This window comes from Balaenoptera musculus, chromosome 2, assembly GCF_009873245.2.
Source record: "Balaenoptera musculus isolate JJ_BM4_2016_0621 chromosome 2, mBalMus1.pri.v3, whole genome shotgun sequence".
NCBI classification, from domain to species: domain Eukaryota; kingdom Metazoa; phylum Chordata; class Mammalia; order Artiodactyla; family Balaenopteridae; genus Balaenoptera; species Balaenoptera musculus.
In genome coordinates this window covers 122,536,785-122,608,873 of record NC_045786.1, presented here as the reverse complement: position 1 = coordinate 122,608,873, position 72,089 = coordinate 122,536,785, and the positions used below count along the sequence as shown (strand labels likewise).

Here is a 72,089-nt window from a genome sequence, read left to right as displayed (position 1 = left end):
TTAAATATACTATAAGAACAAGAAATATTTTTATATTTAGACATTAAATTTACTATATTTCCAAGCATACATGGCAGAAATATAAACAAAAGATGATGTCATTCTAATTATCTTAGGCGAGCCAATCATACAAAATAAAGTACTTTCTAGTTTTAACCCTCAAAACAAATATCTCTAGAAAGGTTTACTTCTGAATGACAGCAGTATAGATTTGCAAACCTGCTTCCCAGTGAAGAAACCATTAACTGGTGAAAATTACTTAAAAATAAAAACAACAGAAACAACCATTCAAAAATCTCTGAAAATTGTCACAAAGGAATAGAGCAAATGAAAAACATTTCATCACAAAAATCTACTAAATCTCTGTAAAAACAGCCAGTCCAGCAGACTTGAGCCATGACCTTCTCCCTCTGCTCCCCAGCTCAGCATGATAGAATCTCCACTCAGGAGAGGTGACAAGAAGACAAGTCTCCTTCTTTCCTCAGCTCCCTGTCAAACACTAGTATCTCACCAGGAAAAGCTGGTTGCCAGAATTTCTCATCTTCTTATGCTCTGTTTCTCAGAGGCTCAGTTGCAGGTGGGTTTGGCCAAGATGTCTCAGGTTCCATTCTCCCACCTGGTGCTCATTCATAGGGCAGAGACTCTACCGCGGGCACCGCAGGCCCAGAAAAATGTGGTCCCAATATCCCTCACCCCAACTTCTCATAATGTGAAGGTTCCACACAGGAGAGGCAAGCTGGGAAGACCAGGCAGGGGATACCGCTCCCACTCAGCACCCTGCTTATGATGTAGGGATGTCACCTCATGAGACAGGCCACTGTCCTGCCCCTAAGTTTGGGGCAGTGAATCAGAAATTTTGCTCAAGGGGAATGATGCCATAGGGACAGAATGCACTGAATCTCACCCCAGAGGATTTGACTTTATTTAGAGGAGAGCATAGGGAAATTCAAACAGAAGGGCACTCTCCAACACAATGGAGATTTAGGTGATAAGCTATTAAGAGGAGGCTGGTAGCTACTTGAGCTCAAAAAGCTCAGTTGTAACCAGCTAGTTTACAAGAGAGAACCATTACCAGGGAATGATATAGCAAAGAACTGCCATCTGGGGTCAGATTGTAAAACAATTTATGCTCCAGAGCAATGTTAGAAAAAAAGAGAGAGAGAGAGACAAATCAGCTGGAAATTTTGGAAATTCACAAATATATAGAATTTAAACAGCCCACTTTGAAATAATCAATGGATCAAAGGAGAAATATGTTAGAAATTAATTTAAAAAATAGAAAATTAGAAAATATTTTGGGATGAATGAACATTGAGTAATAAATGTAGTAAATTTGCCATCATATTACATTTAAATATTTTGTATTTCTTAATGCTGATTCAAACATACTAAATAAATCCTATGCTGTCCTTAAACATGCTAAGTAAAGAAACCCTCTGGTTATTTCTTTATATAGATATCTGGACTGGGGATATCCGATCTGATTATTGAAGCCTCTAGCAGCATCCAGCTGAATTTCCATACTTCCCAAATCAGATAGTTTTTTCCTCCCATTCTCAACAATGGCTTTTTCAAACATTCTTCATTTTCCTGAACTCAAAGCCCACAATAGATCTACACACTCTCATCACCTGCTGTGGCCTCACAATTCTCAGAGAAAAGATCCATTAGTTAGGAGCTTCAGAATTCCAGATTTACAAATACATCGTACATCTACATCCATGCTTTTCTTCTTCTCCCATATTACAACGGCAGATGGATATCATCATGACATTAGACAAACAATAATATCAAATCTCATTCACTTGGAATCTCACTGTATTGAATTTCCCTTATTTCCTCTAATAATAATGATCTTGCTATTGGTGTTCTCGATAATGTTCAAGTATCTCTCATTTGCTAAGTAGAATAACTTCAAAACACTTAAATAAACAAAAAGTAACATTTATACTATGTCCTCTCTTCACAGCAAAATTCTTAAAAAATAAAAACCACAAGCTAGGGGCTTCCCTGGTGGCGCAGTGGTTAAGAATCCACCTGCCAACACAGGGGACATGGGTTTGAGCCCTGGTCCGGGAAGATCCCACATGCCACGGAGCAACTAACTCCATGTGCCACAACTGCTGAGCCTGTGCTCTAGAGCCTACGAGGCCCAACTACTGAGCCCATGTGCCACAACTACTGAAGCCCGTGCACCTAGAGCTCGTGCTCCACAACAAGAGAAACCACTGCAATGAGAAGTCTGCGCACTGCAACGAAGAGTAGCCCCCCGCTCGCTGCAACTAGAGAAAGCTCGCGCGCAGCAACGAAAACCCAATGCAGCCAAAAATAAATAAATAAATAAAATAAAATTTAAAAATAATAAATATTAAAAAAAACCCACGAACTAGTCATACTATCTGCACTCTTCCTTCATTTAACCCTCAAACATGAAGATTGGCTTTCTCCTCTCATCATGACAAGATGATATTGCTCTCACTTCAACTATTAACAGTTTACTTCATTGTTAAATAAAATAGACACTTCAACATTTTTGCAGCATCTGACATTTTTTACATTGCCTCTTTGGAAAGGTTTTTCTTTAAAATTTTTTTTTTGCTTTCATTATCTTTCAAGTTTTGGATTCCTCCATCCATTTAGGCCCCCCCTTTCTACTTATTTAAGATTTTTATTGATCACCTCACCATCTTAGAAAGATTACAACTATTTACTGTCAAGTGATGACATGGAAGGGGAAATGAGCATTCTCATACATTTTTCACTGCATTATTAAATTATTTCAACTGTTTGGGCAGACTGTTCGGCAGTATTTATCAATATATAAGATAAGTAGTGATCTTCAATGCACTATATAGTCATTTATGGCTGGGCTATATACATCATACAGTATTATTTTTCTCTATCTACTGCTTCCAACCACACTGTACTGAATTTTCTTTCCCAACTGAGTAGCAGTTCCCTTCATTACAACCAAGACATGTTCAGAGCCTCCAACTCAATGTCAGTTTAAAGTTGGTCTCAAATTTGAATTTTTGTGTTACTTTGTTGAGCTATATTTTATGTACAATAAACTATATGCTTAAAGTCACACTTTGATAAATCGTGGAATATGCAATACACTTGTGAAATTACCACAATCAATATACTTAACATTTCCTTCACGCCCAAATCTTTCCTTGTTCTCCTTTTAAATCCAGTCTTCCCACCACTCCTGTCCTCAGCCAACTACTGATCTATTTTCTGTCACATGCATCAATGTGCATTTTCTAGAATTTTATGTAAATTAAATCATATAATATTTTTTTCCACCTGGCTTATTTCATTTAAGATAACTATTTTGTGATTCATCCACATTGTCCCATGTGTTGGTAATTTGTCTCTTTTAATTGCTGAGTAATATTTCAGTCTATGGAAAACATTTTAATTCATTTATTTTTGGTTTTATGTTTGGGCTATTTTCTTTTTGAGCTTTTACAAATGATGTGGCTGTGAACAATTGCTTACAAATATTTGTAGAGATACATATTTTCATTTCTCCTGGATAGTAGAAATGGGAGTAGAATGGCTGGATTGTATAAGCATATGTTTAAATTTTTATGAAATTTTTAAACTGTTTTCCTAGGTGTCTGTACCATTTTACATTCTTATCAGTAGTATGAGATTTCTAGTTGCTCTACATCCTTACCAACACTTGGCATAGTTAGTATATTTAAGTATTTCATTCTATGGTATACATTCATTTGTTGATAATTGTTTGGGCTATTTCCAGTTTTTTACTATTACAAAAAAAAAGTGGCTATGAATGCTTGTTTTCAAATTTCTGTCATGAGGTATGTTTTCATTTCTTTCCTGTCTAGAATCGGTCACAATTTACTTTTTTTAAATGTTGATAATTTTGGATTATGGCATTGTGACTATTACATTGTGTTCACTCTGGGATCTTTTATATTCCTCTATGTTGATGCTTTTATTTTAGCTAGTACTTTCTCTCTTTAGAGTCAGACTGTTAGCTCGGTCTCAACCTCTTTGGGTGGTGGCTCAAATCATCACTGTATTATTTAAGCCTTTGCTGCAGTCCTTTGAGGCTAGTCCACACATGCACAGGTCATGGATAAAACTGAGATGGTGTTCATACACAGAATCATCTCATTCTCTTTCTCTCCTGTGAGAATCCCCCTCACTTCCTGGCAGCTGGCCATGATTGTCCAGCATCCTTTTCCTTCTGCTATAGCCAGAGAGTAATTGGTGTTTCCAGCAGAGTTTTACCTGACTCTTATGTGCTGTTCCATGTTCTGCTTGCAGGGGATGACTACAAGAAAAATAGGAACTTGCTCCATTCTTGTAACTTCTCCAAATTTTGACTCCACTAAACAACCTCATTTGAACACTCAGGTAGTTGTTTTTGTATTTTGTCCAGAGTTTATAGTTGTTATCAGTGGGAGGCTTGGTCTAAATGAAGGGTTATACCATCACACTGAATGCCAGTGTCTCAAATCCGATTTTAAGAGCATCGCCTCCCCTCTGTCAGATCACTTAAGTATGGCTTGAGGAACTCAGATGGTGGAGGGGGCATGACCTGTTCTTTAAGTGCCCTGATATTCTTCTCTTCTGGTAATGGAGCAGGGCAGAGTATTGAGAAAGATGAAAAATGGACAAAATATTTTTATTTTATTAGGCATTTAATCACCATTCTTTGTCCGTTACTTTCTTTCTTATCTTGGATGGTCACTGACATCCTCTAAATCCAGGCACTGTTGACAGGTCTAAGCTAATCAGGGCAAACTGCTCTCACTGCCATGGTTAATAAGGGGTTGGGGGGTTGCTGCTGGCCGAGGGTCTGAACATTTACAGCTGGAAGCTAGATGCTGAGTTCCTCTTCACCAGGTATCTTTAGATATCTGATACCTCTTCATCAGGTATCTATCTTCTCTTAGACTTTTTCTCATTTAGCTTGGGAGTATGTACAGAAGGGAAAGTTATAGTGTTTTTTTTTAAAACACATTGCTATCTCCATTTTTATTGTACTGGGTGACTTTCTGAAGACGTTTTAGGTTCAGGATTTTTAACAAATTTTCTGGATACTCTGTTAAATATGTTTATATATACATGACCACCCTGGCCAAAGAGCTACCTGCCTAAGGTGGTCTCCTTTACCATTGCTGGAGAAATACATTTGAAAGAGACATATGGGTTATTGAAAATTCCTAATGGTATCTTTACCAGTAGACAGATATATGTGGGTGGGAAAGAAAAAGCTTATGAGGCAGACTGTTAATGCCTGTTATTAAGCTTTCACTTGTATTTTTTACTACAATTTACATTCATCCGCTTTGTTTTGTTGCTGTTGTTGTTGATCACTGAGCATATTTTATTATTATCTTACATTATCTCTACTGGGTTTTCTTCTCCCTGTAAACAGGCTTTAGTCTTCACTAGCTCTTTAAAAGCGGCATTATCAAGCCTACTTATAATGACTGTCCTTTGCCACACCTGGCCTTATCACTCCACCATGCTTTCTCTAGACTCTACTGCAGTGAGCCTGCATCAGAATCACCTGGAGGGCTTGTTGGAACACAGGCTGCAGGGCGCCACCCCCAGAGTTTCTTATCAGTAGGTTTGGAGCAGGGCTGAAGATTTACATTTCCTAACAGGTTCCCAGGTGATGCTGGTACTGCTGATCTGGGACCTCACTTTGAGACTTAGCTTTACCAGCATGCCTTGCGCCTCATACTGTTTGCCAATTTTTACAGCTAGAGCCACTTAACTCACACGTGTTGATTCTGCCCCACGCAGGTAGGAAGGAATGCGGGCCTTTCATTGGTTCCGTAGGACGTAACTTTACGGCGGATTTGACGTGGGTAGCAGAGCTGAGCCTTTGCTGAGTTTTCCAGCTCCCGTACTTCATCCCTTCCTGGATTCCTTGTTGGACATGCTATTTCATCTGGGACCAGGACACTTTGATTTCCCTTCTTCAGTTCCTTCTTGAAGCTGGAGATGAGCAGGTAAGTTCACTTCCCACGTCTGGGAATCTACCTGGTTGCCTTCTGGACATTTGTGACCCTATGCTTACCTTGGTGGTGTTGATTTGCCTGCGCTGATTTCTTTCCATTGCTTGCTGTTTAGACTTTGAAATTTGCCTTTTCTGTGCCGGTGAGTCTAGTGTCCTGGGTCTGCTGTTCCCAGGTCTGACTTCAAATAAGCCAGGATACCGTCTTCTCGGCTTTTCAAACATGGATTATTTATTCAGTTGAACAAGTTATTGCTATTTCTATGACTGCTGCCCATTCTTTCCCTCTCTTGATTTCTATATGTGTTTCCAGACCCCTCAAACCAAGGCTGCCTCTCCCTCATGCTCGGAGACTCAGTGCTGGCTTGGTCTTTTTCCTTTATGAATGATTACTTTTCTGGTAAGATCATGCACCTTGGCTGGAAGGTTCTAATGCCACCTACATGCGTGACTTATATCCAAGTCAGTCAATTATATTCTTTCCTTTTTAAACCTGTGTCAAGGAGGTCTATGGGCTTGCTATGCAAAGTATACTCTGAGGATCAGTGGATTTCAGCATGTTAGGGGTGGTGTTTAGAAATGCAGAGCCTCAGGCCCCACCTCAGATGTACTGAGTTAGAATCCACAGCATAACAAGAGCCCCAGATGATTTTCATGCACATTGTAAAGAACTGATGTATGGTATAGCGCCTATAGAATGAATTGTTCCCACCTGAGATTAATTGTGACTCTCAACCTAACCCATCACTACCTTCTTCAACTTCCTTATTGCCACTGATGTAATTTTACAAACATGTGTTGGTTGGGTTTCCCACTGAGGATTTGAACTATGACCAACAACCCACAATTCTGCAGGAACCCAGAGTCTCTCTGTGTATGTACATCTCACATTTGTCATTTCTTGGTATATCTTTTGCACAAGGTCTTTTTTTTTTTTTAAGTATTTGTTTATTTATTTATTTTATGGCTGTGTTGGGTCTTCGTTTCTGTGCGAGGGCTTTCTCTAGTTGCGGCAAGCGGGGGCCACTCTTCATCGCGGTGCGTGGGCCTCTCACCATCGCGGCCTCTCTTGTGGAGCACAGGCTCCAGACGCGCAGGCTCAGCAGTTGTGGCTCACGGGCCCAGCTGCTCCGCGGCACGCAGGATCTTCCCAGACCAGGGCTCGAACCCGCGTCCCCTGCATTGGTAGGCAGATTCTCAACCACTGCGCCACCAGGGAAGCCCAAGGTCTTTATAACTATGTCAACATACCAAAGGAATATTTCTTCATGCTTTTGGCCGTGATCTGATGTGGCCTTGGATGACAGGCAGCCTGAGGGTCTAGGGTGGATGAGTATACTCAAGTTCAACAATAGATTTTAGGTGCCTAATGTAATGCTGGTCCACAGTAGGTGATATCCAAACATCTTTCATCAACATTTATTATGGAGAAGATGCTGAAAGTAGAACTGGCTGGGTGAACTAACTCTACCCCAGAGCTTCTGTGGTGGGTGGGGCCAGCAGTACTGGTCTGGAGAGTGACCAGTGAATGGCCTTGTTGGCATAAACCCATCCCTGAAGGGGCAGGACTCCAGCCAGTGACTGAATCCACAAGTCAGGTCCAACCACTGCAGGGAGGGGGATAGTAAGACATATACAGAGTGTCAAAGCCTCAGTCAAGACTGCCTACATTCAGGATAGGGCTACATCCCCACAAGGAGGAAATTGCCACATTCAACTTGCCACATTATTCATAAGCAGCGCCATAGAATGAACATGGGTTCTAGAATCCAAGCTGGATTTGTGACCTTGAGTAACTTTATCCTTAGATGGTCTTCCTTGGCAAATGAAAATGCATGTCCAGGGTCTAATGAAGGACTCAAATAGTAGATGCTTAATTAAATGGTAGCTACTATTATGTTTATTATAGAGGGAATCATATTCTTACGTGAGCCTATGGGCCTCAGGGATGCTCCAGGTTCTTTGAATTCTGACCGGATCGGTTGGAGGGTTGGGTAGCTAGCGTAATACCTTGTTCAGGATCTGAGTAGAAGGAAGCATGCATGCTTAAAGTGCAAGTGCTTAGCTAGGTATATTGGAGGACTTTTTTTTTTCCTTTTGTGTTCTCTTCTCTTGTGATTTGATGACTGACGTTAGTTTTGTGTTTGGATTCCTTTTTCTTTTTGTGTGTATATCTATTACAGATTTTTGGTTTGTGGTTACCATGAGGTTTTGGTATAGCAGTCTGTACATATATGTGATTGTTTAAAGTTGCTGATCTCTTAATTTAAAATTTAAATATCCTGCATTTGTACTCTCCTCTCACGATTACTGGTTTTGATATCATATTTGTGTGTGGATGATTTCCTACCTTTACTGTTTGCCTTTACCAGTGAGCTTTCCCATTTTGTAATTTTTTTGTTTCTAGTTGTGGCCTTTTCTTTTCTGCCTAGAGAAGTTCCTTTAGCATTTGTTGTAAAGTTTGGTGTTGCTGAATTCTTTTAGCTTTTTTATTTAATTAAAAAAATTTTTTTAACTTTTTAATTGTTTTCTATTTTATCATTTTTTTATTGAAGTATAGTTGATTTACAATGTTATGTTTATTTCTGCTGTACAGCAAAGTGATTCAGTTATACATATATATACATTCTTTTTTTAAAATATTCTTTTCCATTATGATTTATTGTAGGATATTGAATATAGTTCTCTGTGCTGTACAGTAGGACCTTGTTGTTTATCCATTCTGTATATAAAAGGTTACCTCTGCTAACCCCAAACTCCCAGTCAATCCCTCCCCTACCCTTCCTCCCCCTTGGCAACCATAAGTCTGTACTCTATGTCCTTGAGTCGGTTTCTGTTTAGTAGATAGGTTCATTTGTGTCACATTTTAGATTCCACATATAAGTGATATCATGTGGTGTTTGTCTTTCTCTTTCTGTCTGACTTCACTTAGTATGATAATCTCCAGTTGCATCCATGTTTCTGCAAATGGCATTATTTCATTCTTTTTTATGGCTGAGTAGTATCTTTTAGCTTTTGCTTGCCTGTAAAGCTTTTGATTTCTTCATCAAATGTGAATGAGAGCCTTACTGGGTAGAGTAATCTTGGTTGTAGGTTTTCTTCCTTTCATGACTTTAAATATATTACGTGCCACTCCCTTCTGGCCTGCAGAGTTTCTGCTGAAAAATCTGCTGATAGCCTTATGGGTATTCCCTTGTATGTTATTTGTTGCTTTTCCCTTGTTGCTTTTAATATTTTCTCTTTAATTTTTGTCAGTTTGATTACTATGTGTCTCAGCATGTTCCTCCCTGGGTTAATCCTGTATGGGACTCTCTGTGCTTCCTGGACTTGGGTGATAGTTTCCTGTCTTTCCAATGTTAGGGAAGTTTTCAACTATTATCTCTTCAAATATTTCCTCAGGCCCTTTCTCTCTCTCTCTTCTCTTTCTGGGACCCCTATAAAGTGAATGTTGGTATGTTTGATGTTGTCCCAGAGATCTCTTAAACTGTCCTCATTTCATTCTTTTTTCTTTATTCTGTTCCATGGCAGTGATTTCCACTACTCTGTTTTCTAGCTCACTAATTCATTCTTCTGCCTCATTTATTCTGCTATTGATTCCTTCTAGTGTATTTTTCATTTCAGTTATTGTATTCGTCAACTCTGGTTTGTTATATTTTCTAACTCTGTTAAAAATTTCTTGTAACTTCTCACTCTCTGCATCCGTTCTTTTCCCAAGTTCTTGGATCATCTTTCCAATCATTACTCTGAACTCTTTCTTGAGTTGATTGCCTATCTCCACTTCACTTAGATGTTCTTTGGGGGTTTTATCTTGCTCCTTCATTTGGAGCATGTTCCTTTGCCATCTCATTTTGTTTAAATTTTTATTTGTATTTTTATATCTGTGGTAGGTTAGTTACATTTCTCAACCTTGGATAAGTGGCCCTCTGTAGGGGATGTCCTATGTGTCCCAGCAGTGCACTCCCCTCTTGTCACTCAAGGGCCAGGGGCCAGCTCTTCCCAGGGTAGGCTCTGACCTGAGTTTACAGACTCAGTTCCCCAGGCTGCAGGATCATAGTTTTCTTGCTTCTGGTGTCTGCCCCCTGGTGAGTGAGGCTGGTCTGCAGGCTTGTGCAGGCTTCCTGGTGGGAGGGGCCAGTGCCTACCCACTGGTGGGTGGAGCTGGGTCTTGGCCCTCTGGTGGGCAGGACCGTGTTAAGGGAACTGTCTAGAGGTGGCTGTGGGCTCAAGAAGTCTTTAGGCAGCCTGTCTGCTGATGGGTGGGGCTGTGTCCCCACCCTGTTGGTTGTTTGGAGCCTACAGGCTGTTGGGTGGGGCCAGGTCTTGGTGCAGGCAAGATGTATGCCTTCAATGAGAGTTCAGAGTATATACACTCTGATATGTCTGCCACTGCCACCGGTGTCCACATCCCCAGGGTGAGCTACAGCTGCCCCCTGTCTCCTGAGAAGACCCTCCAAGACCAGCAGGTAAGTCTGGCCCAGGCTCCTCTGAAGTCACTGCTTTTCACTGCTTTTGCTCTGGGTCCTGGTGCACATAAGACCTTGTGTGCATCCTCCAAGAGTGGAGTCTCTGTTTCCCCCAGTTCTGTGGAGCTCCTGCAGTCAAGCCCCACTGGCCTTCAAAGCCAAATATTCTGGGGGCTCCTCCTCCTGATGCCGGATCCCTAGGCTTGGGAGACTGACATGGGGCTCAGAACTCCCACTGGTGTGGGAGAGGGTCTGCAATATAATTGTTCTCCAGTTTGTGGGTCACCCACCTGGGTGGTATGGGATTTGATTATACTGCAAGTGCCCCCCGCCCCCATCTTGTTGTGGTTTCTTCTTTGTGTCTTTGGACTTAGAATACGTTTTATGGTCGGTTCCAGTCTTCTGTATCAATGATTATTCAGCAGTTAGTTGTGATTTTGGTGTGCTTATGAGAGGAGGTGAGCTCAGGGTCCTTCTACTCCAGCATCTTGTCCCTCCCCGATGCTATAGTAATCTTTTGTAAGCTGACAACACACAAATCCAATGATTCTTTCATTCTTCTTTTTAGTACTCATTCTCAGGAAGGATTGAGCCGGGTCTAAATTATCTTAAGAGAGAGTCTGGTCCCAGATTTTTGTAGTTTTCTACAGAGTATGACTTACTTAGCTCTTCTTTGTCTTCAGATTTGTATCAAAATATTAAGAAAAGTCCCACTCAACATCCTAGTACATTTTCAAGAGTAAAAAACTCGAAATAATAGACATGCCTTCAGTGAAATGGTTAAGTAAATCTTAATGCTTCAATGATATGGAATACTCTTCAGCAGTTAACAAGATAGAGGATAAAATCTGTGTACTCACTTGAAGGATACTCATATAACATTATTGATAAAAATAGTAATTTAGAACAACTTGTGGCATATATTCTCATTTCTGTAAATAATCCTGTGCACTTATATTCGTGCATGCACCCCTCTTCTCTACTTAATTGTCATGAGGATTTGGGCAAAGTACTCTACCCCTCTGTATCTCTTATCTCATCTGCAAGAAAAATACATTTTTTCACAAGATGGAGTAGTAATAATAATAATAATAGTAAACAGTGAAAATATTCTGACTTATTATAATCAAGAATTAAAGAAGAATGTAATTAAAATCTTCCTTTAGAAATAAAAAATGACCACTCAAAAAAACATTTTTGCCATTTGCATGAGGATTGTCAGCTGTTTCCAGTAAGAGATGTGTTCTCATTATTTCAGTTAATGGAAGATTGGTTTAAAGCCACTCAGAGAAGTAAGAAAGAACTATAGAAAGTCTCAATGGCTGCATAGCTTCATGTATAATGAAGTTGAATAATTCTATTTAGGTTGCATTACATACCTCGCTTCACCAGCAGGTGTCCAATGCCAAGAGCTCTATAGTTCCCAAGACAATGATTCAATTACTTCTGTTTCTGCTTTTATGTCTGCTCTTTCTTTCTGTGCCCCTCTACTCTCTCTTCTATTGTTCCACTTTGCGGTTTTTGCTTACCTAGGTTTCTGAGGTTTCAAACCTTTGATTTTCTGCCCCTTCTGTGTATGTTTCTTTGAGTCTGCATTAATTCACTTCCTGTTAAATCTCTAGGTCAAAATTTAACCCCTGCCCCCATTTAATTAGTTCAATCAGTCACTAGGTAATTTAGAATCTCTTTGTTCACCTGTCAGTGTGCACTTGGCTGACCAGACCGTTGAGCATTGGCAAAGCCACAGTGTAAAGTACAAAAGCATTTTATATTTAAGAAATCCTTCAAAAAGCGATGTGGGAGTGGCAGATATCACAGAGTTTCTAAGGAGAATTCCCTTATCTGACTTTTTTTTTTCTTGCATTACATAGTAAAAAGTGTTTTGCATGCTCCTTCCTGAAGATCATTCTTATGGTCTATGGGAAAATTTGTCCTGATATGTTTTTTTTAATCAGTAAGACAAAAATAATTTTTTAATAACTCAATTGTTGGTATTTGACTTAGCTTTGAATTACTGGTAAAAATAAATTCACTTCTTGTTTAATCTCTGCATGTCAAAAATTAACCCCCTACCAAGGGAGATAATTTAATTGGTGCAGTCAGTCACTAGGTAGTGTAGAATCTCTTTGTTAATCCAAGAGTTCATCCATCACTCACAGGAGAAGTATTTGTTAAATTAATTGAATAGCAATCTACTGGACTAAATTTGCATTCAAATAAAACGTCTAATAGTTTGGACATAAAAAATAAATTCTCTTTCTTTTGTGAATTAAAACCATAGTTTTAAAAACCAACTTACTTTCAAAAATAATCATCAGAGATTGGTCTGAGATCTTCAAATCTTGCTAATATACATATTGTTAAGTGTCTCATCCAAATTTAAAAAATCATTATTCCAAAATTACATCTTACACAATCTTTGGTTTTTAACACATATAAATCTCTTACACTATTTATGTTACTTTGATTTAAAAAAAAACCCACATTAAAAATTTTTAACCTGGCCAGTTATTTTAGCATCATATTGTTACAATATGCTCTTAACTGCAGTGATTGGTAACCCAAATGCAAAAATATCCTAATATACTTCTATTTGTTTATAAGAATTGAAGGTAACAGTGGTTACTAAGAAGCAATGCAAAACAGTGTTGATGGGAAAGTATTGTTTTCTTTGTTTGGAGATCTGTTGATTCAGGGTTGGATTATTTTCAACTATAAAATATTAACATCTAAGACCGAAGTGATAACATGAATATCAACATATAGAAATAGGAATAGGATGGAAATGCCCCCAATCTCAGCACAATGGAAGTTTATTTCTCACACACAAGCAGTATAATTAGTTGTAAGGCAAGGCCAGGATAGGGGATAGGAAGAGGAATCTGCAATGGACTTCTGAGCTAAGAGCTGCTCTACCGTCTTCAACACAAGGCTTCCAATATGGCTCTGAATGGAGGAAGCAAGAGAATAGCATCGTTCAGGAGGTTTTTATAAGACAGGCTGCTCACATTCTGTCACCCTGCCCTCCCTTTTCTAGCCCCCTTCTCAGGTAGGTATAGTCCATGGCTATACTACCTGAGAAGGGGGCTAGAAAATGTTACTTTGTTTTTGTCAGAAGAAAATGGAAACAGTCCACACTTCCATTTCATTCTCCCAGTATAAAGGAAAAACCTACCCAGTTTTCCACTTGCATAGAGAAAAACCAGTACTTCCCTACTCTGCGTTTCTTCCTGTGAGTCTCCTTCACAACTCACACAAAACTCTTCACTTCTGGTCACCAAATGTGTGACCAGGTTTTTCCGCACACCAACAAGCATGCCTCTGACACCAGTCGGGTGTCTTACAATTCAACTCAAGTCTGACACTATCTGCCTGGAAATAGCATCAGATCCAATCATCACCTGGGCTTCTGACCAACTAGCTAATATAGCTCGGAGGTACTAATGACTTCCTCCTTGGGTTTGATTAATTTGCTAGAGCTGCTCACAGAACTCAAGGAAACACTTGTTTACCAGTTTATTAAAGGATATGATAAAGAATACAGATGAACAGCCAGATGAAGAGGTACATAGTACAAGGTCTGGGAGGGTCCTGAGCATAGGAGCTTCTGTCCCCATGGAGGTGGGGTGCATGACTTTCCCAGTGTGGATGTGTTCGCCAACCTGGAAGCTCTCTGAACCCCATATTATTGGGGTTTTACAGAGGCTTCCTCAAGTAGGCATGATCAATTATTAACTCTATTTCCAGCCCTTCTCCCCTCTCTGCAGGACAGGTGGTGGGTTGAAACTTCCAAGCTTCTAATCATTGCTTGGTCTTTCTGGTGACCAGCCCCCATCCACGAGCCCACCCAGAGTTGTCTCATTCGAAGCAAAGATGTTCCTAGTGCTCTTATCACTTAGGAGTTTAAAAGGGTTTTAGGATCCCTGTGTCAGGAACAGGATCAAGGACAAATATTAGAACAAGAGATGTTCCTAGTGTTCATATCACTTAGGAAATTACAAGGTTCTTAGGATCTCTGTGCCAGGAATTAGGGACAGAGACCAATACATATACACATTTTTTTTCCCTATTACTTCACATCCATCTACACTTAAAAAACACTCATTTCCTCTCCAAGTGAGCCAATCCAGAGATCCGTTCAGTCACTGGAGGGCTCAGTGTCCTCTTTAACTGGTTAAAACGTGGCTCCATACAGCCCAGAAATCTATAAAACAGAAAGACTAGTTATCTGTTTCTCCAGACACCCAATCCAATAATACAATTCAACTTTTAAACCATTCCATTTTGGATAAATATTTAGTAACATGGGGAGATAATCACGATCTCTTAAGTAACAATTAATGATATATAACTCTACCTATAGTATGAACTCAATTTTATTGTTTATTAATGGGAAGAAAGTGAAAAACAGGTAACATTTGCAGTGATTTTTTTGTTATTCTTTATGTAATCGGATATTAAAAGCGAGTTTTCCTCTTTGTTCAGCATTTTGAAAGAGACTCCAGATTCTAAAAAGAGAAATTCAATTGTTTTTACATACCTTGCATCCTTAAGAGTTGCTGTACCTCCTTTGCAGGATTCACAAAGGGTGTGGTCCAAATCCAGTTCTGCTAAATCCAGCCTATCACCCAGCTATGGCTTATGAAAGAGGCTGGTGTTTAGGAGGCTGGGAGAAAGAGGTAATATTTTCAGAGACTTGTTGTTGTGTTCTGCACATGGAGATGGCTTCTCATTGTGTCCAGTGAGAGGGACTTCAACAGGACCACTCAGATGAGCGATCCTAGAATTTGAGAAATAAAGTGTGTGCCATTTGACACACACTTTGCAAGTCAAGAGGCAAGATAATGTGGCTGAAGCTTCTCGTGTCTGGTAAGGAACAAAAGCATAGTGTTATCCTCAGCGAGTGCTGCACTTCCACTGAAGACTAGGCAAAGGCTAATGGTCCCCAGGGTCCAAATGTGGACCCTGTCAAAGTGAGTCTGTCTTCAGTCACCTTATAAGGGACATCACCTGTTACACAGAAAACCAGATCCCAGATTGCAGTTGATCCAGCTAATTAAGAGCTTGACCTGTTCACCTGTTATTCTGCCCTGACTCTGAAGGAATCAGAAACAATACAAGCTGGAGGGAGAGAAGTCAGAGCCAGACAGAGGTAGCCATGCCCCTTGTCAGGAGAGGCTCCCGACTCTGAGGCAAGCAGGCATTTCACAAAAGATGTGAATTTGGAATTTTCATTAATGCAGTGGATGGGGATTTGATTATCTAAAAGAAGCTGTTTCTGCAACTAACAGTGACTAGTGGAGTTGGTAATTTCTAAAAATAATGAAAAAGCAGGGAATCTACCTAGTATTTCATTCTATGTCCAGAAATTGAAATTAACAAAGTTAAAAAATTATTTTCTGCCTGCAACCTAAGGAGACCACCTCATGCCATGAACTAGTCATATTCACAGTGACATAGAGTTTTATATTTTCCTACAATGAGTAAAAACTATTATAAAGCATAAAAACTGCCACTGTTTAAATGTGTGTAGGTGTGTGTGTGTGTGTGTGTGTGTGTGTGTGTGTGTGTGTGTATCAGTGTATCTACCTGATGTCAAGACAAATGATGAATTCAGACAATTCAGTCCAAAATGTCAAACTAGATGTTTGGCATAAGACAGGTATAAACAACTTCAGCATTGACTGAATTTTTAACATTTCAGCCAGTTATCTGAATGTCATGGAGATCAAAATATGGAATGTGGTGACCTAAAAGCTTTAGCAGAAAGGTTGTGCTTTTTAGCAGCTTACATTCTATGCAGTATAGATTAAGTTGCTAACTAAACAATTTCCCCCTGCTTAGCCTTTTTATAATTCATAGGAAGCTCATTGGGTGTAGATAAAAAGTTCACAACAATTAGTTTCAAAAAAATATTTTAGCACACCATAGCATAATGTTTATTTTGCAGTAATCAGTTACCAAGATTAGAGTACATCATTCATCCAAAGCTACAAATTAATTGCCTAACATTTTTCTCTTCCCACAAACCACACCAGCTATTCTTGCATTCCCCCATTGAACTACTTACAAAGCCAGTATTTACACAGACAAGGGTGGAAGAAATAGTAGCAACACTTATAGGACATACTTTTATGATGTAATATGAGCTGTTTTTATTCTCTAACCTTTGTCTCATACTTCACGGCAAACATGTGAAAATATTACCATTTATGAGTTTCTCAAATGTTTCCTTCCTATGTCTTTTACTCCTGTCTCTCTCAATCTCTATTTCAATAAAAATTTTTAACATCTATTAAATATGTGCTACCATTTTAGGTAATAAGGATACATGCAGGAATACAGTATTGGCTCTTCTCACAAAATATGCAAAGTCTTACGAAGGAAAAAAGGCATGCAAACAATTATAATTCAGGCTAACATATGCTAAAATGGGGTGCATGTAAGTTCCTATATATGAAGAAGAGTAAACTCTTCATGTTTCCTAGGAGAATTGAGGACAGCTTCATAGCGGAGGTTATATACTGACTCTATATCTCATACCTTTTCAATAACTCTGCTCCCTTTCACTTGCTTTCACTTGTTAATTTTATTTTCTCATTAATTTATTTACATAGTAAACATTTATTCTGTTGTTTATTCCACTAACATTCACTGAGGCCCAACTCTAGGCTAGACAAAGAAATAATGAATTTTCTGAATTTTTATAGTCAGTTTCAACAATAATGGATTCTCACATTTTTCTTGAAAGATGAGTTAACATTGAACAACAGATTTGGAAGCTATAAAGAGAGTTTCTAGACAGCTTAAAAATATTACAAACTCTCAATTAAACCTAATTTTATTCCCAATTATTGCTAATAGTTTTCTAGTATTTTGCGTGTTCTATAATCCATTTCTTTTCCTTCACGAATGAACATATATATTTAATTTGAAGCACTGGGGCTAAAGATTTTGAAAAGCACAGATTTCTATTTTTGCTTAACTTGCATTCAGATTATGAGATGTACTACTTATCATTAGTGTTGCTCACTTTTATTAAAGATATATGCAATAAAATGCTCAAATAGTCACATAGGTACTGTCTTTAGATAAACATGTTGAAATTGATCTTTCTGCTGGCAGACAGTGATGCAACATGTGAGGTATCCGACTGTCCTCTCTTAGTGGGTGCAAATTTTACATTGGCATAAAATCCTTTCTACTATTTAAGAGAAAATTTTCATCATCTTTCATATATTAATCATAGTAAAGCATAGCAAGTTGGGTTTAGAGTAGAATATACCCCTAAAAATAAAAATAATTATATACATTCAGATGATTTCTACTACATGAAATAAGGAATAATGAGGTTACAAAATAGTCTGTTTGTCAAAAATAATTATTTATTTTGATAATCACCATGAATAATGCCATATGATCTTAAAATATTTCCTGTTCTTAATGTAATAAAGGAAAATTTAAAAAACTAAGTATCAAAATTATATAATTTAAAGTCCATTAAACAAATATTCAGTGAGTGCTATGAGGGGTTGGCTGAACAAGAAAAAATTCCCTGGTCTTACTTTCAAAGAAATTTTAGAGTAGAGGGGGATACAGTTAAATGCTAGGATTATATATTCTTTTCCACAGAAACACATGGAGAGACTCTTCAGAGATATTTGGATGAAGAGAGGCAGTTTTCAGAGAGGCCTACCTATCAACCATATTTACTTGACTAAAATATGGATATTCTTGAAACCGACCTCTCACAAGTAATATATGAGTGACAATTTCACCAAACTCAATTGATATTATTGATGAATAATTTTCTTTTAGGAAACTTCCCAAGACACTAAATATTTATTGAGCACCTTTTGGAAGAATTAAAATAAATGGGCAAAGAAATACAGGTTCCAGTATTTTCTCTTTGAGAACTTCAAATTCTATTTAGAAATTAGAGATAATTATTCCAGGGGTTAAATAATTATCCAAAGGGGAACTAATGTAATAAGCAATGACAAAGAGTATGGCAGCTTATAGGTGCCATGTTTATAGAAAAAGAAGACACTAGGCACAAGGTGGCTTAACACAACCTCAGAAAGAGAAGCCACATCTGCAAAAAAAATGATGGGTGGGATTTTAATGGATGGTACATATATTGATGGGGTCAAAGGAAAGATGGAGGCAAAGAAAAGACAGAGGCAAAGACAATGAGATACCCTAGCATTAAGTGTATATGGAGGATACTGAGATAGCTAAAAGAAGCATGCCTCTTCTAACATGGCATCCATTAAAAAAAATTAATCCATAAATACTGATAGAACATGTACTCTATGCCAGGCACTAGGGTCAGAGAAAGTAAGAGTTGAATGGGTGCAGCCTCTGATATTTGGGTGCAGCCTCTGATATTTAGAACCTACATATTTTTCTACATAGAAAATCTACAGAGAAAACATATATGCAACACAAATATTCAGTGCCCTTTCACAGGTTTAAATTTAAGTAACGTATATGTGAACATGTATACATATATGTATATTTACATTATATAACTAAATTCTGTGTGTGGATAGATAGATATAGTTACACTCACACCAAGATTAATCAATATATTCATCAACAACCAATCATAAAATTATGCTGTAACAAGTACTATGCCAGGTACTTTATATAAGATACTTTATTTGTAGTCTCTACAGATGTAAGAAATAAGATTGTTAGGCTCATTTTATGGGTAAGACTATTATTTATATTTCCACTATCAACAAGAATTTAAAGAAAATCATTTTACTTGAGTAACCTTGTCTTTTCTATATATTTAAAACAGTGTTATTTTGAGAAATAAAATGTTTTTTCACAGAAAATGCTTCCAGGATGGATGCCCAGCACAATTAAAACTTCATGAAGATGTACTAAATTCTTTTTTTTTTTTTTTTTAATTAATTAATTAATTTATTTTTTTTATTTTTTTTTGGCTGTGTTGGGTCTTAGGTTTGTGCGAGGGCTTTCTCTAGTTGTGGCAAGTGGAGGCCACTCTTCATCGCGGTGCGGGGACCGCTCTTCATCGCGGTGCGCGGGCCTTTCACTATCGCGGCCCCTCCCGTTGCGGGGCACAGGCTCCAGACGCGCAGGCTCAGTAGTTGTGGCTCACGGGCCCAGCTGCTCCGTGGCATGTGGGATCTTCCCAGACCAGGGCTCGAACCGGTGTCCCCTGCATTAGCAGGCAGATTCTCAACCACTGCGCCACCAGGGAAGCCCCTAAATTCTTAAAATGCTAAAATTCGTATATTGCCACATCTAACCTGCATCTCAGTTAGAACTTAGAAACTATAAAATTTAATTCTGTAATTAATTATAGATATAAAATTATTTTAGAGGGTAAAATATTTTCAAATCAACAAATTCAAGTAACATAATAAACATAATTTGATCTTTTAATTAAAATTTGGTCCAGTTTACAAAATATTTGAATGATCATTCCTAAATGTTGACATTATGTAATTTAATTAAATATCCTCTGAAATTTTAAAGTTTACAGTTTGGTGTTACAGTTTAGTAGTTGGACATCACTCTACTGCTATTAGGCAGGAATCTGGTGAAATTTGATTACGATTTAACAGAAGCATCAGAAGATACAGTTACGGAAAGATTTATGAAGTCATTTCCCTTTTCTGAAAATATGAATGTATTTAAAAACAATTGATCTTGAAACCACTGGAATTGCTTTCCTGCCTATCTTTTTAATCTTCCATCATCTATCCTTTTCTGGGACAGTAATTGTTCTTATACATTTGATTACTTTTACTGCCTTAGCTCTTTCTCCTTCAGATTATCAAATTATCTTCAAGTTGTATTGCAGTCACTTCAGACATGTCTACCTCTCCATATTTTCCAACAAAAAAATTAGAAGTAAAAAATAAAACAGTATCAGTAACCACACTTTCTCTCTATCAAACAACTGTGCTATTTGTCACTATACCATTTTCAAATTCCTCATACACTGCCCTTTTGTACCCTTCCCTTGATCCTTTCCTGAAAAGATTCTTTTCAGGAAAGATAATTCTAATATACAATGCTATTTTTATTCTAAGCCTTTATTCAGCAAACAATTGTAAAGGAAGATAAATTGTCTTAAAAAATTGTTTTCAATTATTAAAAATCTAATGTTTTTCTCTTCAGAAGAACTTTTAATCATTCTATTCCTGAAGACAGGAGATATTTCACATGACTGATTTTTCTATCAAGAGTGTTCAATGTCATGAAATTTAGTATAAAAATAAAGTTATCTTGCTCTTTGCTATTCATTAATCAGAACCTAATTCATTATTTGAAGAAGACATAAGTTTTCTTTATTTGGGCTGACTAAATACCTGATTGCTTCAAAAAACATTTTGAGTAAATGAAATTCCTAACCTGGATGGAAAATGAAATCCATCTCAACCTTGCTCTGTCATAGTTAGCTTTTACCTTTGTTCGGTAATGCTACAAATTTCTCTCTCTCTCTCTCCCCCTGCCCCAACATGCTTCATCTCTCCTTCTTCATTCCCATTACTTTTTTTTTTCCCTCTCACAGCAAAAGACAAAAGTCAGAAGGGTGGTATTTTCTATTTGAGTGAGGAGAAAAATTTGAAAATAAGTGAATAGTACACTGACAACATTTTCAGAATTCATAGCAAGCATTTTATTGAATTTAATAATCTTCAAGTGCAAAGGGATTGTCTTTTAAGTCTCTGACTAGGAAAGTCAGAGATTCAGTCAGAGGCTATTCATAGAAACTTAGGTGCTTAAATTCTTCTTACTGGACAGGATTTTTTTATTTTTAACATCTTTATTGGAGTATAATTGCTTTACAATGGTGTGTTAGTTTCTGCTTTATAACAAAGTGAATCAGTTATACATATACATATGTTCCCATATCTCTTCCCTCTTGCGTCTCTGGAGAGGATTTTAAGAACCAGTATAATGACATCATTTTAGAGAAGAGATACTGGAGGTTCCCGAGGTAGAAGTGTCTTTCCCCTTGTTACCCAACTTACTAGCTCACCATCTGCTGGCAAACAAGGCCCAGCTTTGTGTCCATCCACAGAGGGGAAAGATTTATCCGTGGTTGGCAATCACAGTTACTCCTCTTCTTCAGGTCACAGTTCCTCCATGAACCATGAGGAGCATTCAGTGAGGAATAATTTCCAGAAATTCGCTCTGAGCACACTTCCATTCACCCACATGGAAGAGGGCTCTGCACTGGTAACCCTTGGCCTTATAGAAATTGTCCAGAATAAAGCAACTAAAGGATATTAGGTTATTTTTGTGAATCTATGCAGGTTTTAAAACGGTGATTTACTAGTTTCTCCTACAGTCAACTAGATGACAGTTTAAATTTTACTAAATGTTTTGGTCAAGAACAAATGCTAAATTAACTGCAGTTAGATAAATGTCCATAACTTCATTGTAATGAAGTAGATAATCAATACGTTAAACAAGATAGCTTGGATTTGAATCCCAGCTCTGCCACTTAAGATCTGTGTAAATTTGAGCAAGTAAAACTCTTGGTAACTCAATTTTCTTAGCTTTAAAATGGAGACAATAAATTTAACTTTATCTTTGTGCTGTTTTGAGGATGGAACAAGTCAAAACATGTTGAACTCTTGGAATAAACTGACACACAGTAAGAGCTCAAAGATGTAACTACTAATTAAATATTAAATAAACTTAAAAATATTTTTCATTGCTGTCCATGCCTTGCTACAGCTACCTCCCCAGTGATCTTCATTTCTAGGCTCTGCTTACCCCATTTTCCTTGCAGTCTGGGGAAGTAGTGGCTTAATCCATGCATGACTAATTTCTGGGTTGGATCACTGTCCTCTACCCTTTCAGGTCTTTCTTTTTTTTTTTTTTAATTTATTTATTTTATTTCTTTATCTTTGGCTGTGTTGGGTCTCGTTTCTGTGCAAGGGCTTTCTCCAGTTGCGGCAAGCAGGGGCCACTCTTCATTGCGGTGCGCGGGCCTCTCACTATCGCGGCCTCTCCTGTTGCCAAGCACAGGCTCCAGACGCGCAGGCTCAGCAGTTGTGGCTCACGGGCCTAGTTGCTCTGCGGCATGTGGGATCCTCCCAGACCAGGGCTTGAACCCATGTCCCCTGCATTAGCAGGCAGATTCTCAACCACTGCGCCACCAAGGAAGCCCCCAGGTCTTTCTTTACCTTGTAACTAGCTCCCCATCTTTGAAATTACCTGGTGTGGATTCTCTTTTGCTGATTAACCCCTAATACATCTGCCCCAACTCAATATAAATTTATTTTCTACTACTCACTTCTGTCCCTTAGAACTACGTATTATGTGTTTACATCTTACTGACTACCAAGGTGTATACATGAGTATAATATTTTACATCATCTTTATATTTCTCCCTACCCAGTATATATCTCTGTGCATTTCAGTAGATTTTAAAAGTATGAGGTAGACACTAATATTTATATTTATCAAAGTAATTATATATTAAAATTTTTGTAATATGTGCCTAATGAAAAATATTTGAAGAAAGCGTATCAAATATTAACAATGATTATATCTGGAAGATGGAATTTGGATTACATTTTATTCCCTTTATTATTCTTTTTAACAGAAATTATTTGGTGTTTCCAAAGATGTTTACAAGAAATACATATTGCTTATGATCTGGCAATTCCACTCCTGGAATATATCTGGAAAAAACTAAAACAGTAATTGGAAAAAACTATAAAACACCAAGATTCATAGCAGCTTTATTTACAATAGCCAAGACACAGAAGCAACCCAAGTGCCCATCAACAGACAATTGGATTAGAACATGTGGTGTATATATGTACAATGGAATATTACTTAGCCATTAAAAAGACTGAAATTCTGCCATTTGAAGCAACATGGATGGACCTAGAGAATATTATGCTTAGTGAAATAAGTCAGAGAAAGACAAATACTGTATAATATCACATATGTGGAATCTAAAAAATATCAATAATACAAATGAATGTACATGCAAAAAAGAAACAGACTCGTAGACATAGAAAACAAACTTGTAGTTACCAAAGGGAAGAGTGAAGGAGAAAGGGACAAATTAGGGGTATGAGGTTAACAGATACAAACTACGATGTTTAAAATAGATAAACAACAATGATACACGGTATAGCACAGGAAATAATAGCCATTATCTTGTAATAACCTATAATGGAGTATAACCTGCAAAAATGCTGAATCACTATGCTGTACACCTGACACTAATATAATATTGTAAAGCAACTGTATTTCAATAAAAAGAAAAATATATATTGCTTTTATAATCAGAAAAAATCTATATATCCAAATGGGCTAATGCAGTTTTATCATTGTTCACGATTATGGACATTTACTTGGAAACAGTAAGCATATTAAGATATTATGTATTGCCTATTTTAGGAAAATCCACCCTTAAAGTCTAATCCAAACTCAAATAGTCCTTTGAACACAAAATAGTGCTTCTTTCTAGAGAAATCTTACAGTTGGAAATGACTTTATTTAAAATGTTATGATTTGGAAACTTGAGGCTGGTTAGTTCATTTCTTAGTCTATGCTTAGTTTTCTGTTACCTCAGCCTGTCTATGCTCCTTGCTACATCAGGTCCCCCAATGATTATTAGCTACTTTATGGGAGGCATTGGGTTCTATCTTCTAATCTCCCACGGTTCTTTCGTAAACAGGTAATAATGATGATAATAACAATAACAGTAATAATAAAACATCTATTATTTACCATTTAAATTAGACATCATAGGACATCATCTCACTTAATTGTCATTACAACCAAATGGAAAATTATCATCATTTTACAGATGAGGAACATGTGCAAGAGAAATTAATTTGCATAAGCTCACAGTCCATTAGGTGGTAGAACCTAGATTCAAAAGGAATCTTTTATTTTACAAAAGAATACAATAATTATATCTTAATCCTTTAAATATATTTCATCTTTTGCAAGACATTGAAATCCTTAAGGAATGAAGAATGCACATTCTGGCAGGAATGTTTCTTCTGCAGATGTATGTTCTTCCTGTACCACAGAGCACACAGAGAGGCTCGAGTACAACACTAGATATGAGAGAGCTTGTTTTAACCATGAACATGTTTCATGGGGCACAAAAGCTACTGATTACCTCATCAATTACTGAAGTCAAATCTGCTTCCTTCTTTCACATCCCCCACAGGTTTTTTTTTTATCTTCTCACTGACAAACTGTTTATTGAATTTTGCCATCAGTATGGGATGTCTCTTGTTGTATCTTAGAATCCTAGGATTCAGGGAGGTGGTAAAGTGGCAATGGTGAATTTGGGAATCTGGTCTCCCAAAAGTACCTGCCGCTCTACCCCTGATTCTGCAATGGCTGCCAGGCGGATCACCCCTCCGCTGGAACCGTCCCGCTCCACGGCCAAAGCGAGAGCTGCTCCCCTTCTTGGGGTCCCAGCCCACAAGGATGATTCCTGCTGTAGGGTCTTCTCGGTATCGGTAACTCATCTCCTTAAAGAGGCTGGCTGACGTGTATACCAGCGGAGGCTCATTCAGCTCAATGCTGTGGAAACCAAGCTGATAAGTGACTGCGTCAGCTACTGCCTGGCTATCAGCTGCTGAGCCTGAATGGCAGCAAAAAATACGGTCATGAATAGGGGTCAGCTTGTCAGTCACTCAATTGGTGATGTACGATGCAGTGGTTGTTCTGGAGTCGGCTCCTAGAACCACGCCCCCATCAAATTGCACGGCCATGATAGTGGGCCCTGTTGAGACTTCCGGGTTTTCCCACTCGGGGGTAATGGCCTCAGGCCCCCAGGCTGGTGCTGGCCACGCTCCCCGAGTAGCTACTAAGGTGGCCGCTATCTTCTCCTCCGGTACGGCCACAAAGCAACTGTCGTAAAGCACCACAACTCTAGCACTTCCAAAAAGTCTCCAAGGAAGAATTATAATAGTGTATGTTAATATTCCAAATATTTAAAAATCATTTCTCTTCTTAAAATCATGTCTGACATTTATCTATGAGAAGGTGTCACCTGCTGTAATGAACTGATCAGAAGAGAAGGAAAAGTGGACCAGCAGACCAAAGAATCCAAACTACAGTATTTTTGTGTGTGTGCGTGTGTGTGTGTGTGTGTGTGTGTATGTGTGTGTGTGTGTGTGTTCCATCTTAGAGAACTAGTTTCTTATCTCTCTGTTTCCTCACCATCACCACTATGGGGTGGGGGGGAGTGAAGGGGGGAGAAAGAGGAGAAAGAAAAAGAGATAAGATGATTTGTCCTCAAACCTGTTCTGAAAGTAGCTTGGAAATAACTTCAGAGGCCCCAATACCACTGAAATATAAGCAGTACCAATTTGCCTATTTAGAATTGCTCTTTAAAATTTGAATCTACTTGAATGAGTACCCTAGATAGCCTGAGATAGAAACGTTTTCTTTCCTGTAGGACAAGGAATTTACTTTTCTTTCCCTTTTACAGTATAAGTCAGTAGACTTGTATAAATATCAACAAACTGCTTTCCAAAAAGCTTAAATTATTTTACTTTTCAACAAGTAGTATGAGAGTTTACCTGTCTCATTAAAACTTTAAATATTAATATTGTTTATTGCTAATTTGATAGTTTAAAAATTTGTCCATTTCTGTGTTAATCTGCATTTCTTTTACTGTCAGAATGACTACATTTTCATGAATTTATCAATCATATGTATTTCCTCTTTTGTGAATCACATCCAGATATGCCATTCCCATTATTTGTGGGCTTTGACATCTTCTTTTGAGTATCCTCATAAACTATAGGTATTATCTGATTGCTTTATTTATTACCATAGTTAATAATTTTATTTTCAACTTGCAGTTTTAATTTTTTATATTCACACAAAATTTTTAATGTTTTAGGTCAAATCTATTAATCTTTCTTTTTATGCTATACTTTATCACTTTGATACACAGAATGTTATTCCCATCCAGAGATAAGGCAAATATTCACCTACATTTTTGTCTAGCTTTTTAATCTGTTCATTTTTTTCACAGTACTTTTGTACAATTGGAACTGAGTTTTGTGAATGCGAGAGAAATGAGTCTTTCTTGCTAATTTCTCAGTAATTTTATTGAATAAAACAAAATTTCACCAATTATGATATTTCCTAACTTGATTAAATATCAAATGAGAAAGCCCAAAAGAAAATCATGTGCGCCCAGCAGTCAAGTCAGAGATCATCAAGAGGAAGCCATCAGGCTGCCTCCTACAGCTTTTATTAGAAAGGCAATTCCACGATGAATTTACTGTACTCCAGGGTCTGACTTTCTGCCTGACGTAGTCCAAGTGCTGATTTGTCAACACATCAAAAATAGATTTTTCTCCTAGGAGTGATACATCTAAACCAAACTTACACAAGACTGATACACAAAGCCAGATGTCAATGAATTCATTTACAGCGAGAAGTGTAACTGCCACAATGACCACACACTCATGTCTCCAGGATCAGTGCTTTTATTTCAATAAGGCAGACGGCACACAGCTCAGAATAACAATCGAAAATGGCTGGGGTGGGAATTCCTGGTGGCCCAGTGGTAGCACTTTCACTGCCGGAGCCCGGGTTCAATACCTGGTCGGGGAACTAAGATCCCACAAGCCGGTGGCACAGCCAAAAAAAAAAAAAACTGCTTGATTTTTTTGTTTTTTGTCATTAGTCAACTGATGCTTTACAATATACACAATTGTATGGCTTCTTTATGGTGATTTTACATGCACAATTATGTGCTAATTTCACAACTCACCTCTTTGAGAGTAAGCTAATTTCCAAATTCTTAGAAATATGATTTACTCTAACACTAAAATGCTGATAATAATGTTGTTTCTGCTTATCTTTTTCTATTTGTGTTAAATCTTCCTGTTTATTCTTATACCATAGTTCAACTGTCTTTTAACTACAGTATTGGTTAAATATGTTGTAATATATGGTAGGGAAATTTTATTTTTACTCCTCTGTTTCAAACTATTTGTAGCTATTTTTGCCTCTTTCTTATTTAAGAACAATTTTAGAAGCACCTTAGCTTTTGACTAAGAAAAAATGACATTTTGAGATTATTATTGAAATCAAGTTAAGTAAATAATTAGAAGAACCAAGATCTTTATACTCTCAGGGCTTCCATTAACAAGCATTATTTGTATCTTCATTGATTCAATGCTTGTATGTTAATAAAATCTTCTCTCACTCAGGCTCTACATAATGTCCTACTATTTCATATTTTATGGGGGATTATCGACAGGGTACTTTTTCACTGTAACTTATTATTGCTGGTATCCAGAAAAGTTATTCTCAAAAATATTCATTAGAGATAGTCTTATAACCAGGCCATTTGTTGAAGTGTCACATTATACTTTACTCATTTATGCTCACTAGATCCAGTTTCATCTGGATATTTTTATTCATGAGCAAAGATTTATGACCAGGTACCAGGCACAATGTGAAATTCTGAAGAAACTGAATAAGGAATTTATAAGCAGTAAACGAAGGGAACTTGTTCTAGTGAATGGGAAAGAATAAAAAGAAAAATGGATAAAGAGAAATGACATTAAAAAGAGGAAGAATAAATATCTAGCCTAGAGATTCAGTATATTACTATGTGATGCTTTATAGATTTGCTTCAAATCGTTGTGCTCATCTTCAATTATAGATTTGTGCTTGACCGTGTTTTTCCTTGCTAACACCTGCAATTGCTCTATCTCATTTGATTTATAGTGTTGCACTTTTTAATTTTCAATAGTTATAATTTTATAATACATTATAATATTATATAATATATAATAACATAATTTATAAAGAATTATCATTATCAAAAAGACTTGACTCTAGGCATCACTGTTCAGATATCTTTGAATTTCAAACTATCTGTGAATATGGATAGATCCTACAAGAATCACAGATATCCAAGTGGAATATAGTAAAATAATAACCACCCTTTTTACCTTCACAAGTTTTAAGCAATGATTGATCACTTTGGAGTGAGGATGTTGAAAATGTACTGTGTTAGGAAGTAGTACGAGCCCTGGGAAACCATGAGCTGTGAACTCAATGGACTTTATAGGTAGTAAAAGTAATAATTTTCCACATCTAGGGCCTGAAGTATACTGCATTTAACTAAACAGAATTGGGACAATTTTCATGTAGGAAATCTCTACTATAAAGAGACTGTCTTAATCTATTTACTGCTATAACAAAATACCACAGACTGGGAGGCTTATAAACCACAAACATTTATTTCTCTCAGTTCTAGAGGCTGGAAGTCCAAAATTAGGGTGCCAGCATGGTCAGGTGAGGGCTCTCTTCCAAGTTGCAGACTTCTCATTATATCCTAATAAGTCGGAAGAGGCTAGGGATCACTCTGGAGCCTCTTTTATAAGGGCACTAATCTCATTTTTGAGGGCTCTGTGCTCATGACCTAATCACTTCCCAAAGTCCATCACATTGAGCATCAGATTAACATAGGAATTTGAGGGGGGGACATAAATATTCAGACTACAGCAGATAGATTGATCTTTTCCAAATAAGAAAAACTATCAATTTAATCAATATTAGCTTTTTTTATTAATCCCTGAGCCCAGGAAATTTTCAGATTTCATTGTGCTTTTTGTCTGCAATTTCTCCTTTTGTATAGTCATAAATTAGAAATTCATCCAGATAATTTATATTCAGCTTTCTATTTTCACATTTCTTTCTAGTCTGATGTGACTAGTATGGCAATTCATATTTGATGGGGTAATAGAGTAGTAGTATCTGCCCTTTTGTGCCCTTATTTTAGCTACAAATAGCAACTGTATGAAAATACAGGAAAAAAAATTCAGCTGGATGTGGGGAAGTATTTCTAAAATATCACAGAACTAGTGGAAAAGTTATATCTGCTGGCTTGGTGGGGATGTACTTTCTTTGCTATGTTATTGGTGCTGCTGTGCTTCTAATTGAAAAGAAAATTGAATAATGTTACTAGGCCAACTTTTGGATATATATGGTCAATATATATTTTTAAATTTTCAGGCACAGAGAGGAATTCTATACATTTATTTGCAATTTTGCTTTTGAAGTTTCTAGGAATGTGAGTGTTTATACATGAGTGATATAACTAAATATAAAACCTGGGTATATTATACACAATGTGTATTTTTTGTGGATCATGAATTATTTTCAAACAACATTTTTAGTTCTAAACTGAAATCACAACACACAATCAAATGATCTTTCAACCAAGTGTTTCATCATGAGCAATGTTACCCATACAAGCCTTTTATGCTATCAGCTATCTGTCACAGACTTAAGTAGCCTCCAAACCAGGAATTCCTTCTTTCTTTTTTTTTTTATTTAAGGAATTGCCTATGCATTACTCCAGAAAAATCCACATGTTAAATCATCTACAAACAGATTAAGAACTTAAAATAGTAGCAAGATGCAGTGTGATGTAGAGGAATAAATCTTAATCTGGAAATCAAAAGATGTAGGTTCTAATCACATTTTCACAGCTACTTGTGTGATACTAGGAAAATCAGTCCTTCTGGCATTCAAACATCCTCTACAAAATGAAGTGGTTGGATAAAGTAATCAATGCAAAAATACTCTGACATTCTCATACATCTATGTTCAATGGCTGTTGGATGTTGTACAGCAAAAATCATAGAGGTGAAGTGGTCATGGTGAAATTTACCATGATGAATAATCATATGTTTGGGCTTATATTAGGATCTGAGTTTGAATAAATAAAACTTTGAGACTTTTGAACAAAATTATTTTAGCTCTTCTGCTTTCATTTTCTTTTCTAACTATGATTATGTGATCACATGAATTATGATTGGTTTACAAATAAGAGTCAACATATTTTACTATGCCACTACATATGGAAACATAGCCTTTAAATAGATTTCTTCTAAGCAAGGTGAATGTGATCAAATTCAAAGACTGAAGTTTGAAGTCATATTGCCTCCTTGCATGTAGAAATTGCCTTCTGAGAAAATAATTTGGCCCCTTTAGAGGCAAATTTTGGAACGTATAGTAAGATACAAGAGGATGTTTTATTATTACAAAGCCCTCGTTTTGCTGACTGGAACTCTGCCATAATACCTCCTGATTCTAAGAATAAACAGTTTATAAACTGGGCTCTGCTGAGGTAATCATCTTCATTAGCACGATTTTCATCTGACCCTGTATTGACCCTGGAGCTCCAATTAACTTAAATTTAAGCATAATTGTGAACATATGGTAAATGAAGAATACATGAACCTGAGTGAATTTACAAAGCTATGTAAAAACAGATTCTTAGAGGTCAAACTAAACTAATATGTAAATACATAATAATTTTCACCTCCAGAAACAGAGGTTATTCTCTCTCTGAAAATAATTGCTATCATTCTAGCTTCATAAGTATGCGTTGTTATTGTTTTGTAAGTCAAGCTGATTTCAAATCTTGCTTTTCCTTCTATTTTATAATCCTTATTATAGTATTTTATGTTGATCGTTTCTCATTTAAAAATGTTCCTATTTTCTTAATGCAGACACAATTAACCTTGTCTAGAACAATCCTGTTTTTATATAAAATTTCAAGCTGGTGAAGGCATATATAAAAGGAAAACTGCTGAAAGCAGTAAATGTTGCTCAGTTTACATTCTCCAACATCAGCATGTCTAAATGTCCCTCTTTACCCAGTAAGTATCCATCTATGCTTGCTCTTTCCATAATGGTTTCAGCTTCTTTAAAATCCAAGCTGCTGACCACTCTTTCATAGGGTAGAATTCAAGTAAAAAATATAAAGAAATAGAGGCTTTGTAATGATTATGCAATTTAATCCTAAATTATTTGAAGAGCTAAGGGCTGATCACTAACTTGGAAGTTGAATGAGGATACCCATACAAGTGATTTTCATTTCTATCTTATGTTTTAATGTAAAAAGTATTTGCAGAAGTATTAAGTATATTTTAATTCCCTCCTTTACTATTTAAGAGCAATGCTTGGCCATGAATAATGTATATTTGCTGACTAGCTCCTTTATTGTGAATAATTCAATGAAATTATTTTGTACTTCAAAGAAATAGTCAACTTCCTAATATTCTTTGTATTATCTGATGTATGTTTAGGGAAATCATCACAGTAGCTTACCACCAATTATAATATTACTGATACAAAAAATAAAGAGCACATAAGGATGATTACAGGAAACTAACTGTGAGACATTTGAGGTTACTTCTGTTGGAATTAACTGAAAGCCAAAGAAAGTACTTGATTTTGATCAAGCAAGCAGAAACTTCTTAACTCAAAGCCCCAACCTCATTTAATTTTTTTTTGAATTTTAGAATTTTATTTATTTTTGTATACAGCAGGTTCTTATTAGTTATCCATTTTATACATATTAGTGTATACATGTCAATCCCAATCTCCCAATTCATCCCACCACCACCCCCCTCCACCACTTTCCCCGCTTGGCATCCATACGTTTGTTCTCTACACCTGTGTCTCTATTTCTGCCCTGCAAACTGGTTCATCTGTACCATTTTTCTAGGTTCCAGATATAATTTTGATTCTCTCCCAGATCCGAAGTCCAAACACTATCCAACTCTTCAATTTTCTAGCAAAGCACCTGACAACAAAACAAGACAAGGTATAGAACATGATAAAACTGGAAAGCACATGCATTTTTGAGATAGAGAAAGAGAATGTAGGAATGATCACACACCTAACATTGTGCTTGGGACAGAGTGGATGGCAGATTGCTGACTAAACTTATGACTAACATTGATACAATGACAATGCAAGAGTGACTTATCCACCTGTCTAACAAGAATGACCCTGCATGTAATGCCAAGACATTCAACAATAATGTTACAATAATGTCCAGCACCATGGCAAAAACATAAATTAGAACAACTTATGAGCATCTTTGAATTATAATATTACAGATTTCACTCTTAAATTCTCCTTTCCTTAACTGAAGAACAAAGTGGTTTATTCAAGTATGGGTTCATTTCATCTAATACTAGCTTAACTATAGATACTCAAAATCCCTATAAATAACTGTGCTGGTCTCCTGCGGTCCTCACAATAAACACTTCTATAAAAAAAGAGTCCTGTGAAATGGATGCATACATCATAGAAACACAAGGGTAGAAAAGCCACTTTTGTCACCTAAAAACTATTGTACAGGGAGAGTCTTGATTTTTAATAGCATAAAAAGAAATAATTTTATGTGCCTTCATTCATACAATATTTGTATTTTATTCATACTGAGAAAAAGGATTATACTGAGTATTTAGAATTCTTTTGTAAGACTAAAAAAAAGAACGTTTCTATAAACATGGCATTTTGAATTCTATCCTGAAGAGATATATGCAAGCAGTGATGTTTCATATTAAACTATAATTTTTATTCTCCTCATATTTTCTACTATATATTCTCCCTGTAACTCATTTAAACATCTTAAAATGATCTAAGTGAGGATATTTTATACAATGTAATAAATGTTTTCTACTGCAGATAAAATTCATCTCTTTTTTCTTTCTGAATGTAGAATATCTGGTCTCTAATAATTAGGCTATATGCGTAAATTCTTCGGTGAATGCTATCAAGCAACACATTAGTCCTGTGTTTACAGTGCCTGTATATAAACATTTGGGCAATGAATGAGACATTTAGTTAAATCAATTTTTTTCTTGTGTTTGAATATTGCATGTTCTAGCTATATTGTTCTTGGAAATAGTGATACTTTTCTTCTTGGCTTTGTTTTCCCACTGGTTATGTTTCACAGTGGTCTTCCTTCTGATATAACACTTTTGAAAAAAATTAGGAGAGTGGTCAGACAGTGGCCCAGTAATTTTTTATGATTCCATAATACCTTTCAACTCTGTGATTTCTAAAATTTAAAGAATCATAGAAAACTGTGAGTGTGTAAGGAGTCTCAGGAGCATCTAAGACTTTACATTCTTTTTTTGTTGTAGAAGTCTTTTATTTTTTAAGATCAAACTCTAAATATGGTTTTTATGCAATAACTTTATGAAGCATCTAAAAAATATCTCAGGTTGCTCCACTAAGACAATACTACCCCTTCCCTGTTCATCACTCAATTTTGACTAGTCATCTTCCACCTTACTAACTTCATTGATTGTACTGTATACTAACAAAATTATTAATATTTATTTGTAACAGACACTCCTATAAATAAAAATAGGCCATGAAGTCTGAAAAGAAGCAATGTCAGAAAAATATAAATAAAAATTTATCTAGTATAGCCACATTAAAATTAATTAAAGTAATATTTAGGAAAAAACTTTGTCAAACTCATGAAAACTATAGGTAAATATATTGCAAAAAATATATTTATCACAAAAGAATTTTGAAAACAGCAAACAACTCCAAAATTTTTTAAAGTACTGTAGAGCAGATTAAAACAAAATTCAAAAAAGCAAATAATATTGATAAAAGCAGATATTAAAACATAGATGCAAAAATCAAAAGAAATTAATTTTTATGCTTATTCTTTGAAGAATAAATTACAAGTGTCTAGCAATAATAGTCACAGGGAATTAAAAAGGGGAAAGCACAGATAAATTAAGAATGAAAAAGAAAACAAAACTGATAAAACGGAAATATATGTAAAACAATAACTAGAATAAACTGTATGCCAATAAATTAGAGAACCTAAATGTAATTGATAGTTTTCCAGGAAATTTTAAATTACCAAATTTGACTCACAAAGGTGCAGCACACTTAAATGAAATATAACCATTAAAGAAGTTGAACTTGTAGTCAAAAATTTCAGAAAGGACACCAGAAAGACTTTTTATTGGCATGTTAATCATATCTTCAAGGGCAGTTAATTCATAACTTACACAAAATATTTCACAGATAAAGTGGGAAAGATGTCCAACTGGTTTTTAAAGAATACTACAACTTTTATGCAATAATTGGAAAAATATGCAGAAAATTTGTAATTTTTTAAACTTATAAATTTAAATCTAAAAACTCCAGATAAAATATTTTCAGACAAAATCAAGTAGAGTGCCAAAAATAATATATCAGGATTATAGTAAGGAGTGGCCCCCACTCGCCGCAGCTGGAGAGGGCCCACGCGCAGCAATGAAGACCCAATGTAGCCATAAATAAATAAATAAATAAATTTATTAAAAAAAAATAATTCACCATCATAAATCTATCAGTATAATGCACTTCATAAACAGAAAAATTATTCTACAAAATCCAACAAGTCTTCTTGATTTAAAAAAACTTAGCAAGCCAGGCATATATGAGATTTCTTTTCTACTAAAAAATTACAGCAAATATACATTTTGTACACTTTGTATATTTATGCTTTATCTTTTTTATTAACTGAGCTGAACATTTGTCTAATTTATGTATATTTTTAAAATATTGACTAACTTGATTACTCTTTTCTTCATTAATTTCTGATTTTATCTTTATTATTTATTTTATTATATTATCTTTATAATTTTCCCAAGTTTTTTAATTTGGAGATTTAATTTGTTCTATACATATGTGAATATGTACATACATATGATTAAGTGTTTAAGGCTAAAAATTTTCCTATGATCATTGGCTTTATATTTAAATATTAGATTCTGATATATAATATTTTAATTATTATACTATCATAGTGATTAATAATTCTAAGAAAATTGATGAACTGATTCTCAGTTTTATCCAAAAATCTAGTCTGTTAAATAGCTATCTTAAAAAAAATTTTAAACAACATTATTAAAAAGAGTTAGTATTGATTGGTTCAATATTAGAGGCAAAAATAAATAGAAGAGAAGTTGGGTCAGAAAGACATGCATAGGCGTATAAATTAGTTTATTATTAGGTAAATTTGGCTTTTAAGTTTAGCTGGAGAAAGATGGACTATTTAATAATAAAGAGAGTTTGGACATTTGATCATGTATTTGGAAAAAAACAAAAGCTAAACTTCTATTCAAAACTTTACATAACAGCAAGCTTCTGATGAATTGAAGTACACATAATAGAGCATAAATACGCTAGAAGGAAACAAATGGTTTTATTTCGTAATGTTGGAATGTGGAAAGTTTTCCTAAAAAAGACACTACATGTATGTATACATATGAGATTTCATAACGTAAAATTATTCATCTTAAGAAAGAACTTATGACAGAATTAAAAAGCCTAGTGGCAAACTGGCATAAAAATTTGCAATGTGCAATTACAAAAATGATTCATATTAACGATATATAAATATCTCTTACCAACAAATAAAAAAAGAACAACCTTCCAAAAAACCTGAGCAAAATGCACTAGCAAAATCCACTTCTGAAAAGTTACTATTTCATCAATACTTGAACATGTGCACAAATATATACAAGTATACATAAATATACCCACTTATATACACATAAACATATTTATGTGCTATAGTTAAAAATTATACATGTCTATTTCAAGAAAATGGAAAAATTATGGCACCTATATATTATGAAGCTATTAAAAAGAATGTGATTTATTCACATCAAAAGATTTCAAGGACATATGTTTTTGTGTGTGTGTGATCATACACTAAGAGAGGAAACAGTAAAAGAGAGAACAAAAGAGTGGCTTCCTCTACGGTATACAATGGGATGGGCAAGGAAGAATTTTCTTATTTTATTGTGTATAACATTTAGTGTTTGATATTTTTACAATATAGATACATAATTTTAATTTTTAAAAATAAAGTATTAATGTTAAAATATTAGAATCAGAATACTTCGCATTCCATTGTTAGTTCTTATCTTTCATATCTAGTGGATGCCATAAATTTTTAATGTCCTTACAGATGTACATCTACATTTATACATTTAGAATTCGTAAGGTCAGGGTATTAAAATGGAAGGGACATACTTAAAACTTATTTTGATATATAAGGAAAGGATCATCCATTTTTGTATCCTCTGCAGAGTGTAGAAAGAAGTTCATATTCCATGAGTTTTTGTTTGTTTTGCTTTGTTTTATTTTTGGTTCACTTTGCATGAAACATTACAGAATAGGAGAATATGATCACTGATATCATGAGAGTGTGAAATGGATGTACTGAGTAACTGTGGAGAAAAGCTTTTTGTGGAGCTTTGACAATCAGAAAATGGTAGAAAGATGTTAAAGTAAAAATAATTAAAAATACATTTAAAAGTTTTAAGGAGTATTTGTTGCATTCACAGAGTCTCTGCTTATAACTAATACCAAATAATTATTAAAATAATTTTTTAAATATATAACATTAAATGTGTGGCTATATAATTGACCACATAAATAATCAAAGTTCAGTAAAGATACAAAATTGAAAAATTTTTAATAGTTGATTATTAAACCAGTTTTAAGATTATCTGATACCATGGCTAATATGCAGTAAATGTTCATTAAGCATTCATTTAAAATTAAAAATAATGACTGGTATTTACTCTGCACTCATTCTGTGCTGGATTTGTGATAATTATAATAAATACATTTTCTCATTTTCTTATCACAACCACCCAAGGAATCGCTATATGGATCAATGATCCCTGACAAGGCTACCATCTAGTGGTGATTAATTTAAGCCTTAGTCAGTTACCTTGGAATTATTCTGGCACCCAGGGAAGAAGGCTAAGGAATTTTATTAACATGGACAAAAACTAGATGGCTGAATAATTTTAAAATAGCATGTTATCCTAAATTAATGATGTTGTAGCCTACTTCTGCATATTCAAATACACCCTGTTTTCAGAGGTTGAGTTAATGGATCTGAGCACTATGAAAACAGAAGATTATCTAATATTGTGGGCACAGAAGAAAGTAATTTACAAGTTTTACTATTTTTATTTTTTTAAAACATCTTTATTGGAGTATAATTGCTTTAAAATGGTGTGTTTGTTTCTGCTTTATAACAAAGTGAATCAGTTATACATATACATATGTTGGCATATCTCTTCCCTCTTGCATCTCCCTCCCTCCCACCCTCCCTATCCCACCCCTCTACGTGGTCACAAAGCACCGAGCTGATCTCCCTGTACTATGCGGCTGCTTCCCACTAGCTATCTATTTTACGTTTGTTAGTGTATATATGTCCATGCCACTCTCTCACTTTGTCCCAGCTTATGCTTCCCCCTCCCCGTATCCTCAAGTCCATTCTCTAGTAGGTCTGCATCTTTATTCCCGTCTTGCCCCTAGGTTCTACAGACCATTTTTTTTGTTATGTTTTAGACTCCATATATATGTGTTAACATACAGTATTTGTTTTTCTCTTTCTGACTTACTTCACTCTGAATGACAGTCTCTAGGTCCATCCACCTCACTACATATAACTCAGTTTCGCTCCTTTATATGGCTGAGTAATATTCCATTGTATATATGTGCCACATCTTCTTTATCCATTCATCTGTTGATGGACACTTAGGTTGCTTCCATGTCCTGGCTATTGTAAATAGAGCTGCAATGAACATTTTGGTACATGACTCTTTTTGAGTTATGGTTTTCTCAGGGTATATGCCCAGTAGTGGGATTGCTGGGTCGTATGGTAGTTCTATTTGTAGTTTTTTAAGGAACCTCCATACTGTTCTCCATAGTGGCTGTATCAATTTACATTCCCACCAACAGTGCAAGAGGGTTCCCTTTTCTCCACACCCTCTCCAGCATTTATTGTTTGTAGATTTTTTGATAATGGCCATTCTGACTACTGTGAGATGATACCTCATTGTAGTTTTGATTTGCATTTCTCTAATGATTAATGATGTCGAGCATTCTTTCATGTGTGTATTGGCAATCTGTATTTCTTCTTTGGAGAAATGTCTATTTAGGTCTTCTGCCCATTTTTGGATTGGGTTGTTTGTTTTTTTGATATTGAGCTGCATGAGCTGCTTGTATATTTTGGAGATTAATCCTTTGTCAGTTGCTTCATTTGCAAATATCTTCTCCCATTCTGAGGGTTGTCTTTTTGTCTTGTTTATGGTTTCCATTGCTGTGCAAAAGCTTTTAAGTTTCATTAGGTCCCATTTGTTTATTTTTGTTTTTATTTCCATTTCTTTAGGATGTGGGTCAAAAAGGCTCTTGCTGTGATTTATGTCATAGAGTGTTCTGCCTATGTTTTCCTCTAAGAGTTTGATAGTGTCTGGCCTTACATTTAGGTCTTTAATCCATTTTGAGTTTATTTTTGTGAATGGTGTTAGGGAGTGTTCTAATTTCATTCTTTTACATGTACCTCTCCAGTTTTCCTAGCACCACTTATTGAAGAGGCTGTCTTTTCTCCATTGTATATTCTTGCCTCCTTTATCAAAGGTCAGGTGACCATATGTGTGTGGGTTTATCTGGGGACATTCTATCCTGTTCCATTGATCTCTATTTCTGTTTCTGTGCCAGTACCATACTTTCTTGATTACTGTAGCTTTGTAGTATAGTCTGAAGTCAGGGAGCCTGATTCCTCCAGCTCCGTGTTTCTTTCTCAAGATTGCTTTGGCTATTCAGGGTCTTTTGTGTTTCCATACAAATTGTGAAATTTTTTGTTCTAGTTCTGTGAAAAATGCCAGTGGTAGTTTGATAGGGATTGCATTGAATCTGTAGATTGCTTTGGGTAGTAGAGTCATTTTCACAATGTTGATTCTTCCAATCCAACAACATGGTATATCTCTCCATCTGTTTATACCATCTTTAATTTCTTTCATCAGTGTCTTATAATTTTCTGAATACAGGTCTTTTGTCTCCTTAGGTAGGTTTATTCCTAGATATTTTATTCTTTTTGTTGCAGTGGTAAATGGGAGTGTTTTCTTAATTTCACTTTCAGATTTTTCATCATTAGTGTATAGGAATGCAAGAGATTTCTGTGCATTAATTTTGTATCCTACTTTACCAAATTCATTGATTAGCTCTAGTAGTTTTCTGGTAGCATCTTTAGGATTCCCTACATATAGTATCATGTCATCTGCAAACAGTGACAGCTTTACTTCTTCTTTTCCAATTTGGATTCCCTTTTTTCTTTTTTTTCTCTGATTGCTGTGACTAAAACTTCCAAAACTATGTTGAATAATAGTGGTGAGAGTGGGCAACCTTGTCTTGTTCCTGATCTTATGGAAAGAAATGGTTCCAGTTTTTCACCATTGAGGACAATGTTGGCTGTGGGTTTGTCATATATGACCTTTATTATGTTGAGGAAAGTTCCCTCTATGCCTACTTTCTGGAGGGTTTTTATCATAAATGGCTGTTGAATTTTGTCAAAAGATTTCTATGCATCTATTGAGATGATCATATGGTTTTTCTCCTTCAATTTGTTAATATGGTGTATCACGTTGATTGATTTGCATATATTGAAGAATCCTTGCATTCCTGAAATAAACCCCACTTGATCATGGTGTATGATGCTTTTAATGTGCTGTTGGATTCTGTTCGCTAGTATTTTGTTAAGGATTTTTGCATCTACGTTCATCAGTGATATTGGCCTGTAGTTTTCGTTCCTTGTGACATCTTTGTCTGGTTTTGGTATCAGGGTGATGGTGGCCTCATAGAATGAATTTGGGAGTGTTCCTCCCTCTGCTATGTTTTGGAAGAGTTTGAGATGGATAGGTGTTAGATCTTCTCTAAATGTTTGATAGAATTCGCCTGTGAAGCCATCTGGTCCTGGGTTTTTGTTTGTTGGAAGATTTTTAATCACAGATTCAATTTCAGTGCTTGTGATTGGTCTGTTCATATTTTCTATTTCCTCCTGGCTCAGTCTCAGAAGGTTGTGCATTTCTAAGAATTTGTCCATTTCTTCCAGGTTGTCCATTTTATTGGCATAGAGTTGCTTATAGTAATCTCTCATGATCCTTTGTATTTCTGCAGTGTCAGTTGGTACTTCGCCTTTTTCATTTCTAATTCTATTGATTTGAGGCTTCTCCCTTTTTTTTCTTGATAAGTCTGGCTAATGGTTTATCAATTTTGCTTATCTTCTCAAAGAACCAGCTTTTAGTTTTATTGATCTTTGCTATTGTTTCCTTCATTTCTTTTTCATTTATTTCTGATCTGATTTTTATGATTTCTTTCCTTCTGCTAACTGAGGGTTTTTTGTTCTTCTTTCTCTAATTGCTTTAGGTGTAAGGTTAGGTTGTTTATTTGAGATGTTTCTTGTTTCTTAATGTAGGATTGTATTGCTGTAAACTTCCCTCTTAGAACTGCTTTTGCTGCATCCCATAGGTTTTGGGTCGTCGTGTTTTCATTGTAATTTTTTCTAGGTATTTTTTGATTTCCTCTTTGATTTCTTCATTGATCTCTTAGTTATTAAGTAGTGTGTTGTTTAGCCTCCATGTGTTTGTATTTCTTACAGATTTTTTCCTGTAATTGATATCTAGTCTCATAGCGTTGTGGTCAGAAAAGATACTAGAAACGATTTCAATTTTCTTAAATTTACCAAGGCTTGATTTGTGACCCAAGATATGATCTATCCTGGAGAATGTTACTTGAGCACTTGAGAAGAATGTGTATTCTGTTGTTTTTGGATGGAATGTCCTATAAATATCAATTAAGTCCATCTTGTTTAATGTATCATTTAAAGCTTGTGTTTCCTTATTTATTTTCATTTTGGATGATCTGTCCATTGGTGAATGTAAGGTGTTAAAGCCCCCTACTATGATTGTGTTACTGTCGATTTCCCTTTTATGGCTGTTAGTATTTGCCTTATGTATTGAGGTGCTCCTATATTGGGTGCATAAATATTCACAATTGTTTTATCTTCTTCTTGGATTGATCCCTTGATATTATGTAGTGTCCTTCTTTGTCTCTTGTAATAGTCTTTGTTTTAAAGTTTGTTTTGTCTGATATGAGAATTGCTACTCCAGCTTTCTTTTGATTTCCATTTGCATGGAATATCTTTTTCCATCCCCTCCCTTTCAGTCTGTATGTGTCCCTAGGTCTGAAGTGAGTCTCTTGTAGACAGCATATATACGGGTCTTGTTTCTGTATCCATTCAGCGAGTCTATGTCTTTTTGTTGGAGTATTTAATCCATTTACATTTAAGGTAATTATCAATAGGTATGTTCCTATTACCATTTTCTTAATTGTTTTGGGTTTATTATTGTAGGTCTTTTCCTTCTCTTGTGTTTCCTGCCTAGAGAATTTCCTTTAGCATTTGTTGTAAAGCTGGTTTTGTGGTGCTGAATTCTCTTAGCTTTTGCTTGTCTGTAAAGGTCTTAATTTCTCCATCAAATCTGAATGAGATACTTGCTGGGTAGAGTAATCTTGGTTGTAGGTTTTTCTCTTTCATCACTTTAAATATGTCCTGCCTCTCCCTTCTGGCTTGCAGGGTTTCTGCTGAAAGATCAGCTGTTAACCTTATGTGGATTCCCTTATGTGTTATTTGTTGTTTTTCCCTTGCTGCTTTTAATATGTTTTCTTTGTATTTAATTTTTGATAGTTTGATTAATATGTGTCTTGGCGTGTTTCTCCTTGGATTTATCCTTTATGGGACTCTCTGTGCTTTCTGGACTTGATTAACTATTTCCTTTCTCATGTTAGGGAAGTTTTCAAGTATAATCTCTTCAAATATTTTCTCAGTCCCTTTCTCTTCTTCTTCTGGGACCCCTATAATTCAAATGTTGGTACATTTAATGTTGTACCAGAGGTCTCTGAGACTGTCCTCAGTTCTTTTCATTCTTTTTTCTTTATTCTGCTCTTCAGTAGTTATTTCCACTATTTTATCTTCCAGGTCACTTATCCGTTCTTCTGCCTCAGTTATTCTGCTATTGATCCTTTCTAGAGAATTTTTAATTTCATTTATTTTGTTGTTCATCACTGTTTGTTTGCTCTTTAGTTCTTCTAGGTCCTTGTTAAACGTTTCTTGTATTTTCTCCATTCTATTTCCAAGTTTTTGAATCATGTTTACTATCATTATTCCGAATTCTTTTTCAGGGAGACTGCCTATTTCCTCTTCATTTGTTAGGTCTGGTGGGTTTTTGCCTTGCTCCTTCATCTGCTGTGTGTTTTTCTGTCTTCTCATTTTGCTTAACTTACTGTGTTTGGGGTCTCCTTTCACAGGCTGCAGGTTCGTAGTTCCCGTTGTTTCTGGTGTCTGTCCCCAGTGGCTAAGGTTGGTGCAGTGGGTTGTGTAGGCTTCCTGGTGGAGGGGACTAGTGCCTGTGTTCTGGTGGACGAGGTTGGATCTTGTCTTTCTCTTGGGCAGGTCCACGTCTGGTGGTGTGTTTTGGGGTGTCTGTGTCCTTATTATGATTTTAGGCAGCCTCTGTGCTAATGGATGGGGTTGTGTTCCTGTCTTGCTAGTTCTTTGGCATAGGATGTCCAGCACTGTAGCTTGCTGGTCATTGAGTGGAGCTGGGTCTCGGCGTTGAGATGGAGATCTCTGGGAGATTTTCGCCATTTGATATTATGTGGAGCTGGGAGATCTCTTGCGGACCTGTGTCCTGAACTTGGGTCTCCCACCTCAGTGGCACAGCCCTGATGCCTGGCTGGAGCACCAAGAGCCTGTCCTCTACACGACTCAGAATAAAAGGGAGAAAAGAAAGAAAGAAAGAAAGACGAAGATAAAATAAAATAAAGTTATTAAAAAAATAATTATTAAGAAAAAAAATTTTTTTAAGTAATTAAAAAAAACAAACAAAAAAAACGGACAGAAAGAACCCTAGGACAAATGGTAAAAGCAAAGCTATAGAGACAAACTCACACACAGAAGCATACACATACACACTCACAAAAAGAGAAAAAGGGAAAAATATATATATATCATTGCTCTCAAAGTCCACCTCCTCAATTTGGGATGATTCATTGTCTATTCAGGTATTCCACAGATGCAGAGTACATCAAGTTGATTGTGGAGGTTTAATCCGCTGCTCCTGAGGCTGCTGAGAGAAATTTCCCTTTCTCTTCTCTGTTCGCTCAGCTCCCGGGGTTCAGCTTTGGATTTGGACCCGCCTCTGCATGTAGGTCACCTGAGGGCGTCTGTTCATTGCTCAGACAGGACGGATTTAAAGGAGCAGCTGATTCGGTGGCTCTGGCTCACTCAGGCGGGGGAGAGGGTGGGGTACAGATGAGGGGTGAACCTGTGGCAGCAGAGGCTAGAGTGATGTTGCACCAGCATGAGGCGTGCCGTGCATTCCCCCGGGGAAGTTGTCCCTGGGTCACGGGACCCTGGCAGTACAAGTTTTACTATTTTTAAAAACTATTTTTATTAAATCTTTATATCATTATCATCTAGACTAAAACTATGTTCAATTTACTGGTCATTATATTATATTCAACAGAAGATTGAAATAATTTTCTCTTATAGATAGTTGGGAGTATGGAGAAAGGAAAAATCTGAAATATATGTTGGGATAAATTAGGAGAGAAAGAAGTTGAAACATCCTATGGACACAGAAAACTATCAGGTTTCTCAAACCATGTCTCTTGAGAGCAAATCTTGTGGTATATAGAATTTTAGACATAGCCTATAACAAGTTAATAAATGGTTTCCATGGCACAACCCAAATCCCACCCAAAACTCCATACACTTGGAATTGAGCAACAGATCTCATGAGACTTCACACTCAATTACAAAGTATTCTGAAGTGTGCCTTTATGCTGGTTTTCTCAATTAATTACAGCAAGTGTCACCATGGACAGCTTGCAGCAGTTAATTGAATTTGATAGGTTAACTTGAGAGCCTTATTCACTGAATGCACTGGGGAATTGGGGGGAGCAAAAGGGCTGGCCAAGACAGAAAACAGAAGATGCTAGTGGAAAAAAATAATAGTGGAGTCAGCACTAAGTAGATTAGAAATATTTATCCCCAAAAGAAGAGAATGACCAGAGAATACATCAGTGAGATGTCATTTCATTATTCTTAAATTCTTAGGCTGTCCAATTTGCTTCTATTTTGGAGATTTCTGTACTGAGATCGTATAATTTTGGAGATTGGGAAATTACTTTAATAGCTGCACAAAGTTAAAATACACTGCTGTTTCATGCTTCCAGTCAGCCACATCCAAAGGCAATACGAACACAACTTTCAGTTCAAATTTGATCTCATTTTTCTTCTCCCCACTTTAAAATTATCATCTCCTGTTTTCCTAGTGTTTGTCAAAATATTAACATCAGAACAATCAATCTAATTCAAAACATCATCTTTGACTTCTTACTTTTAGAAGTCTTTCCCTGCTATCTTTCAGTAATTCCCATTTCTTCTGTTGTTCAAATATCTCTGAAATCCCTTTTCTAATCTTATTTCTATTTCTCTAGTTCAGAATCTCATTATACCATTTTATATAATAACAATTTTAAAAAACCTTGTGTCTAATATCCTTGCCTTCATTTTCTGGTCTTCTCTGTGCTCCTGCCCTTGTGTTCATCTTCTGCACAGTGTCAATGTGAGTCTTTTTCTAAACTACAGCTCTGATTATGTTATTTCTCTCTCTAGTGAGACTGTTATATTAAATTTAATTGATTAGTCTGGAATACTAAATAGGCACATGTGGCTGTCCAGTTTTCCTAACACCATTTATTGAAGAAACTGTCCTTTCTCCTTGTATATTCTTGACCCAACTGTCATAAATTAATTGATTGTATCTATGTGGTTTTATTTCTGTGCTCTCTATTCTGTTCCATTGGTCTATGTTTCTGTTTTTCTGCCAGTATCATACTGTTGGATTAGCTTTATAATATAGTTTGAAAACAGGAAGTGTGATGCCTCCAGCTTTGCTTTTCTTTTTCAAGATTGCTTTGGCTTAAAAAGACAACCTATGGAATAAGAGAAAATATTTGTGAATCATGTATCTGAGAAGGGGTTAATATCCAAAATATATAAAGAACTCATAAAATTCAAAAGCAGAAACACAAATTTTAAAATGGGCAGAGAATTTGAATAGACATTTTCCCAAAGAAGACATATAAATGGCAAATAGGTACATGAAAAGATGCTCAATATCACTGATCATCAGGGAAATGCAAATCAAAACCACAATGAGATATTACCTTACACTTGTTAGAATGGCCAGACACAAATAATAGATATATTATGAATTCATTTATATGAAGATCAAGGACAGGGAAAACTACTCTGTTGAGGTAGAAATCAAAATAGTGGTCGTTGGAAAGGGAACATGAGAATTTTCTGGCATCAGGGAAATTTTTTATACCTTGATTGTGTTTGTGTTTATTTGAATATGTGCATTTATTAAAACTCAATATTTTGTGCATATCTCTATGTAAATTTTACCTCAATTGTTGAAAAAGGTTAAACTCTTAAAACTCTGATACTAAAAAGAAATATTATAAATTGCACTAAGCCTATGAAATTGCTCACTTTTTTTGTACTAAAGGAAATTCAAGTGAAAACCAAAGAAATATGTCATTTTTATCTACTGAATAAAAAATGTAAAATAATAATACTATATACTTAGGAAGATATCACATTCTTTTAGTGGGACATTAAATTCACATACTCTTTCTAAAAAATACCTCTCTGATTCAGTAATTCAACTTTAAAAAAAATAAATTATTTAGGCAAATGTTCATATATATCCATTGTGGCATTTTTTGTAACACTAAATTGTAGACAACTGAAATTTCTCAAAATAAAATAATTTTATTGGTTAAATAAATGAGTGGTAAACCATTTGGAAAAAGTCATTAAAACAGGGTTTTTAAAAATTAAATTTTATTGTTATAAGAAAATTCTAATACAATATAAAAAGAAAAAATAAGTTTAAGAGATCAAAAATACATTCAGTATGATTATAATTTATGAAAGATTACACATTTAGATGTTAAAAATTAAAAGCAACTGGAGCAAAACATTCAGTTTTTCTGGGGTGATAGAATTATAGTGGATATAATTATCCACTATAAGAATTATAATTATCCACTATAAGAAAATTATATTTTATATAATTTTCATATTCTCTGTATTTTCTGATTTTTTAGATAAACATTTATTATTTTTCTAAATGCTTAAATTTATAAACTACTTTAGAGCAGTACATTTCAAAAATACTTTAGTTTACTATCTATTACTGAGATTATCTTTGTAATAAACACAGTTTAGAAATTTGTCACTGACCATTTTCCAGACAACCTGCTGTGAAAATATATTGCATTAGTGGTTCTTGGGAGTTAAAATATATATATAGACCTTATCCCAAAGTTTTATAGAAAGTAAAGTGGCTAAATTATAAAGAATCAAATTAAAAGACCAATGCCTATGTCAGTATATAAAGTAATAAGCATTCAGTGGAAGATTCTCCAAAGATTTACTTGTAATTTAAATTTCTCTAATATTAAATTAACCTCCTCTTTTTAAAATCTTTTTTTATTTTTATTTTATTAATTGAAGTATAGTTGATTTACAATGTTAATTTCTGCTGTACAGCAAACTGATTTAGCTATACAAATACTTTCTTTTTTATATAATTTTTCACTATGGTTTATCTCAGGATATTGAATATAGTTCCCTGTTCTATATAGTAGGACCTTGTTGTTTATCCATTCTATATGTAATAGTTTGCATCTACTAACCCCAAACTCCCAGTCTATCCCTCCCCCACCCTCCCTCTCCCTTGGCAACCACAAGTCTGTTCTCTATATCCTTGAGTCAGTTTCTGTTTTGTAGATAGTTTCATTTGTGTTATATTTTAGATTCCACATATAAGTGATATCATATGGTATTTGTCTTTCTCTTTCTAACTTACGTCACTTAGTATGATAATCTCTAGTTACATTCATCTTGCTGCAAATGGCATTATTTCATTCTTTTTTATGGCTGAGTAGTATTCCATTGTATATACGTACCACATCTTTTTTATCCTTTCATCTGTCGATGGACATTTAGGTTGTTTCCATGTCTTGGCTACTGTGAATAGTACTGCTATGAACACAGAGGTGTGTGTATCTTTTTGGATTATAGTTTTGTCCGGATATATGCTCAGGAGTGGGATTGCTGGATCATATGTTAACCTCGTCTTTTTATTGAACTATTCTGTGTAGAGTTCAAGAAAAGGTAATAAAATATTTTACTTTTTAAATGAAGGTTTTAGCATTGTATCACTTTCAAGGACAAATATTTATGAGAAATAACACCCCAATCAGGTTTCAGAATTTTCCTTCTACTCATTATGTAAAGCACAAACAATATTTGAACTAGAATTGGTCTTACCATTTGTGAATCAGTTACTTAGCATTTGTACTACCTAAAATGACAGGAATTACTTTTTTTTTTGAATGATCAGAAACTTTTTTTAAACTTCCTGTACCATAGACAGAATCTATAAAATTTACTGACTTTCATGAAAATAAAATATTTATACATGTTCTATGGAAGGAACTTGGAAAGGCACACATTGCATATTTGTTAAGAACTATGGCTGGAGTGTGTTCTAAATGAGATGACTTAGTGTAGAAATTGTGTAACAGTATGATTTTGATGGCTTTGTTGAAGAAGTTGTATGCACATAGTGATTTCTGATGTTCAGTAGAACTATACACATCAAGATAGAATGAGTTTTCAGATGTAAAACCTCTGTACTGATTGATTTTTAAAAATATTTACATGACCTTAGACATTTTAAGATGTATTTTCAATATGAAAGTATAAGTAAAACAGATGTGGACATGCTAGTGCTACAACAACTAATTTAGAAGGCAATCAACATTAATTGATTTTATTTAAACTAAATGGAAAAATGTTATGGTTTTTAATGGCAGATTAGACATTAAAATCCTTCTTACTGAAAAATGTCCAATAGAATATATCATTTAAAAATTTTAAAAATACATGACTGAACTAGTAAAGAAAGAAATGGACATCCCCAAGTCAGAAGTGAAAAATGTGTAAGTCTGAGGCTACCATGGAACCTCAGCGGATTTCCAGTACTTCTGTCTTAATAAGCACAGCACAGATGATAAATGCTAGAACTTGAATGAGGACGGGAGTTTAAACAGAAACACCCACATCACCCACATACAAGCTCTGGTAGGTTCCAAAGTGAAAATTCACATGTTAAATGACAAATATTTGAACAAAGCATTCATGAGAATGAAAGTGCTCCAAGTAAAGCAGAATTTTTTAATTCGGTATTTTCACAACTCAGTGTAGAACAAGTTAAATAAAACAGAAAAATGATTCGAAATACAGTTTACTAAAATCTGACCCCAGTAGAAAACTTAGAAAGGTAAACTTCCAGAGGAGAAACAGAATAAACAACATCATACACACACACTCTTCACCAAGCCTAGGTGTTTTCATGACTAAATCTTCAAACACAAATTAGTCCCAATGTCATATAATTTGTTTTGGAACTTAGAAAATGAAGAAAAACCTCAAATTTATATAACTAAGCACATATAGCATTAATACCTACACTTGATAAATATATCAAAAATGAAACAGAAAAATAGAAGGAAAACCACTAACCAATCTCACTTAGAAATATCAGTGCAAAAATCCTAAATCAAGTATTAGTACATAGACTGCAGAAGCACGTTGAGAAATTCATAGAGCAAGACCATATGAGATTTTACTCTAGGAATGCAATAGTGCAAAGGTAATTCAATATTAGGATATCCATTAATATAATTCATCATTTTGATTGATATAAGGAGAAACATACAAAATACAACTCTCATTCTTGATTTTTAAAAAACTCTAAAACTGGAATATATAGATACTTTATATGTGTCTATATAATAGTCCAACACAATTAGAGAAGAGATAAAATAAGAGATATAGAAATTAGAAAAAAATTAAAACTAATCTATTTCTACAATAATGAATAATGTACTTGAAAAATGTATGATAATTATAAGACTAACTCAAGGCACAAGCAACACTCCAAAAAAAAATTAAAACACTTAATAATAAAATTAGTAAAAATTGTACAAAACATATACAAGGAAAACCTGAAATCCAAGTGATGCAAAACTAACCAACTGCAAATACATCTTTTGGATAAAATGTGTTATATTTTGAGTTTAGGAAATAGTCCACAATACCACCCTCATTCAGATATCAAATGAAAAGGTCAGGGTTCCTCAAACCACCCTCACTTCTGACACCAATTGCAAGGTTAGGGGTCCCCAAGACCACCATCTGCTTTGATAGTTCGCTGGAAGGACTCACAGTACCACTGGCAGCTGTTATACTGACAGTTATCATTTGTTACAGTGAAAGGACACATATGAAAATCAGCCAAGGGAAGAGATACATGGGGCAGACTCCACAAAAATTCCAAATGCAGAGCTTCAGCTGTCCTCTCCCAGTGAAGTCAGGAACACCAGCTCTTCTGGAAACAATGTGTTACAATAGGCACACAGTATTGCCAACCAAGGAAATTCACCTGAGCTTTGGTCTCCATAATGATTTTTGATGCTTGGTCATGTAGAGCTGATTGGCTGTCCGCATAGCTGACTTCAGTCTCTAGCCCCGCCAGAGATTGAGCTAATATCATGTAACCCAAAGCCTCCATCCTAAATCGCATTGTTAGACTATCTAGTGTGGCCAAAAGCCCTCAGCTAAACAAAGACACTTTTACCAAATAGGACATTCCAAGAGCTTAGAGAAACTCCTAGGAACTAAGGGTAAAGGCCAGATCTCTCTTTTGGCAAGGTTGAATTATTCAATATACAAACACAAATGCCAGTTTTCCCTAAATTAATTTGTACATTTTGATGTAATCCCAAGAAAAATATCTATTTCTTTGGAATTATAAAATTTGATCTGAAATTCCAAATTAAAAAACTCTAAAAATGTCAAGAAAACCATGAAAAATAAAAATGAGAACAGATTATCAGAACAACATCAGGGATTCCTATCAAATATCAAAACATCCTCTAGAGTTGCACTCTCCTATACAATAGGTGTTCAGATATTTATTTACACAATTGGTTAAATTAAAAATTAATTTAATAAAAAGTACATAAAATAAAAATTCAGTTTATCAGTCATACTAGCCATATCTTAAGTGGCTAACATATTGTACAATGCAGCTATAGACCATTTCCATTATCTCAGAAAGTTCTGCAGAACAGTGCTGCTCTAGAGCCTCTGTATTTAAGCAGTATTGCTTCATAAACGGAAGAGTGAAATAGGAAATCAAGACATAGACTGACCCCAAATTATGGATATTTAATATGTAATAAAAATGAGATATCAAATCAATGCTATAATAATATTTAATAAATTATATAAAGTAGCTGGATAACCATTTGAGAAAATATAAAATTGGATGCACACCTCACACCATAAATAACCAAATGGATCCATCTGTATATATTCTGATTTACATGTATATATGTGTGTATATATATTTTATATCTATATCTATATAAAGCATGGTAAATTCATCTAAACTCTGGATGTGGGGATGAGCTAACTATGATTCAAAATCAAAATACACTAAAAAAAAAAAAAGAATAAAATAAGACACCACTTAAATCAAGTGATCAAAGTTAACGTAACTAATTTTGCACTAATTTCAGTACAAACTGAAATTTTTTTTTGATATCATGTTTTTTAATGTGATACACAGAGAAGTAGATGTGGTCGTCTATGTACTGTATATTCTATCAAAAATGTTTTACTTGAATCTAATCATAAATAATTTAACAAAACTATATTGAGGAACATTCTGCAGAAACTGAAACAACTGGCTAGGACTCTAAAAAATGTCAGTGTCATGCAAATAAGGGCATACTTCTAGATTAAAGGAGACTATGAGGTGTGACTACTAAATTAATTTTTTAATCCTTGATTATACTGGATTAAAAAGAAAGGTAATGTGAAGAACATTATTGGACTAGGAAACCTTTAAAATGTATGTTAGATAATATTGTTCAAAGTTAAATTTCTTGAGTGTGATGATCACACTGGGATTACATAGGAGAAATTTTTCTTCTTGAGAGTTACATGCTGAAGTATTTAAGAGTGAAATATTTATTATTAGGCCTGCTACTCACTACCAAATGGCTTAAAATAAAGTATCCATCTGTCTATCTGTATCAATTAGCCTCTTCTGTGAACAAACCACCCAAAACTCAGTGCCTTGGCTTAATATAACAATAACTTATTAATGTACAAATTTCTGATTGGCAATTGGAACAAGATTCAGATGGATAATTTTGCTCATTTTCCCTGGGCTCACTCATGATGTAGTCACCTGGCACCTCCTCTGGGAACAGATGATCTATGATCATCTTAATCACATGCCTGGTGGTTGTCAGCCTCTTGGCTGGAGCACCTTGATTCTCCTCTACTTGGCCTCTCTGAAGGATGGCTAGAGCATGTTTATATGGTAGTAGAATTCTACCAGGGGAGAGAGGAAACTTCAAAGCTTAGATTCAGAACTCACACGATATCACTTATACTGAATTCTGTTGGTCAAAGCAAGACACAAGACCATCCCAGATTCAAGGGTTGGGAGACCAACCTCATCTCTTGACATGAGAAGCTGCAAACTTCTGTCACTGTTTTAAACTCACCATACCATCTATTTATCTGTATTATCTAAATAGTATCTATCCATTCATCCATCCACCCATCCCTCTCTCTTATCCATCTATCCATCTATCCATAGACAAAACAAATATGCCCATTTTTAACAATTTGTCATTCTGAGTAGACTGGGTGTTTACTGTAAAGTTTTGTAGGACTGAAATTTTTTTAATTGTTGGGGGAAAATTAAAAATGAAACAAGATTCAAAAATCTTACCTCCCTGTATTATTTTTCTGCTTAATTTCCGCCCCGCCCCCCCCGCCACTGATCCTCACATAACAAGAAAATCATCCAAGAGTTTTCCTAATTCTGGGGTTCTAGTGAATCCACGTATAAGAGGTCTTTCCATGTATAGGAAGATGTGAATTGCATAAATGTAGTCTTCATTTTACTCTAATTAGTTGCCATGCAGAATAACCTTGTGGGTCAGTTTGCCTAAGATGGTTTTTAGAGTAATTTCTGTAATAATTTTGCTAATTTAGAATATAGCAAATAAATTATTTTCTATTCTGTAATTTGCTGTATCAATAAGTTTCAGATAATCAATGAGCTTGTTCTTTTAGACCTCAGAGTAACTTTCTCTATATTTTCCTATAATAGATTTTTTTTTCAGATACTATTAAATTTAGTCCAAAGGCTTTGCAATTTAAATTTATTAACATCATGCACATTTCTCTCATGTATAAACTTAGACTTTCTATAACTGCAAAAGCAGAAATGTGGTCAGTACCAGATGAATTTCTATGCACTTGATTACCACTATTATTTTTCTTAACCGTTACTTGAAAATATTTATAATCTGTATTTAACTCTGTGGCAGTTTGTACTCTGTCAATTTAGTTAAGCTACAACTATGTTTTTCAGAATTCCATGTCCTATATGTTCTAGATTAGAGTTGGCAAAAATAAGAAATTGCTTGAGAATTGGAAAGCAGAAGTGAAGAAGCTGCCATTACACTTTGAAGGTCATTGGATTAGATGCTGTGACAGACAGAAAAAAGCAGGTTCAATCTTGTTTTAGTCTTCTCACTGCAAGCCACGCTGATCAACCGCAATTAAAGCCCACCATCAGATGTCTGGCTGGAGACCTTAAAAAGTAGGAGTTATGCAATCTGGATAGTTTGCCCTAGCCTTCTTCCTTCACTTCTCTATGTTCCCATTTCATTTGGTAGCTGGACATTACTGGCTTCCCAGAATCCCCTGAAATTCCTGACTTTGTGCCTATGTCAGTTATTTAGTAGTGCTGATTAATGACCTTTCCCTGATCTCCCAAATCTCCCTTTCACACCCTTCCTTCTCTAGTCTCTTCCATAATTATGTAAGGTCTTATTCTCATAATTAATCCCTAATCCATAATTCTCACAGTAAATTTTTTCCTTGTTCAAATCCTATCGATAGTTATTTTATAAACAATAATTGAACATTTCAGAGTCTTACACAGTGTTGGTTTGTAAGGTACTGCAAAATATCAAATAAGGCAATTGTTCTACTATTTTTGGTTTTACCAGATTTCTTCAGAATATGATTATTCCCACTTTATATTATTTATGTATGGAAATAATTGTAAACATTTCCTTTCCATAAGTCTAAGAAGTAATTCAGCAGTAAAATCATGTCATTTAATGAACTTTATTTCAAGTACAATATGGATTTGAAACTTAACTTTGTAAGGCAAATAATTAGTTATGGAAATTTCTACTTGATAATTAGAAAAGGAGTCAAAGTTCATTTTTACAAAGGCTTGATGATTCCTTTTACTTTAGATAATTTAAACAAAAGAAAATCTTTTGTTGTTAACACTAATTCATTTTTTTCTCCTTTGTGATTTTCAAGGTCATAGTTAATAAATAATGAACAATACTTTTATTTCACCAGGGAACATAATAAATGGTAGATTTACACTTAAAAGCAAAAGCTCTGTCTTTAGTATGGTGAGATTCAGCTTCCTTCTTTGTACTTCAATTCCCAGTTCTTTGCAGTTTCCTCTCCTATACAAGTATTCATTATCACAGGGAGGAAGTCTTGTCACATGCAGTGACAAATTGTTTCATTTATTTAAAATGGAGCCTTTGTATTTCACTCCATATGCTAATGTAAACATGCCTTTAATGATTAGGAAAAGATAAAATCCTTAACTAGTAGGAGCAGAAATTTCTCAGTGTTCACAGGCTTATAAGCAAACCACATACTGAGTTGCCAATCCAGCTGCCTGAACAACAATCCCCTTTTAATCAGTAAATCATTATGCCAATAACAACATCAACGACAAAAAAAGTTCAGTCTAGTTTCACAGCTTGCTTTGTACTTTCACAAAATTTATCCTGGAGGGAAGACCACCATCCCACTGAATCAAAAATCCAGACTTTAGAAATCAAAAAAAGAGTCCTATTCTATCTCTGAATCAAGGCCCAAGCCATGTTGCTTACGAATTTTCTAAATCATGATTGTCAGAAATGCCTTTGGCATTGAATCTTGTCAAATGGTTGCTCTCCAAATATCATCAATACAACCTGTTAAGATGACAAAGCTGCCTAGAGTTTACTACTTACTGTGGTAAGGGAGAATACCACCTTACAAAGCTTTGGCAGTGTCTTGGAGGGGGATACATAAGGCAAGAAGTTGCAGTAATCACAATTAGTTTTGGTGTCCCTTGGTTTATAAGCTACTTTCGTCAGTCAGAAATGCACCATTTGAGTTTTTTTTCAAAAAGATTATGGGAATAATGGTCTCCATATGCCAAGACACATTATAAAAGAAGTAAAGCCTTGCCTAGACATCCTTCCACTTACCCTTAAATACCTTCTGCTACATCCTTCCAGATCTTTAGCTTCTGAAGGTAACCAGGCTGTTCTATGTCTGTTCCAAAGACCATCCCAGATCTGGGGAGAAAAGAATAAAGTGTCAAAGTTACTTTTTTTTTAAAATCAAACAAAATCACCATTGCTTTAGAGTGATAGATTGTGGCCGAGGAGAATTCAGCAGTGGATGAATTCCTAATTGCCCTTTCATACCTACCTGAAGAGCCATCTCCTCTAGGAAATTTTGGATCCTTCACCTTGAATTAGGAATTCCTCCTATGTTCTCTCATGGGATTTGTCATTATCCAGCATCAAATTTTATTTTTATAACCATAAGTATATTTCTTCATATCCCTTGCCAGTCTGTTAGTCCTTAAAAGTAAAACATGCCTAATGAGGCTCAGTATCCACAATGTCAAGAAATGATTCTTGAATAAATGAATGAGGTAATTCTTACTGATATGTGAAATACTAATCCTCTCCTAAGAAATCTGATAATGAAAATACTTCTACTAACTGCAAAGGGGGAAGTTATATCCACATGTTTCCAGATAGTTTAGATTATTGCATTCATCTTAATGGGACTGTAAAAAGCATGATCACATGTCAAATTTTTAATCACTTATTATTTAAGAATCAGCAGAAAGACAAGATAGGATTTAAGGACATGGGACTGATGAATCCGATGGGAGAAAAGAATCCTGAATTTAAAATATCAAATTAGAAATAAAACCGATGAACTTTTTACAAGAGAACCAAGACCTTAGGGTAGTTACTTTTTCAAAAAGTAAAAAAAATTTTTTTTAAAAATCACAGCTTAGAGGTTTTTTACAAATTAACCTCAAAAGTTAAATGGCACTACATACAAGATTTAGACCTTTATCACTGTTACTCAAACAAGAATACATTCTCTTATAGAACTGGAAAACTACAAGGTGGCCTTATTAGAAAACCCTCTAGAACAATGGTACACATTGTTCCTCTCTGTGAACCGTTACCAGTCTGCTACAAGGTAGAGAGCTTATACCAGAATGTAAATCACTTATATTTCTAAGATGACTATCTTTGTTCAGCTGACATTTTATTTCCAGCAAGACTTTCTTGATAAAGATTTACATTCTGGCTCAAGCTCCTTATCCCAATGGGAACCAAAGACTTCATGGACCAGCTGATCACATCATAGAGGTGAAAGATCTTTTTAATTGTCTTGCTTATTCCAAGTCTGAGTATGCTTCTGCAAGTTTTCTTACTTTTTTCTTGGAAAGTGAATGTGAATAAAGAATTTCATTAGACCTCAAATTACTTGATGGTGAATTTTAAGTAGAAGCAAACTAAAACAAAACTGTACCATAATCTTTTTTTTTTCTTAAGAATAATTTGAGTTCTTCAAAAGAAATCCAGAACTACTGTAGTGGAATGAATAGTAGCCCCCGCAAAACATATATCCATGTCCCAATCCCCTAAAGTAACCTGTTAATGGTACCTTGTTTGTAAAAAGCATCTTTGCAGATGTAATTAAGGTAAGGATCTGAGGTGAGGATATCATCCTATATTATCCTGGTGGCTCCTAAATCCAATGACAAGTGTCCTTATAAGAGACACAGAAAACAGACACAGAAGAGAAGGCAATGTGAAGACAGTGGCAGAGATAGATTTGCCTCAAGTCAAGGAAGCTGTCAACCACCAGAAGCTGGAAAAAGCAAGGAACAGATCTGACCCTTCTGGATTTCAGACTCCTAGACTCCAGAAATGTGAGAGAATAAATTTTTATTATTTAAAGCCACATATTACATGGTATTTTGTCACAGAGACCTCAGAAAACTAATAAACTAGTTTCACATATTTTGTGGAATTGAAACTCTGTGTAAATCAACAAGAGATTAACACTAGCCATGTTTAGACAACTGCCCCCAGTAGTATAAAAGACATGTTGTCTTTGTGATTGATGTCCTATTAAGATCCCTTAAATAAACCTCAGTTTTACTTCTATAACTAACTCATTTGTCTTATGGTTACATTAATTTGTGACTGCTGCTCAGAGAATATTTCTATTATTACTGGTTTCTCATACCGAAATGAAAACACTAAGAACTATCAGCACTGGCCAGAATGAAACCTGATAAATTACCTTGAATCATGTAAAGTTCCCAATTTTTGTAGTTTAAAAATAGTTGCACATTGGCATTTTCATATGGTTCAAATTTAATGATCAGTAGGATTTATTCAAGGGAAAAAATAAAACATGGTCTGTAAATACTTGATAGTTTGATTATTATTCCCTTCCTTTAATGGGTTTTGTCAAGACTCTTCAGTGGTTTAGACTACAATCCTTCGACAGTGACAGTATCTTCTATGAATAAATCATACACTTCACAACACACTACACAGAGGAGAAATAGAGCAACAGATAAAATAAGCTACAGAACCATTAGAGATGCCTGTTCTTGTTCATAAGTGCTCGTCACTGGCTGATTTAATTTTCTCTTGGCCAAAATGCTCCTTATTCTGGTGATGTTCTGAAATAAAATCATAAACATTGATGCATGTTCAAACAAAAGTGAGGTCTGGTTCATTAAAAAGTGCTTACCAGCTGACAACATACACTCAGCTGGTTGTTTTTATATATGATTCAGAGGCAAGATATAAACATGAATCATAGAAGGAAAACAACTTGAGATAGTTATCTTCTGGAACACCAAAACACTGCCATCCACAGGCCATTTTCAAAGATTTTTCTGCCTACTATGTGTAACTCAAATAGAGATTTCATTTATCTCAAATTTTAGAAATTCTACCCACTAATGGAAATCCCCATTTTTTAAAATAAAAAACTTATACCATAGTAAGGCAGTTTGAGAATTTGAACTATACAAAAATCTTTGTAGCTAAACTATTTCACATATTACATTAATCTGATTTTTTTCAAATACTGTAGTTTTTTTTAATATAAATTTATTTATTTATTTATTTTTGGCTGCGTTGGGTCTTCGTTGCTGTGCACAGGCTTTCTCCAGTTGCGGCGAACGGGGGCCGCTCTTTATTGAGGTGCATGATCTTCTCATTGCCATGGCTTCTCTTGTTGCGGAGCACGGGCTCTGGGTGCGTGGGCTTCAGTAGTTGTGGCTCACAGGCTCCAGAGTGCAGGCTTAGTGGTTATGGTGCACAGGCTAGCTGCTCTGTGGCATGTGGGATCTTCCCAGACCAGGGCTCAAACCCATGTCCCTTGCATTGGCAGGTGGACTCTTAACCACTGCACCACCAGGGAAGTCCCCAAATAATGTAGATTTAAATTTTTTTTGGATTTACAAATGTAGATAAATTATAAAGTGTCTGCCAAACTTATTTAACTCTGGAATTCATGTCTCAATATATAGCTAAAGGAATTTGATAAAACATACTTTGGATAGTAACTATAATATTGAAAGATGTATATCAAGAAATTAAGTGGGTGGTTTTGTTCTTTGAAAAAAGGAAATTATACCAGGATGCAGAAGAGATCAAAGAATGATTAATAGATGAATAGCCTCACCCCAAATAGGAATATAAAATCAGCAGTCTAAAATGGCAAGGAAAGTTGAAAAATGAATGGAAACTACAGTACCACTAACTATTATTTGGTATTTTATGGTGATCTCAATGAGTTTCTATACACTCATGAACTGAAATTATTTATTATGGGTTTCTGATTTTTTTAAACTCAACTCATTCAATTTAATTGTATGAGACAATTAGTAGGGGTATTCAGAGATTGTCATGTCTAAAAATTACTGCTGATGTATCTAATTGAAAAATAGAAAGCAATGTGTTTTGCTTGGAGAAAAGAAAATACTTTCTGTGCAAAATCTAGAAGCCAAGAAAAAAACCCAATATATTATCTTCCCATGTTAATCACCCATGGTACTTCATCTGTAATACTCTGACACTCTTATTTTTCTTCACTTACCACGGATGGATATCTATGTACATGTTAAATCTCCCTTACTAGATTATAAGTGCCTTCAGATAAAAAAAATTTTTGTGTGTATGTTTATATGCACACACATCTCAATTTTTAAAATAATATATGCGTAAATACAGAGATGGGGGATAAATAAAACTTGTAATACCCTTATCTGGAAAAAAACCCCTGCTGCTACAACTGCTGCTATATATCTTTTCTGTCTTTATATATATATTTCTTTTAGAAAAATTAAGTGTTATATATGCTATTTTTGTATCACTCAGATCTCATCTTCCCTGAAAAAACAAGATTGATATATGTCTTTACTGCTTTGTTTCTCCTATGAACTGCTGTTTAATAATTAAGATCACTCACTGATTTTTTAGAAATATATTTAACCCAAGAATACCACCCATTCATTGCTCATACAAGGAAGATGATATGAAGAGGAAAATTTTCTGTCCTTAGGTAGTATTTTAGACTTTCCCAATTAAAACAACAAAGCATGCAGAAAATAATTGCTCTGCCTTTAAAATGCTTTTGTAGAAATAGATAAAAAATGTTTTCTAATCTTAAGGGTAAAGAATCCCCTCAAAAAACATTTTTTGTTTGTTTAAAGATCTAGAATGTCCTCAAACATCATAAAATATTCTATCTGATTAGTAAAATAAATTGTGAGAATGAGAAATACCTTGCTACTGCTGGGAAAGGGATTGCAGAGGAGCAGTCTGGTCCAATTAGTAGAATTACCCAAAAATGAAAATGAAGCCAGCCTAAGCAATAAGAAAACCGTGACTAAAGACTCCCCTTTTCTCAGTGAGAGGAACTGCATATAAAATCAACTTCAGATGGGACTGGGGCTTCTTCCCAATGACAGAAATAGTACAAAATCTCATGACTCCCCAGTCGCCAGATTCTGGGTAACTGCCTTTCCAGATGACTCCTTAAGTGTCTAATCCTCCAAATCCAGAGGCCTAGTGTCAAGTATTCTGCATATTCCCCAATGACAAGACTGCTTTTTCACATATGTCTTATAAAAACTTGGACTAGCAGAAAAATAATGTCCTTCACTGGATGACATATCCACACTGCAGGCCCAGGTAATCCAAGCTTATCACAGACACAAACAAAACTTTAGTTTTAGTAAGAATACAAGGTAGCCTTGTCATTTCTCCAGTGCTCAGTACCAAAACAACACAACTCTCAATCTAATCATTGTCTCTCATGATTAGCATCATTTAGATGCCAAATGATTCTCCTCATGTCTTGTCCCCTGTTCTTGGAACAGAGGCAGCTAGTCCAAATGCAGTTGAGTTTGGTGTGAGCAACCTTCTACAGAGTAGCAAAACAGTAACCCATGCTGGAGACATATCAGGGTGAAAGGAGATTTAATCAAAGAGTGCTTAAAAAGAGAAAGGCAAATTAATTAATTTTAAAATCTTCTATTTCAGAGAGCTAATGCAATTGATTTTTGTATAAAGAACTATCTCCCAATGGGAAACAGCAAAAGCAGTTGAAAGAGGGGAATTTATAGTGATAGAAACTTAGGAAACAAGAAAAATCTCAAATAAACAAGCTTACCTTACAACTAAAGGAACTAGGGGGAAAAAAGAACAAACAAAACCCAAAGTTAATGAAAGGAAAGAAATCATAAAGATCAGAGCAGAAATAAATGAAATAGAGACTAAAAAAAAAAAAAAATAGAAAAGATCAGTGAAACTAAGAGCTGTTTTTTTTGAAAAGATAAACAAAACAAAAAATTTTAGCCAGACTCATCAAGAAAAAGAGAGGGCCCAAATCAATAAAATCAGAAATGAGTTTCCTCAAAAAACTAAAAATAGAACTACCATATGACCCAGCAATTCCACCCCTGGGTATATATCCAAAGAAAATGGAAACACTAATTCGAAAAGATACATGCACCCCAATGTTCATAGCAGTATTATTTACAGTTGCCAAGATATGGAAGCAACCTGTGTCCATCAACAGGTGAATGAATAAAGAAGAGGTAGTATACGTATATACTAAGTAATACTATTCAGCCATAAAAAAGAATGCAATTTTGCCATTTACAACAGCATGAATGGATTTGGAGGGAACTGTGCTTAGTAAAATAAGTCAGACAGTGAGAGACAAATACTGATGTTATCACTTATATGTGGAATCTAAAAAATAAAACTGGTGAATATAACAAGAAAGAAACAGATTCATAGATATACACAAAAACATTAGTTGTTACTTGTGGGGAGAGGGAAGGGGGTAGGGAAAAGATAAAAGTAGAGGATTATGAGGTGCAAACACCAGGATATATTGTATGACATAGGGAATATAGCCAATATTTTATAATAACTTTAATAGAGTATAATCTTTTAGAGTGATTTGTGAATCACCATGATGTACCCCTGACACTTATACAATATTGCAAATCAACTGTACCTCAAAAATAAAGAACTATCACCCAGTATGATCATTCATTTACTTGCTGCTCTTTGTTTTCCTATTCATTGTACAGTTATTCATGAATTAATGTGCAATCACAAGAGCTGCACCTAGAAAGTGAACAATAAATACTTTATAATATTACATACATTATTCTTAAATTTGTATACATGTAGCTTGAGACATTATTTTATTGGCAATCATATAGACTTCAAATATTAAAATTTAATATTAATTAAATATCAAAATTTAATACATTTTTATGGACAAAAATGTGAAAATTTTCAATTTTATTTAAATGTTTAATTATAATTTAAAATTAATTAATTATAATTATATTTAACTCTGTTTTAATAGGCAATTTTGAATGCTTTAAAGAAAAAAAACCTTTGACAACATATAGAATAATTTTAATTTTAAAAATGTTTATATTACTTCATATCTTAATGAAAATATTCAAACTTCATATACTTTAAATAAATTACACTTAGATTTTAATCATTTATCTCATTACTATCAATAGGGCACAAATATTGAAAATCATAACTACAGAAACATTGGTATGACTAAAAAGAAAGAAAAATAGATTTAATGGAACAAATAATAACATGAATTATTCATTTATTTATTTATTACTTATCTAAACATTGTTGGTTCACCAACAGGACATCCAAAAATCCATGATAAGGATTAAATTCTCTTATCTTTGATACCTTGCTGAACTTTAGTTACATAAGAAAGTTATACACACATTTTTTACTTTGTCTTTATGAAGGTTATTTGATAAAATTGAATAAAAAATGTCTTATTTGTCTATTTGTTTCTTTGTGCTTTCAAATATTTAGACAGTTAGTACACAAATATCAAATATCAATTTTTTTCTCTCATAGCAGGCTACTCGAATGTAAGGGGTAGACCTGATTTTGGTATACTTTCAAGTGCTTTAACAACTTTTCAGGTAAGGAGGAGTTGTTAAATGAATGCTGTAACCTACGACCATTTGAAAATAAGCCTTCAAAATAAAAATAAGGTGGTAGGGTAGAAAAATTTTGAGTCACAACTTTTTCCATATAAAACTCTGTCAGCACAATTTCTTTTGGCATTCATAATATCCAGCTGTCCTTTGAACATTTGAAAGCAACTCATTTTGATCTCCTGGATATTGGTAGACTTTTTTTCTTTAAAAAAAAAATCTTTTGGAATATTTTACCTGTTTTTCTAATCATAGACTTTTTATAATCTTTTTCTAAATATGATAAAATTCTTTAACCTGACATTGTTCCAGAGTGGAAACAATTATAAAAAAAATAATTATTTTATCTGACTTCATCTTTGTGGTTTCTTCCTTAAGAACATTTTTTTCATTTCTCCATTGTGCTCTCATATTCTGTTCTCCATACTTGTCACCTTCTCTTTCTTTCCATGTATCCCCCACATTCAATGAGACCAGTTGTTATAATCCTGATTTGATTTGCCCAGTATCACTTTTACTCATTAATGATCCAAAAATTTTCTTGTCAATACAAATATTTATAACTTATTATTGCATCCATTTCCATTTTCCTTTTAATTTTGTTGCCTTTATGTCAGCATTTATGGATTTCTATATACTTTTTTCACTTAGGCCAACAGCACTATAATTCATGCTTGAAGGAAGTTTATCTAACAAACGTATTTTCTCCATAATGCATATAACAGACTCTTTGCGCTTAGAACCCTGGACAACACTTCACCAATATGCTAAGTAACCAATAAAAAGCACAAAAATATAAAAAATGTGACACTAAATAGACTGCATAAGATACCTGTTTATAGTAGGAGAATAAAAAAAGGCAGAATGTTGCTTTAACATCTACTAGTAGTGTGCATGTTAGGGACTGAAGTTTTGCAGTGCTCTGTGTATATCTGCAAATAATTATTAAAGTTCTGCAAGTACTGATTTGGGGGTTACACAAAATTTAGCAAGTAGGCAAATTCACAAATATCAAATCTATGAATAATGAGAATCAAATGTACACTGTTTTCCCTTCAGTTACTTTCAAACTACCAACTTGCTTGTATTTGAAATGTGTATTTTGGAGACAGCATAAAGTTGGGACTTTCTTTTTTTAGTCCGTTCAGACAGTCTCTTTTAATTGGAGCTTTATTCTCTTACTATCATAATTACTAGTATGGTAGGGTTTTGTCTATCACCTTATTATTTTTTCTCTGTTTGACCTCTCTTTTGTGCTCCTCTCTTTCATTATTCTGCATTCTTCTGAATGAATTAAAGGTTAATTTCTAGAATTCCAATGGGAATTTATGTATTGGGGTTTTAGCAGTACCTCATATTTTTAAACAATTGCTCCCGTGAACTGCAATATGCAGCCTTATTTTTTCAGTTTACATAGAGTTATTATCATACCAGTTCTTGTAAAGTGTAGAAATATAGCAATTAAATATGTCCATTGGACTCCTTCCATCTTTTATAATAGGGGTAGGTAAATATATTAGGCTTTTTGTGCCAGTTTCTCTTTGCTACTTCTGCGCAAAAGCAGCCATAGACAGCAAGTAAAAGAATGGGCATAGCAGCATTCCAATAAAAAATGTTTATAAAAATAGGCCCTAATATGCTGATCCCTGCTTTATATTTCATGCTATAGTTTTCATATATATTAATTCTACATATTGCATAAACCCTACGAGGCTATGTTTAAATATTTCTAAATTATATGTATTTTAAAGAAATTAAGAGAAAAATTAGTCTTTTATACTTACTTAAATCTATATATTTACCATTTCTGGAGCAATACATTACTTCAAGAATATCTGAGTTTTCAATAGTATCATTTCCCTTGAACCTGAATAATTTCCTCTCACAATTTGGTAATATAAGAATGCTGGTAACGATGGCCCGCCTGAGCTGAGGTGTTGGCGGCAGCCATTCCACACTAGGAACTCTGGTCGGAAGAGCCAGGTAGGTGCGAGGCCTCTGCACGTGGCCCCCTGTGAGCAAGTGAAACTGGACTAAGCACAAAGGAAAAACAAAAGCCATCTCAGAGCTATGACTATTTTCAAGGCTACAGTTTTTCTCTGTGGTACACTGCCTATGGGGCAAAACAAGGAAGAAGCAGGTGATTCTAATGTGCAGCACAGAAGGAGAGGCACTGCAGGCCAGCTTCTCCAACTCTGAAGGCACTCCAGCTGTGTGGCTGACACAGTCTTGGTGCTATGGTTGGGTGTCAGGGCTGACCCTCTGAGGTGGGAGATCCAAGTTCAGGATATTGGACCACCAGAGACCTCCTGGCCCCACATAATATCAGTCGGTGAGAGCTCTCCCAGAGATCTCTGTCTCAACACTAAGAACCAGCTCCACTCAATTACCAGCAAGCTTCAGTGCTGGACACCCCATGCCAAACAACTACCAAGACAGGAACACAAACCATTACCAGAGAGGCTGCCTAAAATCATACTAAGTTCACAGAAACCCCAAAACACACCACCGGACATGGTCCTGCCCACCAGAAATACAAGATCCAGCCTCATCCACCAGAACACAGGCACCAGTTCCCTCCACAAGGAAGCCTACACAACCCACTGACCCAAGCTTACCCACTGTGGGCAGACACCAAAAACAACAGGCACTATGAACATGCAGCCTGCAAAAAGGAGACCCCAAACACAGCAAGTTAAGCAAAATGAGAAGACAGAGAAATACGCAGCAGATGAAGGAGCAAGGTAAAAACCCACCAGACCAAACAAATGAAGAGGAAATAGGCAGTCTTCCTGAAAAAGAATTCAGAGTAATGACAGTAAAAAAGGTCCAAATTCTTGGAAATAGAATGGAGAAGATACAAGAAATGTTTAAGAAGGACCTAGAAGAACTAAAGAGTAAACAAACAATGATGAACAACACAATTAATGAAATTAAAAATTCCCGAGGGCTTCCCTGGTGGCACAGTGGTTAAGAATCTGCCTGCCAATGCAGGGGACATGGGTTCGAGCCCTGGTATGGGAAGATCCCACATGCCATGAAGCGGCTGGGCCCATGAGCCACAGTTACTGAGCCTGCGCGTCTGGAGCCTGTGCTCCACAACAAGAGAGGCCGCGATAGAGGCCCGCACACCACGATGAAGAGTGGCCCCTGCTTGCCACAACTAGAGAAAGCCCTCGCACAGAAACGAAGACCCAACACAGCCACAAATAAATAAATAAATAAATAAATAAATAAATATTCCCGAGAAGGAATCAATAGCAGAATAACTGAGGCAGAAGAATGAATAAGTGATCTGGAAGATAAAATACTGGAAATAACTAAGGCAGAGAAGAATAAAGAAAAAAGAATGAAAAGAATAGAGAACAGTCTCAGAGACCTCAGGGACAAGATTAAATGAACCAACATTCAAATTATAGGGGTGCCAGAAGAAGAGAAAAGGAAGGGGCTGAGAAAATATTTGAAGAGATTATAGCTGAGAACTTCCCTAATATGGGAAAGTCAATAGTCAATCAAGTCCAGGAAGCAAAGAGAGTCCCATACAGGATAAATCCAAGGATAAACACACCAAGACACATATTAATCAAACTATCAAAAAGTAAATACAAAGAAAAAATATTAAAAGCAGCATGGAAAAAGAAACAAATAACATACAAGGGAATCCCCACAAGGTTAACAGCTGATCTTTCAGCAGAAACTCTGCAAGCCAGAAAGAAGTGGCAGGACATATTTAAAGTGATGAAATGGAAAATCTGTAAAAAAATACAAACACATGGATGCTAAACAATATGCTACTAAATAACCAAGAGATTACTGAAGAAATCAAAGAGGAAATCAAAAAATACCTAGAAACAAATGACAATGAAAACACGATGGCCCAAAACCTATGGGATGCAGCAAAAGTAGTTCTAAGAGGGAAGTCAAGAGCAATACAATCCTACCTCAAGAAACAAGAAACATCTCAAATAAACAACCTAACCTTACACCTAAAGCAATTAGAGAAAGAAGAACAAAAAAACCCGAAGTTAGCAGAAGGAAAGAAATCATAAAGATCACATCAGAAATAAATGAAAAAGAAATGAAGGAAACAATAGCAAAGATCAATAAAACTAAAAGGTGGTTCTTTGAGAAGATAAACAAAATTGATAAACCATTAGGCAGACACATCAAGAAAAAAGGAGAAGAGTCAAATCAACAGAATTAGAAATGAAAAAGGAGAAGTAACAACTGACACTGCAGAAATACAAAAGATCATGAGAGATTACTACAAGCAACTATATGCCAATAAAATGGACAACCTGGAAGAAATGGACAAATTCTTAGAAAAGCACAACCTTCTGAGACAGAACCTGGAAGAAATAGAAAATATAAACAGACCAATCACAAGCCCTGGAATTGAAATTGTGATTAAACACAAGCCCAGGACCAGATGGATTCACAGGTGAGTTGTATCAAACATTTAGAGAAGAGCAAACACATATACTTCTCAATCTCTTCCAAAATATACCAGAGGGAGGAACATTCCCAAAATCTTTCTACAAGGCTACCATCACCCTGATACCAAAACTAGAAAAAGATGTCACAAAAAAAGAAAACTACAGGGCAATAACACTGATGAATACAGATGCAAAAATCCTCAACAAAATACTAGCAAAGGGAATCCAACAGCACATTAAAAGGACCATACACCATGATCAAGTGGGGTTTATCCCACGAATGCAAGGATTCTTCAATATATGCAAATCAATCAATGTGATATACCATATTAACAAATTGAAGGATAAAATCCATACGATAATCTCAATAGATGCAGAAATAGCTTTCAACAAAACTCAACACCCATTTATAATAAAAACTCTCTAGAAAGTATGCATAGAGGGAACTCACCTCAAAAGAGTAAAGGCCATATATGACAAACCCACAGCCAACCTTGTTCTCAGTGGTGAAAAAATGAAACCATTTCCTCTAAAATCAGGACAAGACAAGGATGCCCACTCTCACCACTATTATTCAACATAGTTTTGGAAGTTTTAGCCACAGCAATCAAAGAAGAAAAAGAAATAAAAGAATCTAAATTGGAAAAGAAGAAGTAAAGCTCTCACTGTTTGCAGATGACATGATACTATACATAAACAATCATAAAAACTCTACCAGAAAACTACTAGAGCTAATCAATGAATTTGGTAAAGTAGCAGGATGCAAAATTAATACACAGAAATCTCTTGCAATCCTATACACTAATGATGAAAAATTGGAAAGAGAAATTAAGGAAACACTCCCATTTACCATTGTAACAAAAAGAATAAAATACGTAGAAGTAAAACTAACTAAGGAGATAAAAGACCTGTATGCAGAAAATTATAAGACACTGATGAAAGAAATTAAAGATGATACAAACAGATGGAGAGATATACCATGTTCTTGGATTGGAAGAATCAACATTGTGAAAATGACTCTACTACCCAAAGCAATCTACAGATTCAATGCAAACCCTATCAAACTACCACTGGCATTTTTCACAGAACTAGAACAAAAAATTTCACAATTTGTATGGAAACACAAAAGACCCTGAACAGACAAAGCAATCTTGAGAAAGAAAACTGGAGCTGGAGGAATCAGGTTCCTGGACTTCACACTATACTACAAAGGTACAGTAATCGAAACAGTATGGTACTGGCACAAAAACAGAAATATAGATAAATGAAACAGGACAGAAAGCCCAGAGATAAACCCATGCACATATGGTTACGTTATCTTTGATAAAGGTGGCAAGAATATACAATGGAGAAAAGACAGCCTCTTCAATAAGTGGTGCTGGGAAAACTGGACATCTACATGTAAAAGAATGAAATTAGAACACTCCCTGACACCATACACAAAAATAAACTCAAAATGGATTAAAGACCTAAATGTAAGGACAGATACTATATACTCTTAGAGGAAAACATAGGAAGAACACTCTATGACATAAATCACAGCAAGATCCTTTTTGACCCATCTCCTACAGAAATGGAAAAAAAAAAACAAAAAACAAATGGGACCTAATGAAACTTAAATCTTTTGCACAGCAACGAAAACCATAAACAAGATAAAAGACAACCCTCAGAATGCGAGAAAATATTTGCAAACAAAGCAACTGACAAAGGATTAATCTCCAAAATATACAAGCAGCTCATGCAGCTCATGCAGCTCAATATCAAAAAAACAAACAACCCAATTCAAAAATGGGCAGAAGAACTAAATAGACATTTCTCCAAAGAAGATGTACTGATGGCCAACAAACACATGAAAGAATGTTTAATATCACTAATCATTAGAGAAATGCAAATCAGAACTACAATGAGGTATTACCTCACACCAGTCAGAATGGCCATCATCAAAAAATATACAAACAATAAATGCTGGAGAGGGTGTGGAGAAAAGGGAACCCTCTTGCACTGTTGGTGGGAATGTAAATTGATACAGCCACTATGGAGAACAGAATGGAGATTCCTTAAAAAACTAAAATTAGAACTACCATCTGTCCCAGCAATTCCACTACTGGGCATATACACTGAGAAGTCTGTAATTCAAAGAGTCATGTACCAAAACGTTCATTGCAGCACTATTTACAATATCCAGGACATGGAAGCAACCTAAGTGTCCATCGAAAGATGAATGGATAAAGAAGATGTGGCACCTATATACAATGGAATATTACTCAACCATAAAATAAATGAAATTGAATTATTTGTAGTGAGGTGGGTGGATCTAGAGTCTGTCATATAGAGTGAAGTAAGTCAGAAAGAGAAAAACAAATACTGTATGCTAACACATATATATGGTATCTAAAAAAAAAAAAGGGGGGTTTCTGAAGAACCTAGGGGCAGGACAGGAATAAAGACGCAGACATTGAAAATGGACTTGAGGACACAGGGAGGGGGAAGGGTAAGCTGAGATGAAGTGAGAGAGTGGCATTGACATATATACACTACCAAATGTAAAATAGATAGCTAGTGGGAAGCAGCCGCACTGCACACAGAGATCAGCTCATGCTTTGTGATCACCTAGAGGGGTGGGATAGGGAAGGTAGGAGGAGGACACAAGAGGGAGGGGAGATGGGGATATATGTACACATATAACTGATTTACTTTGTTATACAGCAGCAACTAATGCAACAATGTAAAGCAATTACACTCCAATAAAAATGTTAAAAAATAATGCTGGTAACAACTTTTTTCATTTTTTGTTTTTTTTAATCTGAAAATATCTTTATTACACTTTCATTTATGAAAGAAATTTTGTAAGATAAAGAATTTTGGTTGGGTAGATTATTTTTGTCATGTTTTGTTTTTCCCCAACTCACCTTTTGAGATATTTCTTTCATAGTCTTCTTGCCTCCATGGTTTCTAATGAGAAGCAGTTGTTAATTTAAATCTTTTTTTTTTTTTTTGTATGTAATGAATTTTCTGGCTGCATCCAAAGTTTTCTTCTTATCTTTTGGTTTTCAGCAATTTTATTATAATGTGTCTAGGCCCGGGTTTTTTTTTTTTGTTTTGTTTTTTGTTTTTAGTTATTTCTGAGATAAACATTTTAAAGTAATAACTAGAATTATGACTTATAACATTATACCAGAACATATAAGATTTTTAGAAATTTCATGTAATGTCTGAAACATTTATATTAACATATTTCCATACAAATAACCCAATGAAAGTTTAGTATTAGTTGTTTTATACTGCAGGTTCTTATTAGTCATCAATTTTATACACATCTGTGTATACATATCAATCCCAATCGCCCAATTCAGCACACCACAATCCCCACCCCACCGCAGTTTTCCCCCCTTGGTGTCCATATGTCTGTTCTCTACATCTGTATCTCAACTTTTGCCCTGCAAACCGGCTCATCTGTACCATTTTTCTAGGTTCCACATACATGCATTAATATACGATATTTGTTTTCCTGACTTACTTCACTCTGTATGACAGTCTCTAGATCCATCCACGTCTCAACAAATGACTCAATTTCATTCCTTTTAATGGCTGAGTAATATTCCATTGTATATATGTACCACTACTTCTTTATCCATTCATCTGTCGATGGGCATTTAGGTTGCTTCCATGACCTGGCTATTGTAAATAGTGCTGCAATGAACATTGGGGTGCATGTGTCTTTTTGAATTATGGTTTTCTCTGGGTATATGCCCACTAGTGGGATTGCTGGATCATATGGTAAATCTATTTTTAGTTTTTTAAGGAACCTCCATACTGTTCTCCATAGTGGCTGTATCAATTTACATTCCCACCAACAGTGCAAGAGGGTTCCCTTTTCTCCTCACCCTCTCCAGCATTTGTTGTTTGTAGATTTTCTGATGATGCCCATTCTAACTGGTGTGAGGTGATACCTCATTGTAGTTTTGATTTGCATTTCTCTAATAATTAGTGATGTTGAGCATCTTTTCATGTGCTTCTTGGCCATCTGTATGTCTTCTTTGGAGAAATGTCTATTAGGTCTTCTGCCCATTTTTGGATTGGGTTGTTTGTTTCTTTAATATTGAGCTGAATGAGCTGTTTATATATTTTGGAGATTAATCCTTTGTCCATTGATTCATTTGCAAATATTTTCTCCCATTCTGAGAGTTGTCTTTTGGTCTTGTTTATGGTTTCCTTTGCTGTGCAAAAGCTTTGAAGTTTCATTAGGTCCCATTTGTTTATTTTTGTTTTTATTTCCACTACTCTAGGAGGTGGATCAAAAAAGATCTTGCTGTGATTTATGTCAAAGAGTGTTCTTCCTATGTTTTCCTTTAAGAGTTTTATAGTGTACAGTCTTACATTTAGGTCTCGAATCCATTTTGAGTTTATTTTTGTGTATGGTGTTAGGGAGTGTTCTAATTTCATTCTTTTACATGTAGCTGTCCAGTTTTCCCAGCACCACTTATTGAAGAGGCTGTCTTTTCCCCATTGTATATCCTTGCCTCCTTTGTCATAGATTAGTTGACCATAGGTGCGTGGGTTTATCTCTGGGCTTTCTATCTTGTTCCATTCATCTATGTTTCTGTTTTTGTGCCAGTACCATATTGTCTTGATTACTGTAGCTGTGCAGTATAATCTGAAGTCAGGGAGTCTGATTCCTCCAGCTCCGTTTTTTTCCCTCAAGACTGCTTTGGCTATTCGGGGTCTTTTGTGTCTGCATACAAATTTTAAGATGATTTGTTCTAGTTCCGTAAAAAATGCCATTGGTAATTTGACAGGAATTGCATTGAATCTGTAGATTGCTTTGGGTAGTATAGTCATTTTCACAATATTGATTCTTCCAATCCAAGAACATGGTATATCTCTCCATCTGTTGGTATCATCTTGCATTTCTTTCGTCAGTGTCTTATAGTTTTCTGCATACAGGTCTTTTGTCTCCCTAGGTAGGTTTATTCCTAGGTATTTTATTCTTTTTGTTGTAATGGTAAATGGGAGTGTTTCCATAATTTCTCTTTCAGATTTTTCCTCATTAGTGTATAGGAATGCAAGAGATTTCTGTGGATTAATTTTGTATCCTGCAACTTTACCAAATTCATTGATTAGCTCTAGTAGTTTTCTGGTGGCATCTTTAGGATTCTGTATGTATAGTATCATGTCATCTGCAAAGAGTGACAGTTTTACTTCTTCTTTTCCAATTTGTATTCGTTTAATTTCTTTTTCTTCTCTGATTTAGGCCTGGTTTTATTTGTAGTTATTCTTGTAGGGATTTGTTTACTTCTTGAATCTGTTAATTTGTGGTTTGTTTTTTTTTTTTCATTGGAGTATAATTGCTTTACAATATTGTGTTAGTTTCTGCTGCACAGAGAAGTGAATCAGCCATACGCATACACACGTCCCCTCCCACTGGGACCTCCCTCCACTCCCCATCCCACCCAACTAGGCCATCACAGAGCACCGAGCTGAGCTCCCTGTGCTACACAGCAGGTTCCCACTAGCTATCTATTTTACATATGGTAGTGTATTTATGTCAAATCTAATCTAATTCATCCCACCCTCCCCATGCCCCCCATGT

The 72,089-nt window shown here is 35.2% G+C and overlaps 1 pseudogene; it reads right to left on the bottom strand.

Annotated features, from left to right (window-relative positions):
- Nucleotides 1-24,730: 24,730 nt before the first annotated feature.
- LOC118889906 lies at nucleotides 24,731-54,940 on the bottom strand (annotated as a pseudogene).
- Nucleotides 54,941-72,089: the final 17,149 nt, after the last annotated feature.